Raw genomic sequence first — 63,474 nt, 5'->3', positions numbered from 1 at the left:
CCTCACCGTGGAGGGGGCCCCTGCTTCTTTGGCTGACGAGCCTAGAAGCAGCCTGCGCCTGAAATCCGTCCTAGACTCTGGGGACGCCTGAGGTCTTGGCTCCGGATTACGTTTATTTTTATTTTTATTTTCATTTTTATTTTTTTTTATTTTTCTGCCTCTGCTGCAGACATGGGAAACAAGGCTTCCAACTCTGTTACTCCTTCCTCTCCATTGGGCTGTCTTGTTGAAGCTTTAAGACCTCTCAGTTTAATGCCTCACATAAAGATTTCTACACTAATTCGTTTATGTATGAAAAAAATGGCCAAAGTATACTCTAGACAATAACAAAAACTGGCCGCCTGACGGCTCCTTGGATCCCGATGTTTTACGGGAGTTATCCAATTACTGTCAGCGTTCAGGCAAATGGAAAGAGTTCCTTTCTTCTCTCTCAACGCTAAACTGTCTCTTCTCGTTTTCTTCTCTCCTGCTCATATGCTCCTAGCTGTACGTAAACCAGAGGATTCTCGGACTCCGGAATTTCTGACTCTAGATCTTGCTAAGGAACCAATAATTAAAATTCATGTTCCATCCACTCTCTCAGATAAAAAGTAAGCTGGGTTCTTATACGTCTAATTCTGCTTCCTTCATTAAACAATTTCAATATATAACTCAATCTTATAGTCTCACCTTTCATGATATATACATGATACTTTCTAATAATTTACTCCCGGAGGAGCGCAGGCGGTTATGGGAACAGGCTAGGACCCACGCAGACGAAATTCAGAGCGGCCCACCAAGGCTCTACTTCAGTTCACCAGCTTAGACCCGGAGAGCCCTGAGGGCAGGCAGCTGTTAATGACCCACTTTGTCTCTCAGAGCTTCCCCGACATTAGAGACAAACTTAAACGTTTGGAGAATGGCCCACTGACTCCGCAGGCAGACATGCTGGCAATAGCTTTTAAGGTGTACCATGGTAGAGATGAAAAAGCCCATAGAAGGAGCTGCCAGATGCTGGCAAGCACTGTCCGACCGGCTCCCCGAAAGCCGTCTGGTTCCTGTTACAAGTGCGGGAGAGAAGGCCACTGGGCACGGGCGTGCACCAACGGCACACGAAAGGCACCGGCAAAGCCTTGTCCGAAATGCCACAAGAGGGGTCACTGGTCAGCTGACTGTCCTGATGTCCCAAGCGACACAGGAACGCCAGATGAGGATGAATGTGACAACGACTCTCCGGCTGACTTTGTAGGCGTGGCCTACAACGAGGATTGACGCTGCCCGGTTTCCGCCCCGGCCACTCCCATCTCACACAGGGAACCAAGGGTAGTGATCAAAGTTAATGGGCACCCCATCTCGTTCCTTTTGGACACCGGAGCTACCTACTCTGTCCTGAGAGAGTTTTGGGGCCCCACCTCTCCTTCTCGTCTCCCTATTGTCGGGGTTGGGGGACAGCCTTATCTGCCTCAACAGACACCGCCACTTAATTGTATTTTCAGGGGCATCCCTCTCACACACACATTCTTAGTGGTGCCAAGCTGCCCTGTACCTTTAATGGGGAGGGATCTCCTAGCTAAGGTAGGGGCGTCCATTTCTTTCGCCCCACACATGTGCCTTATCCCAGACGCGCCAGCGGCTCCCCTCCTCCTCCTCCTAGTCACTAACTCTACAGACTCCAAATATGCTTTTCATATCCTCCTGTCCCACGCTGCTATTTGGAGGGAGCGTGGACTTCTCACAGCAAAAGGAGGATCCGTGTCTCAGGCCATATAATGACCATGCAGCAGGAAAAGTTAAATATCTCCTCAGACCAGTTCTAACACCAGGTCTTTTTCCAAGCCTCCAGCTGTTCCAGTTCTAACACCAGGTCTTTTTTTCCAAGCCTCCAGCTGTTCCAGACAGTCTGTTAACCCCTCTTTTATGTCATCTAAGGTCTATTCTATGGAGCTATGCGGACTGTTCACTGCCTCAGCCATGTGACAATCCTTGTCCATCTCCAATACACATTGGGGATCAGGTTCTTCTTTCCCCTCCGGGTCAGCGTCCTACACCCCTTCCCCCTAAGTGGCAGGGACCCTTCAAAGTAATTCTTGTAACCCCTACAGCTGCTAAACTCGAGGGCTTTCCTCACTGGGTCCACCTGTCTCACCTAAAACCTTTTATCTCACCTCCATCCCAAAAGAATCTCTCTTCATATACAGTGAAACAAACAGGGCCTCTCACTCTCAAGCTCCAGAGGACATCAGGATCCCCTGCTTTGCCGCCAATTCCAGAGGAATAAGGTACCACCCCTTCCTTTTCCAACCAGGGCCACACAGAGCCGGAGGCAAAAAGGACCATCAAAAATATCCAGGCGGTAAGGAATAATGTAATACAATAATTTATCATTGTTCAATACTCAACAACTGATCACCTGTGTTTCCCAAGTGTTAACCTAATAAGGAGAACAGGTGTCTTAAGTAAACTACCAAAGCAGGTGCTTTAAATGAATTACCTCTAATGAGGCTTGTCTCAGATAAAAATTAAAGCAGAGTACTAAGACCAGATCTACCTCAGGTAAATGTCACATGCCTCTATCTGGGCAGGCCAAATCTACCTCAGACAAATGCCAACTCCAAAACAAAATAATAATGATTCTTTCTCTCTAAGCTCTCTCTATGTCAACAGTATCTTGTTAAATGGGAGGCCCCCAGCCACGACACAGGAGGTCCCCAGCACCAGCACGGATGGACAGCCGCGGAACCAGGAGAAGGCAGAACGTCGTTCCAGGACTTTCACCATTACTCCCGGACTTCACAAGATACCCCTCACCCCGCCCCAAGAGCCAGCCGACGCCCACTATTCAGCTGGAAGCAGTCTTTGAGAGAAACGTCGCCCCCGCACCCAGTCAACCACAATTTTTCTTTTTTTTAAAAGTAAAAGAGTCGGGAATGAAGGGTTCACAACGCGGCTACATTTACCGGGCGGACACTTCCGCCTAGCCACTTCCGCATCAAAAGAGCGTCCCGTAGCTAGGATACCTCCGCCTAGCAAGTTCCGGGCCAAGGGGTCTCGCGTGATCAGGGTCCCGTGCCATTGCATGGTGATGTAAGCGCGCAACATGACCATGTAGTGACGTGACCTGGCCACGCCCCCAGCCGGTTTTAAAGGTCCGGCGCGATATCCCCCATTCCTCTTCTCCACGCACGTGTCTTTCCCACAGGCCTGCACGTTCTATCCTGTTTCTAATAAACTCTATAAGCGGATTCTGCCGTGTTTCGTGACGTTTCCTTGCAAAGGGTAAGAACACAACGCAGACAAAACCTAACAGATATGATACAGGGCACTGAGACAGAGATTGTTTGTGGAGGCAAAAGAGTTACCTAATGCCATAGACAGACAGGGCTCTGAAGAGAGGAAATCGGAGCCCACGTGCCACGTGACCAAAGTGGGGGCTCTTATATAGCTTTCTTCCTTTTTTTTTTTTTTTTTTTTAATAAAGTCAGGTATTCTCTGTGTATCCTTGGCTGTCCTGGAACTTGCTCTGTAGACCAGCCTGGCCTTAGATCAGGCTGGCCTCGAACTCAGAGATCTGCCTGCCACATCTAGCCTCCTGAGTGCTGGGATTAAAGGTGCGCGCCACCACGCCTGGCTTTCTTACAACTTTCTGAGGAGGGAGGTTACACAATGCAATCCAGGCTCTCAAATCCTCGGGCAAGAGGAGTGGGAGAGGGGGAGGGGGAGGGTGCGTGGCCACCTTTTGAGTTAAATTTACCTCCCCAGGTGAGAGACTGTTCGTCCTAACTGGGGACTCAGAGTGTCCTTAGCTGGACACCTGTGGCCTGAGCAGCAGCTGGATTTTTTTTTTTTTTTTTGGTTTTTCAAGACAGGGCTTCTCTGTGTAGCTTTGCGCCTTTCCTGGATCTCGCTCTGTAGACCAGGCTGGCCTCGAACTCACAAAGATCCGCCTGGCTCTGCCTCCCGAGTGCTGGGATTAAAGGCGTGCGCCACCACCGCCCAGCTCTCAGCTGGATTTTTAAACAAGTATTAATTACTTTTATTTTACGTGTATTGCGTGATTTGCCTGCGTGAATGTATGTGCACCTGTACATGCTTGGTGTTAGGTTATTTAAGGCAGCTGTGGAGAGACTGAAGCGGGGAAGAAAGGCTTGGTCTGACCTTAAGTGGGACCATGTTTATGCACGGCGAGGAGGCACTTTCGTCGCCCACCTGTGTGGGCGGCAAAATGCCCACAGAAGGTGGAATGCGGCCCCTTATAGGGCGGGAACTAGCACATCGAAGTCCCTCCCTTCCGGAACTGCTTGGTCTGGCCGCAAGGGAAGCTGGGAAGTATAGTCTTTTAGCAGAAACTCTCACTTGGTGCTTATCCTGAGACCCAAAGAGGGTGTTGGATTTCCTGGTGTTGGAGTTACAGTTGGTTATGAGCCCGCCTGGGCTTGCTGGGAACCGAACCTAGGCCCTCCGCAAGAGCAGCAAGTGCTCTTAAGCACTGAGCCTTCTCTCCAGACTCAGCAGCTGAATCATAACATTACATTCTGAAACCCATCCTCCCTTCCCGATAAGGTCTCGCTCAGGCTAGTCTTGAACTTGTGGCTGTCGACTCTACGTCCACAGCCAGGAGTGCTGGGATTGTGACTAAAGCTGTTCTGATCAAAGCCTGGCTTTGCCGGGGCTAACCACACAGACTCTGCCATTCCTCCACAATACGGCAATTACCCAGACAATAGTGAAAGCAGAGAAAGGAGATTTAGTCAGTGTGGCCACTTTGGGGAGGGGAACAGATAAAGAGCTTCAGTGACCCCCACTCCCCGCACCCCAAACCCATCTTCAGGGTCCTGACATGAGGCTTAGGTTTAAACAGAAGGCAAGAAGCATGCGTAACTAAGCCATCTTGTCAAGGCGTGGTCCACCCATCACTGAGCGTCACTGTCTGCCCTCTCAGGTGGGCTGACAGTTGTCAGAATTAAATCTCTCTCCAGGAGACAAGTCCCTCCTTTAGCTGGTACCAGGGCTTCAACCTCTTCCTTCTGGGGAATTTCAGGTTTCTTGGGGACCCCTGTTTCGATAGGTCAAATGGAGGGGCAGATGCATCTCTGGACCAGCCTCAGTCCTGTAAGGACTGTTACGGGTTATAAGTGTGAGCTACCAACCTCCCAAATATATCCTATTCATGGTCCTCTGGGGCCCTCACGTCGCAGACATCTGATCTAGTTCAATTTTGCTATATGGTCACTGAGCAATTTTCTAGCTGTCAAGGTTTGTTGCCACTGGACTTTCCAAATGCAGTATTTTCTAGGGTGTCCCCTCCTCTGACTCCACTATACCTTGGTCAATAGATGGACTCCACCACCTTGTTCAGGCAAAGCCAGTCCCAGGCCAGAGGTCAGATATGGCCTCGACTGTCTCAAGGGTCCACCCCTAGGACTCAGCCAGGTGCTTTGTGGGTGAACAGTACCCACTGTTTCAGTACTTCAGCTTGTGGGGTGTTTTAGTTTTTGTACTGCTGGACCTTAGGCATGCTCTCATTCTGCAGCCCGGGGTGTGTTCTAGTTTTACTTTAGACCAGAATCTTCTACAGTGCCTCCACATGTCAGTGTACAAGCTCAATGGCCAGTGTGCCATTTTAAGGACACATCTCAGGATAATCCTGACTTCAAACCATCTTTCTTGATCCAGTGGCCCATGTGCCCATGAGCCCAGGGGGCAATGGCTCTAAGCTTAGAAAACAAGCTCAGCCAGGCGGGGTGGTGCACGTCTTTAGTCCCAGAGGCAGAGCCAGGCGGATCTCTGTGAGTTTGAGGCCAGCCTGGTCTACAGAGCGAGATCCAGGACAGGCACCAAAACTACACAGAGAAACCCTGTCTCAAAAAAACCAAAAAAAAAAAACAAAAAAAAAAAAAACAGGTCACGCGCCATGCAATGTTGGTGTTGGAATCAGCATTGGGCCTAAAGAACTCATCATAGCGGTTAAGAAAAGGGCTGGGGCTGGTGGCCTGAGTTTGACCCCAAAATTCACAAGGGGAAAGGAGAAAACTAACCCCCCAAAGATGTCCTCTGCTGGCCACATGTATGCAGTAGCACATGTGTGTACATGCACATGCACGCTCACGCATACGCATATACACACACTGTCTTAGTTAGATTTTTATTCCTCGGAAGAGACACCATGACCACAGCAACTTTTATAAATGAAAACATTTAATTGAGGGGGCTCCCTTACAGTTTCAGAGGCTCAGTCTATTATCATCACATCGAGGAGCATGGCGGTGTGCAGGCAGATATGGTGCTGGAGCTGAGAGTGCTACATCTTGACTCAGAAGCAAGAGGAAGTTGACTGACTCACTGAGGGGAGCTTTGAGCAAGAGAGACCTCAAAGCCCACCCCCACAGTGACGCACTTCCTCCAACAAGGCCACACTTCCGAATAGTGCCACTCCCTTTGGGGGCCATTTTCTTTTAAACAACCACACACATGTATGAACACTTCAATAGTAAACAATATAGATGGGTTGAGAGCTGGGAAAGGCCCATCCCAGACTCCTGTCGCCTCCTCTCATCAGGCTAACTTTAAATCCTTGATCCTCCTGCCTCCGTCTCTGGGTACTGAGATTATGAGTATCCATCCATTAAGATTTATTTACTTTTTTTTTTTTTATTTTTCTTTTGGTTTTTTGAGACAAGGTTTCTCTGTGTAGTTTTGGAGCCTGTCCTGGATCTCGCGATGTAAACCAGGCTGGCCTCAAACTCACAGAGAGCCGCCTGCCTCTGCCTCCCGAGTGCTGGGATTAAAGGCGTGCGCCACCACCGCCACCACCACCTGGCTATTTACTTATTTTATGTGTATGAGAGTTCTATCTGCATGTATATCTGCAGGCCAGAAGAGGGAACCAGATCTCATTATAGATGGTTGTGAACCACTATGTGGTTGCTGGGAATTGAACTCAGAACTTCTGGAAGAGCGGCCAGTGCCCTTAACCTCTGAGCCATCTCTCCAGCCCCAACCATTTATTTTTTTTAAACGAGGATTCTATATAGCCCAAGCTGGTCTCAAACTGATGGCAATCCTCCTACCTCAGTCTCTTGAATGTTGGAATTACAGGCTTATGCCACCATGGTAGCCCCCAGTTGGCAGGCTATAGGAAATGCCTGCTGAATGACTAACAGGAAAAGAGAAAGAAATGGAGCCCAAGAGCCTAAGCCGGACTCCCGGCACTTCCACACACACTCGGTTAAATACCTGGAAACATTACAGCTTGCCTCCATGTAAGTGTTTGAGAAAGAGAGACTCTGACTGACAGCCCTCCAGTGAGGAGATGCCCTGTCCTCATTTTGTCCAGGGCAATACTGAAGGATGATTATATAAAAGACTGCCCAGCCCCCCGGTAATCAAGACTGATGGCTGGAGAATCCAAGGGGGCCTCCATGGCTACCTGACTGCCAGACTGTGCAAGGGGCCTGTTGATTCTCTGCCTGGCCCCAAATAGAAGCTGGGGTAGGGACAAATTCCAAGACCGTTCTCTAAATAGCTCCATGCCCTGCCATCTGCTGCCAGGCGGTCGGGGAAGGAGAGCAGGCCCGGCTGCCTTCCCCCAGGGGCTGTTGAGCCAGGTCCTGGAGTCACAGGGTTTTGTCCACAGGGGAATGTCCTTAGATTCTCTACAGCCAGAATAGGTTAGAGCTCTCCTGCCTTGACTTACTGAGGGTTCCCTCCCCCTCTCAGTATTGAAGGCCCTAAACGGAGGGAAGTCAACATGCTTTTCTCTAGACTGCGACCAACCTTGTCTGGCTTCCTAACCAGGGACTAGAAACCAACTCAAGCTTAAGGTCTGGTTGGGGCAGTGAAAACCCGAGATCTAGATGAGACCTGGAAGGTGGTGCCAATACTTGGTTGTGTTTACATCCTCTCAGCTTCCTGCAATGTGCCCAGTGCCAGATGAAATAGGACTGCAGTCCCACTGAATTTCATATTAAACTTTCTCTTTTTGTTTTTTCCTTTTTTTTTTTTTCTTTCTGTGTAGCCCTGGCTGTCTTGGAACTCACTCTGTAGACCAAGCTGGCCTGAACTCATAGAGATCCGTCTGCCTCTATCTCCCCAGCCCTGGGATTAAAAGTGTGTGCCACCACTGCCCAGCACATGCAAACTTTTTAAGTCACTTTTTCTTAACATTTTAATTATTATTTTTATGTGTATGGGTGTATGTCTGTGCTTCACATGTATACAATGCCAGAAGAGAGTGTCAGATCACACTGGGACTGGAGACAGTTGTGAGCTGCTCTGTGGGTGCTGGGAATTGAACCTGTGTCCTCTGGAAGAGCAGCCAGGTGCTCTTAACTGCTGAGCCATTTCTCCAGGCCATCATGCAAAAAAAAAAAATTTTTTTTTTAAGATTTACTTATTATATATACAGTGAATGTTTGGCTTGAAGGCCAGAAGAGGGCACCAGATCTCATTTAGATAGTTGTGAGCCATCATGTGGTTGCTGGGAATTGAACTCAGGACCTCAGGAAGAGCAGCCAGTGCTCTTAACCTCTGAGCCATCTCTCCAGCCCCATGCAAATTCTTTTGAGTAGAGGAAGTCTGTTCTCCATTAACCCAACCCCCAGGAGCCAGTAAGGAAGAAAATTTCATTTTATTTTTGCACAGTTATCTGCCTGTTTGTCATGCCCAGTGGTCATCACTGACACCATTGTGACATTTGATTTTTTTTTAATCTTATTGTATGTGTCTAGGTGTTTTATTTGTATGTATGTGTGTTATCACATGTGTGTTTAGTGCCCAGGGAGGTCAGAAGAGGGCATCAGATGGTTGTGTGCTGCCATGTGGGTGCTGAGAACTGAACAGGGGACCTCCCTCTGCAAGAGCAGCCACTGCTCTTAACCACTGACCATCTCTCTAGTCCTGTCATAGCAGCATTGGGGGAGGGAGGAAGGGGAGGGTAGCAGAGATACAGTAAGAGTTTTAAAATTTAAAATTTCCCCAGGAACTTCTGTACATGCTAGAGAACCTCTGTGTAGGTTAAACCGTGGGTGGCTGAGGAAATGGGTCGGCTGGTGAACTGGTGAAGTGCTAACCATGCAAGCAGAAAGACCTGAGTTGGAGCCTCAGAACCCACTTTGAAACCTAAATGTGGCCGGGTGGTGGTGGCGGCGGCGGCAGCGGCAGCGGCAGCGGCAGCGGCGCACACCTTTAATTCCAGCACTCGGGAGGCAGAGCCAGGCGGATCTTTGTGAGTTTGAGACCAGCCTGGGCTACAGAGCAAGATCCAGGACAGGCACCAAAGTTACTCAGAGAAAACCTGTCTCGAAAAACAACAACAACAACAACAACAACAAATCTAAGTGTGATGGCCTGTGCTTTTAAGCCAGGTGGACACAGCTCACTAGCCAGGCAGCTAGCCTAATCAGTGAACTTCAGAACGGTGAAAGACATTGATTTAAAAAACAAGAAGGAAGTCAGACAGTGGTGTAGCTGAAGTTTTCCTGGTCCAACCCTCCCCCCACCATCCTGCAGTCACTCAGACCCAAATGAACACACAGAGGCTTGTATTAATTACAAAGGGTATGGCCTAATGGCTCAGGCTTCTGGCTAGCTAGCTCTTACATCTTAAATCAGCCCATTTCTATAAATCTAATCTTTGCCACATGGCTTGTGGCTTACCAGTATCTTTACATCTTGCTTCTCCTGGCAGCAGTTAGCAGCGTCTCCTTGATCTCTTTAATTCTCTCCTATCTCTCCAGTTAGAATGTCCCGCCTAACCTTATTCTGCCTCACCATTGGCCAAACAGCTTTATTTATCAACCAATCAGAGCAACACATTTTTATAGCATACATAATGACATCACCCATCACGGTGGTGGTGCATGCTTTAATTCAGAACTGAGGAGGCAGAGGCAAATGAATCTCTGTGCGTTCGAGGCCAGTCTACAGAGTGAGTTCCAGGATAGCCACGGCTGTTTGTTACACAGAGAAACTCTGTCTCAAAAAGCAAAATTAAAAAAAAATAATAAAATAGTAAAACATGATCAATTTAACACAAGAACGTGTAACAGCTAGCTGTTCTTTATAACTATACAAAGGCAAACAGAAACATCTTGAGTCACACTGGATGCTCTGGACACACTGTCCTTAGAATCCACACTGACTTCAGCTCTACAGCACTGAGAGTTCAAATGAGTGTAACACTGAGCCATTCCCCAGCAACTTCAACGTGCTCTGCGTTCAGCTACACACTTGCATCATTAAAAAGTACCCTGACTCCATTCCCCGAGTGCTGTGCACTCTGGTGGCAGCCGACTGATCACTAGACCATGAGGAGCAGGGAATGGGGAAAACCGTGTGAGGTTGGCCATTTGGACAGGAATCTTTTCTGGTTGATATTTGGTAATGAATTTGGTTCTGAAATCTCAACGAGAACTACACAATTGCCATCCTGAAACTCCCAAAATAACTCAACTAAAATTTAAAACATAACATCCCGTTTTAAAGACTCGCTGGACTATGTCTGCACTTCCGTGCGTCTTCCCCAAAAAGTAACTTGGTATCGATTTCCCCCGGGGTGGGGCACACTGAAACCAAGCTTGCTCTGGAGTACACTGCTTCATCTGATTACTTGGTGTTGTGCAAGAAAGTGTCACCAAAGTCCTGAGCAATCATGGAGGGTCAATGTTCTTGATGGTTCAGAATGGCACCTTCAGCAAACTGTGGGCTCCTCCTGTACTGGGGACCTTTTAAATCCCGGCTGGCCTGCAATGTCAAGTGAGGACATTGACTGGACTCTGGACTGAGAAGGTCTTAACAGAATCCAAGGACTTCCTCATGGAGGAGCTATCACACATTCTATAGTTGAGCCTAAGGTCAGTAGCAGTAACACTTTCACACGGGCTTGCTGGTTTTTGTTGTTGTTGATAAAATGTAAAAACCTGATCAAGCTTGGAAATGCATGTCTTTAATGCCACAACTCATGAGGCAGAGGTGTGAAGATCTCTGTAAGATCAAAGCCACCCTGGAGTTCCAGGCTATTCAGGGCTACACAGACACTGTCTGAAACAGACAAAAAACATTAAGTTGAAATTTAGATTAACAATAACAGATGAGAAGCTTCAATGTGTAGTTTTGATAATTTAGCTCTTGATCAGAACATAACTATTTTTCTTAACTCAGTGCAGAACATTTTTCAAGAGAGGGTCCAGCTCTGTTGTCCACCCTGGCCTTGAACTTTGTGATTCTCCTACCTAATTATAGGAGAACACTACCATGTTTATTTTTGCTTTCGATGGTGGGGTTTATCAACCAGACAGAGCCTCACGCTGTACCTCAGGCTGGGCTCAAATGTTTGGCACAGTTTCTGCCCCAGCTACCCAGAAGCCGGGATTGCAGGTATGAGCTACTATACCCAGTTAGATGGGTATAGAACCTTTTTATATTAATATAAGTAACCATTTATTTTCTATTTATTTTGTATTAAGGGCTTTATATCTCTTTTGTTTGTTTGGGTTTTTTGTTTTGTTTTCTGAGACAGGGTTTCTCTGTGTAACAGTCCTGGCTGTCCTGGGACTCACTTTGTAGACCAGGCTGGCCTTGAACTCACAGAGATCCACCTGCCTCTGCCTCCTGAGTACTGAGATTATAGGCTTGCACCACCACTGCCCAGTTCTGCTTTATATCTCTTAATCTCTATTTTTGTCATGCTTTTTTTGAGTTTTTGAAACATCACCTTTTTTTATATGTTTAAACAATACAATACAAACAATACTTAATTTTGGGGGTTTTTTTGTGCCAGGGATTGAACTCGTAGCTTGTTCATGCTAGACAAGCACTCTACCGCTGAGCTCCATGCTCCATCCACACACCTTTTTTTAAGATTTACTTTTATTTTGCGGATTCGAGTGTCTTGCCTGTGTGTGTGTGTGTGTGTGTATGTGTGTGTGTGTGTGTGTGTGTAAAGTGCACTGTGTGTGTGCCTCTGGCAGAAGGGTTTCTGCCAGATGCAGCATCTTCCTTTCTAGACGGGTTAGGAGCATCCTCTGTCATCATCTTTGTTCTTTGATCCCAGTGTCAGAGTAGGAAAGGCGGTTTAATTAAGAGCAAGCCACCTTAGAGTAGGAAGCGTTTCCCCCTCTAGAGAACTCTTTGGCTGGGGCATAGAGTGGAGTCTGAGGAGCTCGGAAGTTTTTTGGAACTGCCTCCTCCCAAGATGAGTGACTTGGTGGAGCTCCATTACTAGTTGGTTTTCAAGAGCTATTAGAAGTACAGACCGGGGTTGGGGATTTAGCTCAGTGGTAGAGCGCTTGCCTAGCAAGCACAAGGCCCTGGGTTCGGTCCTCAGCTCTGAAAAAAAAAAAAGTACAGACCTTAGTTGGGCAGTGGTAGTGCACACCTTTAATCCCAACACTTGGGAGGCAGAGACAGATGGATCTCTGTGAGTTTGAGGCCAGCCTGGTCTACAGAGTGAGCTTCAGGACAGGCTCCAAAGCTACAGAGAAACCCTGTCTCAGAAAAAAAAAAAAAAAAAAAAAAAAAAAAAGTGCAGACCTTCCTTTTGTCTGGTGACATCCAGCAAGCAGACTCTTTCATCTTGTCTTGTATCCTCTTGCTTGGCCCGGTCAGTCTCCTCCAATGTGTAGTCTGGGCATTAAAGTGGGTCAAACAAAACCTAGAGGGGACCGACTGGTTCTAGGGACGCCTCCCAGGCAGCCAAGTCTGCTCCCTTGTTACCTTGTGTTTGGGGGGTCTCCCTTTTGCTGTCCCTTGCAATAGACAATGGGTACTTCCTTGGGTCGCCAGATGGTTTCTAAGAGTGTCAAGATCTCCTCTTTGTTCTTGATCTTCTGGATGGAAGTGAGGATCCCTCTTTCTCGGTACAGGGCTCCATGTATGTGGGCTGTGGTAAAGGCAGACTGGCTCTCAGTATATATAGTGACAGACTTGCCTGTTCCCCAACAGAGTGCCTGAGTTAGTGCTAGGAGCGTGGCTCACTGAGCTGAGGACCCTTGGTTAAGTAAATGCAACCAAACAGTCCCATCCTGGGTTTCCACTGCAGCCCCGTTGTACCTGATTCTATTCTGGACAAAACTGCTCCCCTCAGTATGCAGTACCTCATCCACCTTCTGCAACAGGGCATTGGTCAGGTCAGGCCTGACAGCTTGACTCAGGTCCATTACCTCAGGGCAGTCACGCAGAGGTTCTTCAGGGACGTCATCTGGTAACAGGCTAGCAGCAGGGTTGAGGGCTGATGTTTTGCAGAACCTGGTATGGGGCTGGTCCAGGAGCAGTGCTTGGCAATGAGTCACCAATGTGTTTGACATCATCTTTCCAGAGTGCCCAACAGGATGGCATCAACCAACTGCGGGGCAGCCAGGAACACTGCCTGCTCCAGTCAGCTTTCTTAACCTCCTTCACCAGACACACACAGGCCACCCAACCAAGATTGGGTCAAACCTCTTGGATAGATAAAGCCATCAGCCGCTTCCAAAGCCCCAGGAATTGAGTAAGAATTTGCTTTGAGATTCCCGGCCCTCATCTGCATAGAGCTGGAAGGGTTTGTTGATGTCCAGGACCCAGGGCTGGGGCGGACACCAGGGTTTTCTATAGGACTTTAAAAGCCTATGTCCTCTGTCTTGATTGTTGTAGACTTTTGGAACTATTTTTAACAGCTAGGACCTAGTCATACCCTAAAGTCCCCCACCCCTTTTTTTTTTTTTTAATATCTGGGACCAAATGCAGAACAAAAGCAATCTGGGGTTTTTTTGTTTGTTTTTGTTTGTTTTTTAGCAGCTGTCCTTAATCCTTTTAAAAAAGGGCCTGGAGAAAATTGTCACATCTTCTTGGTCAGTGTCAAAAGGTAAAATCTGTCATATCTAGGCTGCACTGTCTGGCACTGATCCTTTGGCCCAGCCTGGGGACGGCTTTTCTACTCTTTTTAGAGAAGAGTAGGTTTTGATTTTTCCAATTATACACATCATTGGTTGAAAAGGTAACATAAACTTGTGGAAATGAAAAAACGACTATACTCAATTATCATGATTGCCTCCGATTTGGGGAAATATAAATAATATGGATTTACAGACAGAAAAAAAAAATAAACAAAATCAGGGAGACCTAAGGCAGAGCAACTGGTCCCCATTTTTATTTTTTAGGCCACCATCTAAGATGAGCATGGCAGCCTACTCTCCTCTGCATGAACAAAGGCTGATTCAAAAAACAAAGAAATTGGCACTTTTCATTTTTGTTAATGATGGGAATAGTTTCAGGCATTAAGAGCTTTTTGGGGAATTAAAATGCTTTAAACAACTATCCACAGCTGTAGTTGTGAACAGAGCAGTAACACGTGAACACTCATGGTGGTTATTACATGCAGAAGCCAGGGCTGTGTGCTATGGGGGCCAGGCAAGCTGAGTGCCAGCAAGATCAAGACGGCACCAAACAAGCTCTCGTCCGTCTTCCTCCTCTCAGGAAAGAAAGCATGCCCAGGGCAGAGGAGCCACGGGATAGGAGCAGAACCCACCCAAGAGCCGCCGCTTTCCCCTGGGCAACGCAGGTCTCCAGGCTAGGCCGCTCCCTTTTGGAGCCCTGGGAGGGACTCTCAATGTGGACAGCCGGGTCACCTGTCACTAGTTTTGACAAGGAATCACTAAATTCCGCGAGTGGCCAGTGTGGGCCGAAGAGCCTGCAGGACAGGCTAGGCCACAGACTGCAGCCGTGGTAGCAATGGCCGGCGGAATGACGGGTAAGGACAGTGGAGGATTCGGAAGCCTGGAGTCAGGCACTGGACTCCAGCTGCCGTGTGCTGAGTGCAAGCAAGAGCTTCGGCACCATCCTGACATCTGCAGGAACCTCCGTGCCCATCAGCCCCCCTCTCCTACGTGTGCTATTAAACCCTCACATTTCCAGAGCACACTAGCCACATACGATACATCCAAATGAAACAGCTGCACAACAAAGAGCCAAACGTTGGAGTTTGTTTTATTGCATGACGTTTGCATAAGAAAAAGTAGTCTTGAAAACGGTAAGGCATCATGCAATCACTGATAAGCGGATTTTAACTGTACATAAGATAGGCAGACAATCTAAAATTGAAAAACTATTTCCAAAAAGTACATAAAAGTTTCACATGATGAGCTTTTAAATATGGTTTATATTTGTAGTTTCACATCGTTAAAAAGTGCTTCAAATGTACCGCTGGGAAGCTGATCTTTATAAACGGTGACGGGGTTGATGTGGGGCTGTAAACTGTAAAAACTATCTGTATGGAATTAGAAAGCTAACATTGTGATATTCAAACTTGAATCGGTTTGCAATTCCCACTCAGGTAGATATATTAATAATCTAAAAAACTCCTATTCTGAAACCAACAAAAGTCTATTGAATTCAAGTTATGCATGTTGGGGGATGGATCTCAGAGGCCTGGATGTGAGTGGGCAGGAAGGCTGCTAATCGATGTACTGGGCCATCCAGCGGAAGCCTTCTCCATAGCCTTGTCTTTTCAGCACACTGCACATGAACACTTCCAGAGGCCTGGCGTTCAGCTCCTTCAGCGACACACTGCCCTGGAAGAGAAGAGAGCTGTTAGGTTGGGGTCTCACGGAATAAAAGTACTACTCCCCACATATTGCAGATTCTCCTTCAGAACAAAGGACGTCAATGATAAAGCCATGGATGCTTAGAATCCAAGTCCCCTTACACATGAACTTCTTCTTACTCTACAGTGTCAATGTGGCCAATGAGTGGGAAGGCGTGAGCTTGGGAAGTACACAGAAATAAAACAACCATCTGAGCATGGAGACACGCCTGTTTTTCTAGCACTCAGAGCCTGAGGCTGGAGGATCTCAAGTTCCCGGCCAGCCCAGGCTAGAAAGCAAGACCCTATTTCAAAAATCAAAAAAGAAAAAAAAAAATCCAGATCTTCTTGGCTGACATTTAAGACAACATTCTGCAAGGTGCTGGCATATCCCTGTAATCCCAGCACTCAAGAAGATCTAAGTTCAAGGACAGCCTTAGCTACAGTGAGACCATTGCTTAAAACTGGTAGGGAACAGATTATTACGAAGAAGGCACAGAGGGCTAGGATGAGCGTAGAGCGCTGAGTCCCGTCCTCTGCTGCAGTATTTCCTTGCCCTGAAAGAGCATGTGTGAACTGAGGAGGTTCTGTTTATAAACCATGAAGTTCACTCCATGGATTATCTGGGAATACTTCTTCTTTCTTTTTCCTTTTGGTTTTGTTATAGAGACAGTGTCACTATATAGCACCCAGGATGGTCTTAAACTTGTCATCCTCTTGCCTCAGCTTCCCAAGTACTGGGATGTCAGATATGTAGCATCATGTCCTGTGGCTTTCTGGAACTTTTCAGTACTAACATGCCCCACCCCATGCCTCAACAAATCCACTATAAATAAAAATAGCTCTAGCTAGGCCGTGGTGGCGCATGCGTTTGGTCCCAGCACTTGGGAGGCAGAGGCAGGAGGATCTCTGTGAATTCGAGGCCAGCCTGGTCTACAGAGTGAGTTCCAGGACAGCCAGGACTGTTACAAAGAGAAACCCTGTCTAGAAAAAAAAGAAAGGAAGGAAGGGAGGAAAGGAAGGAAGGGAGGGAGGGAGGGAGGGAGGGAGGGAGGGAGGAAGGAAGGAAGGAAGGAAGGAAGGAAGGAAGGAAGGAAGGAAGGAAGGAAGGAAGGAAGGAAGGAAGGAAGGAAGGAAGGAGCTCTGGTGGAGTGATTGGTCGGTGTGGCTATTTACATTAACAAAAGAAGAGTGTGTCCTGGCTGGAGCTGGAGAGACAGCCCAGTGCTTAATAGCAATTGCTGCTGCTCTTCTAGAGGACTTAGGTTGGATTCTTAGCACCCATGTGGCAGCTCACAACAGTCTGTAACTCCAGTTCCAGGGGATGCCCTCTTGTGGCCTCCTAGTGCACCAGACATATATGTAGTATAGAGACAGACATGCAGGCAACACACACATTAAGTCAAAATTGTAAAAAGGAGGAGGGACTGGAGAGATGGCTCAGTGGTTAAGAGCACTGACTGCTCTTCCAGAGAACTGGGGTTCAATTCCCAGCACCCACATGGCAGCTCACAGCTGTCTGTAACTCAGTTCCAGGGAATCTGACACCCCCACACAAGTGCACATAAAATTAAATAAAATATTTTTAAAAAATAAAAAAGAGGGGTTGGGGATTTAGCTCAATGGCAGAGCACTTGCCTAGCAAGTGCAAGGCCCTGGGTTCGATCCTCAGCTCCAAAAAATAAAAATAAAAAAATAAATAAAAAAGAAGGGGTATTGGAGAGATGCACAGTGGTTAAGAGCATGTGTTCTTGCACAGGAACTGGGTTCAGTTCACAAATCAAATTCCAGGGCAGCTAGGGTTATTCTAAAGAGAAACCCTGGCTTGAAAAACAAAACAAAAAAATTATTATAAATCATTATAAAATGTAGGTTCAGAACCAGAACATAAAATATAGGCTAAGAATCTGGCTTAATGGTAGAATATATTTGGGTTCTAGGTTAATTTCTGGTAACAACACACTGGAAGTACTTAAAGAAAAGAACAAATAAAAATCCAGGCGTGGTAGCACACACCGTTAATCTCAGCACACAGGAAGCAGAGGCAGCAGCCTGGTCTATAGAAGTGAATTCCCAACCATCCAGGACTTTAAAATGAGAGCTGAGGGCTCATATATATATATATTCCATCTGGTCTACATAGTGAGTTCCAAGACAGCTAGAGCTACATGGTGACATCTGTCTCAAAAATAAATAAAGAAATATACAATAAACTTAAAAAAAGGTTTTTACCTTTCCCGTTGTCTGCCCATATAAGCCGAACATCTCTCGTAACCTCTCTTCACTGATGGCTTCGGGTCTGTCGATCTTATTTCCAAGAATTAGTATAGGCACATTGGCAATGGTTTCGTCTGTCATCAGTGACTGAGACAAAGCAAATAACAGGAAAGACAAGTTGATTTAAAGCTTATTTGAGAAGATGCCAAACAGCCAAGGGCTCACTCTTCACTGTATCACGACACCCTGGCCTGCTTAATCACGTTTGATTCCCTCACGTTTGAAAGTGAGCATTAAGAAACCCTGGGCTAGATTCTCCTGTCTCCCTGTAGCTCTCTCTGGAGATGCGCACCATGCAGATCACTAAGGGAGCGTGGACACCTTGGAGGTGGGGCAATCTGGTTTCCCTTCTGGTTCTGTGGCTAGGTTCCTACCTTGGGCAATTAGCTTGAGAGGGATCAGCAGCAACTACTTAGGGCTGACCTGGGTGCTGAGTGAAGCAATACTGAGCTTGTAGAGGACCAAACACAAGGACGAGTCAGCAGCTAACTGACCCTGTTCCAGGACCACAGAACCTTCCTGACTACAGGAATGGCTGGGGTTAGCCTTCCGTCAGATCCTTACTCTGTGGTCTCAGATTTAGTTCTGCCTTGCTGGAAACTGCCGAGCCTCTTTACCAAGCATCTGACCTAGAGGGTGCAGAGGGTATGGACATGCCGGACCACTGGCTGGACAGTTGTTGAAGGAATGGACTTCTGAGATGACACGACTCTGGATAGCTGGCTTCGGGAGTGAGCAGGCATGCACACACATGGCTTCAGGAGTGAGCAGGCATGCACACACATGGCTTCAGGAGTGAGCAGGCATGCACACACATGGCTTCAGGAGTGAGCAGGCATGCACACACATGGCTTCAGGAGTGAGCAGGCATGCACACACATGGCTTCAGGAGTGAGCAGGCATGCACACACATGGCTTCAGGAGTGAGCAGGCATGCACACACATAGCTTCAGGAGTGAGCAGGCATGCACACACATGGCTTCAGGAGTGAGCAGGCATGCACACACATGGCTTCAGGAGTGAGCAGGCATGCACACACATGCGGGGCACACTCTGGAGAGGATGAACTCAGTCTTCAGAAGGGTGTTAGCACTTCTTCACTAATAAGAGCTACTGTAGTCTACTCCCTCTGTTCTAAACAGAGTCATCCCCAGTGAAAACCATCGAAGAGTCCAACAGAGCTAGGAGTTTGCCAAGACACTGCAGGAAAGCTCCTCCGACAGCTCAGTCTGCACCTATTCCTCAGGCTGCCCAGAGGGAGTTCACTGTGTTTAGTGTGAAGTGTTCAACTTACATCAAGTTCTTCTTTTGATTCTAACAGCCTTTCATGGTCTGCACAATCCACAAGAAATACGATGCCGTTGATAGCAGGAAGGTAGTTTTTCCATACTCTTCGGGCTAACAAAAACAATCAGGAGTTAGGATTTATGTGTTGGTCAAGCCTATCGACAGCTGATGGAGATGCCAACCCGGTTCCCAGAGTTCTGAGACGCCTTTGGCTGCTTCACTCTACCACCAACTGCCTGTTTGTCAAAGATTTGGGTACCAAATGTTTCCCAGAACACCAAAACAAATTTCAGATTTTCCTTAATTGTGGGCATGTCAAATCCTCCCATTGAGAAATAGAATTAGGGGCTGGGGATGTGGCACAGTGGTAGAGCACATACTTTGCATGTGAAAGGCCCTGGGTTCAATCCCAATTACCCTCCAGAAAAAGGAGGCTGTTACACACAGAAACCCTGTCTTGGAAATAAAAACAAAATAAAAGCCCATACTTTAGCTAGGCGGTGGTGTACCTCTTTAATCCCAGCATTGGGGAGGCAGAGGCAGATGGATCTCTGTGATTTTGAGGCCAGCCTGGTCTACAGAGAGAGAGCCAGGACAGGATCCAAAGCTACAGAGAAACCCTGTCTCAAAAAAACAAAAACAAAAACAAGAAGAAAAAAAGGAAAGAAAAGAAACAGAAGTAGGAGGGAAGAGATGGCTCAGGGCTTCAGAATGCTTCCTGTTCTCCCTGAGGACCCCAGTTTGGTTCCCCAAACCCATCAGGTGGCTCACAAGCACTAGCAACTCCAGTTACAGGGATCCCACACCTTCTGCTTCCACAGGCACCTGCACACATGTGGTGCACCTTCAGACACAGCGACTCTCATTAAGTTCACTAGAGAGCCACTGTGAACTCCATCAACCAAATGTAAGCAGTAAAAACCACATACGTGTGCGTGCACTATTAATATTTGACATTTCTAGTTTCTTAGGTTTTAGCTAATGATAAATATGAAGCCAACGACAGAAGGATGTTAGTATCAGGTACAGGCTTGGCTAAGTTACAAACTGTTGTATTCAAAACAGAAAAAAAGTTAAGCCGGGCGGTGGCGGCGGCGCACACCTTTAATCCCAGCACTCGGGAGGCAGAGCCAGGTGGATTTCTGTGAGTTTGAGGCCAGCCTGGGCTACCAAGTGAGTCCCAGGAAAGGTGCAAAGCTACACAGAGAAACCCTGTCTCGAAAAACCAAAAAAAAAAAAAAAAAAAAAAAAACAGAAAAAAAGTTCACTAGTGAAAAATTCCAAAATAGTGCCACCATCAAGAATGTTCAACATATAACCTTGTAAGGATATTTTATAGTCAACTATAAGAAAAATTTTATGGGGGCTAGAGAGATTGCTCAGTGGGTATGAGGGATGGATGTTCTTCCAGAGGGCCAGGGTTCAATTCCCAGCACCCACAAGGTGGTTCATAACCATCTGTAGCTCCAGTTCCAGGGAATCCGATGCCCTCTTTGGACCCCTAAGGGCACCAGGCATGCATGCGGTGCACAAACATGCATGCAAGACACTCAAAATAAGTAAATCTAAAGGAAAGCTTTTCTTTTAGTATTTGAAAAATATTTCTCCACTGTCTTCACGTTTACCTTGTTTCTGATGATAAGTGTGCTGTGCATCTTCTTCCATTTATTATTTGGGTTACTCATCTTTTCTCCTCTAGGATTATATTGCTTTTGAATGTCTCATTATAAAAACTGCTGGTTAAGTTGCTGACTTCAGTTCCATAATAGGAGGGGGAAATCATTAACTAACTCTAGCTTGGGATTAGGATAGAATTCCCAATAGTTTCTAAGATGGTCCTGAACATACTTTGCCAGTCCGCGCTATGCCTTCATGCAAAGCAGCACTCTTGACACTGACGACTATGAGGGCTGGAGAGACGGCTCGGGGGTTAAGAGCACTTATTACTGCTGCAGAGGACCTGAGTTTGATTCCCAGCACCCACATAGTGGTTCCCAACCATCTGTAACTCCAGTTCCTGGGAATCTGACCTAGGCATCAGGCACACATGTAGTACACAGACATATATGCAGGTAAAATACTCATACACATAAAAATAAATAAATCTTTAAAAAAGTTTGAAAAATGCTAAAGATTCTCTGTATCACAGTATAAAATATTTCAGCTAGGATTTAACTCTTTATGTAAAAATAAGCAAGTACAGCTATCTCACTAGTATTCAAATTTGCCTTCATCTTTAATAAGTAGTAACATTATATACATATCAAAGAATTTTTACAAATAAAAATTTATAATTTTTATAAAATCTCTATAATTTATTATTAAAAAATTAATTAACTAAAGTATAGGAAAACACAAGGATAATTTTTCCAATTAAAGGTTTTCAAAAGGAAAAACCAATTTTTATTTATTTATTTATATTTATTTATCTATTTAGGTGTTTTGGTTTTTCAAGACTGGGTTTCTCTGTGAATCCCTGGCTGTCCTGGAACTCGCTCTGTAGCAAGCCTGGCCTCAGACTCACAGAGATCTGCCTGCCTCTGCCTCCCGAGTGCTGGGACTAAAGGTGTGTGCCACCACCACTGCCTGGCTCAATTTTTATTTTTTAAAAAGATTTTATTGTTTTTTTTTGTTTGTTTTGTTTTGTCGAGACAGGGTCTCTCTGTGTAGCTTTGCACCTTTCCTGGAACTTGCTTTGGAGACCAGGCTGGCCTCGAACTCACAGAGATCCGCCTGCCTCTGCCTCCCACGTGCTGGGATTAAAGGCGTGCGCCACCACTGCCCGGCTCTTAATTATTTTTATTTTATGTGTATGAGTGCATTGTCTGCATGTATGTATGTGTACTGTGTGTGCCTGGTTCCTGTGAAGGCCAGCAGAGGGCACCAGATCCCTGGAACTGGAGTTAAGGACAGCTGTCAGCAGCCATGTGGGTGCTGGGAGCCAAACCTGGGTCCTCTACAAGAACAGCCGTGAGAAGGCAACTCTTAGAGTGCCCACGAGAAACCACGCTCTGACTTGAGCTTTGTAGTCCATCTGGAAAACACTATAGAGATGAAATTTCAGGCAAACGCCATTTGATTCTAAGTTTTATTATTATTATTATTATTATTATTAATGATGTGTCTGTGAGTACAAGTGTGTGTGCAAGAGCAAGCTTGTGGAGTTTAGAGACTAACCTCTGGAGTCTGTTCTCTCCTCTCACTGTGGATTCTGGGAATTGAATTCAGGTTTTCAGACTTGCAAGGGAAGCACTGTTACCCACTGGCCATCTCCCCAGCTCTGTGTTCTAATTCTCTAATCTTCATACCCCGGAGATTAACCAATGTGTGTCTCAAATGTGCTTTCACTAGCCACAGCCACTGAAAACCTTTTGATATATATGTCGCACCATTTTTTAAAAACGATTTTACTATTATTATTTTTATGGTGCTGGGAAGGAAGTGCATGGGAGGTGGAAAGCTCTACCACAGAGCATCAGCACTACAGAGCTGGCACCCCAGCCCAGCACGAGGCTTCCAGAAGAGCACTGGCTCTAATCACAGGCTTAGGGGCCTCTAGGTCTGGAGCGTTCACTAGCTGTGCTACACCATGTGCCCCACATGCTAAGAGCGACTGGGATATAAAACAGACAGGGCCGGGCGGTGGTGGTGGTGGTGGTGGTGGTGGTGGTGGTGGTGGTGGTGGTGGTGGTGCACGCCTTAATCCTAGCACTGGGAGGCAGAGTCAGGCGGATTTCTGTGAGTTCAAGGCCAGCCTGGTCTACAGAGTGAATTCCAGGACAGGCTCCAAAACTACACAGAGAAACCCTGTCTCGAAAAACAAAAACAAAAACAAAAACAAAAACAAAAACAAAAACAAAAACAAAAAAAAAAAAAAAAAAAAAACCCAAAACAAAAAAACCCCACCCAGACAGGATGTTAGTCCACAGAAGTTCATCTTAGGTTCAGGTCCTGTAAAAATGTACACAGAGGCACTAAGTCCCACATATGTACAGCTGGAGCACTCCTCGCTAGGGTGGCTTCTCCAGGGAGGGAGTCACATCTCACAGATGGGGATTTGTGAGCAAGAGCAGAGGGAGAACAAGAGGTCAGCTCTAGTGGGAGACATGGCAAGAGAGCAAGGACCACAGAGAACGCTGGGACAATGACAAGTCTGTGTTATAAGAAACGGTGAGTTGCTGCGGGCTTTGGGGGCTGCATCACAGGCTCATAATAGGATTTGGACAACAGGTGAGAGGAGCCTGATGCAAAGAGAAAATGGAAGCTGAATTTGCTTCATACCTCACCAGCACAAGCAGTTCGGACTCCAGTGAGTCAGAACGATCATGAAAACCCTCTTGGCTCTCAAAGCACACCCTTGACCTTACTCTGCCTTACTTGAAGAGCATGCAATTCCAAGCTCTGGACCATAGCTGCCATATTTACTAAGTTAAGATAAAACAGAGACTAAGAGAAATTGAAGCTTACCTTGGATGTGCCCACCCAGATCAAAAGTCGTAAAAGTCATGCCAGCAATAGTGAGTTCTTCTGAAGCTAAAACAAAAACAAGATATTTTTACAGTACAATCAGGGATCTGCCAGACATAGGGGCCATGACTGTAATCCAGCAATGGGGAGGTAGACGCAGGAAGAACACAAGTTTAAGGCTATCCTTGGCTACAGAGCAAGTTCAGAGCTAGCCTGGACTATAAAGACATGTTTATTATCTTTCATTTATCTCCTCATTGAGTACAGGTTTTCCTTTAAATCCTTGGTCACAGGATCTCTTTACATTTAAAATAAATAAAGAAAAAAGGGCCAGCAAGATGGCTCAACAGGTAAAGGGGCTTGCCACTGAGCCCAGTGACCTAAATTTGATCCCAGAACCCAGGGCGGATGGGAGAACTGACACCCACAACTGTCTGTTGGCCTCCACTTGCAGCATGGCACACATCCCGACTAAGTAAGTGTAATAAAAGAAACAGAGAAGAGCCTTTCAAACTCAGTGTCTTGAGTCGGGGCACATACAACCTAGCTGGCCTTGAACTTGCTATGGAGCAGATTACCTGCATGATCCACCATGCTTAATCCATGCAGAATTTGCACAGCTTCACGCAGGCTAGGCAGATTCTACCAACTGAGCCCCATCCGCAGCCCACCGGAGCTGTCTCTCCCTGTGTGGTAATCCTATCATCTTCGTCACTGCTGGGTCCATTTCTTCGGACAGATTTTTCTCCTGGTTATGGGTCACACTTACTTACTTTGTGCATGTCTTACTAATTCTACATTATAAAATTGTAATTCATGCTAAATTTTACTGTATTCTTGAACTTCACTCTAGTGGACTTGTTCTTTCTTCAGATGTGGTCCCTTGGGTTCTACTCCATGACTGCACAGACAGGGATTGTCCATGCTAACTTCTGGAATAATTTCCTCCAGTGCTGTGCCTGGCAAGTTCTGCCCTCCCAGTTCTTGTCTCTGTCTCCTCAACTGACTGGGTTATTTGGGCTTCCTCTTACACCTGGGTTTGAAAACATGAATACGAAGAGTTCATTTTCCTTCTCTTATGAACTTCAGTCCTGCACCGGCTATTGCCCAGGGCTTGAAAACAGCTGTGTACACATACTTCTGTCTAGTTACCTAATTTGTAATGGGAAAGACTTCCAGACTCTGGTATCTTCCTTCATGGCCTAAGGAGAAGTCTTCCATAACCACAGTGAAAATTTCAGCACCAGAGCATTTATTTTGTGAGCTGGCTGGGGTAGCACACACCCATAGCGCGCGCACACACACACACACACACACACACACACACACACACACACACACACACACACCTCCAGCAACTGGGAAGCTAGGGAAGTTGAAGGGTAGTGAGTTTGAAGTTAGCCTGGGCCACAAAGCAAGACACTATCTCAAAAACTAAAGGGAGGGGATTATACATAGTATTTCAAGTAAATTAAATACTTAATTGGGTCTGTATTTAAAAGTTACTTCCAAAAGAAAAGGGCAATGCTTGAATATGGCTGGCTACCCATTGGCACGGTTACACCCCTGTGCATACTCTACCCAGAAAAGAAATGCCTATTTAATTAACTATGGTACAGGAAGGAGACTGTCAACATCTCAGACTGTCCCCTCTCCCTTCCCTGTCAGCCTCCACCTAGACCTCAAGTCTATCACCATGGATTATTCTGGCTAATTCTCAAATTCCATGTGATGGTGTCACACAGCAGGGAACTTCTTGTGACCAGCTTCTCTCATGGAGTCTTATTTCTCCTGGCTGGTCTGGAACTCTGTGTAGACCAAGCTCCAGTTTGTGACTTCCAGCCTCTGCCTCCCAAGCACTGGAACCACAGGCGGCATGCCCAGCTTTGGTTCCTCTTTCTTGGAGAATATACCCTGCTGCTTTCTTTCTCTTTTCTGCACAGGCTTTTGGTAAATACATATTCTCACTTTTCCAGATAAACACCTAGTAGTAGAACTGCCAAATCAGAGGACACAAGGCTATTACTTTTTCCATGTATGCTTTAAATGGAAAAATACAAGTTGGGATGAATGTGAGATGCAAGAAAAGCTGAGAGATCACCTGCTCTGTGCCTTGCAGTTTCCTATGTCTAGACACAGGTGTGGCATACAGTAGGTGCTCAAGAACTATTCCTGGGGTAAGTGAAAGATCACCTGCTCTGTGCCCTGCAATTTCCTGTGTCTAGACACAGGTGTGGCATACAGTAGGTGCTCAAAAACTATTCCTGGGGTAAATGAAGGGAACAGCACTAGCAGGCAAAAGAGAAGAAAAAATAGTCAGCTGTTTGTTCTAATTCTGCACACACATCTCTGTCTTAAAGAATTAAGCCCTTTCAAAATGTCATTTATTTTTATTTTATGTATGTATGAGTGCAGGTATTTGTGTGCCTCAGGTACATGTGCAGACCAGAAGGCAACTCTTTTCATTGTTATTTTTTGTGACAAGGTCCCACTATGGACCCTGGTTAACCTAGAACTTACTATGATATCCAAGCTGACCTCGAACTCACAGATCCACCTGCCTCTTCTTCAGAGGGCTGGGGTTAAAGGTATGCGCCATCACACACATCCTTCAATTAACTTGTTTTTAAACTGTATCTGCCTGGTTTATAATCTTCTCACTGTGACAGTTACAGATATAAATTAGCCCACTATTTCTTTCTGCTGCTGGCTCTGTAGGTTCTTATTCCGTAACCTAGCCTGGGCTCATGGTGTAGTCAAGTACTTCTAGATCTTAATTTGTGCTCTGGGAACCAGGTCAGTTACTATTTACCCAGCTGTTTCAGGAACAGGTTGAATAATCTCATACTTTATTCACCAAAAACCCCAAGTCAAAACAACTTTTGGGCAGGGCCTGCGACTCGGCCTTACTCACAGGGAAGCGACCACTTACTGGGATGCAGTGTCGGGACGTGCTGGCCAAGCCTGTCATCTTTGAGCATGTGCAGCAACGTCGTTTTCCCCGCATTGTCCAGCCCAAGGAATACCAGTTTACCGGTTTTTTTATACAACCCTGCAGAAGAAGAGTTCCGATCAGTCAGAGTGTCATCCAACATGGAGTATGAAAATGACTTTATATTTGACATGACATGAAAGTTACTGTTATTGTTGTACTCGGTTATTGTTAAGACACCTGAATGCAACTCTCGAGAAGTCTAGAACGCTTGGGTGTGCGATGTCCTTCTCCTAAGTGCTTCTCTCTGTCTGTGCTTAAATTAATATTAAAACCCTAATAAACTGCAACTTTACCATACCTGCAATCCCAACAGTTGGAAGATAAAGGCAGGAGAATCTGAATTCAAGGCAATTCTTAGCTATATAGCAAGCTTGAGGTCAGCCTGGACTACATGAGACCCTGTCTCAAAAAAACAAAAACCAGGCCAAGTTTGGTAGCCCATGATTGCCTTTAATCCCAGCACTCAGGAGGCAGAGGAAGGTGTATCATGCCTAGTTTACATAGTTCCAGGGCAGCCAGGGCTATGTAAAGAGACTGTTTTAAAAAACAAACGGCCGAGTCAGGCATGGTGGCACATGCCTTTAATCCCAACATTTGGGAGGCAGAGGCAGGAGGTTCTCTGTGAGTTCAAGGCCAGTCTGGTCTACAAAGAGAGTTTCAGGACAGCCAGGAATGTTACACAGAGAAACTCTGTCTTAAAAAACCAAACATGCCATGTTGCATGCCTTGTTGCATGCCTTTAGTCCCAAGGCAGATCTCTGAGTTTGAGGCCAGTCTGGTCTACAAACTGAGTTTTAGGACAACCAGGGCTATACAGAGAGACTCTGTCTGGAAAAAAACAATTAACCAACCAAACCAAAGAAACAGTAATCAACTCTAACCCTGCCTCAGCATAAATAAAAACACTGAGCATAAGTAAGCTTGGCTTCCTAAGGCATCTTCAGCTCTGTTCTCGTTTCTGTCTGTGGAAGGCAGTGCCACCCTCAGGTCAGTCCAGGCAAGTGCTTCCTGTCACTGAGCTGTACCCTCCTCCTCCTCTTACTTTTCAGTGTGACAGGAGCTTACCAAATTGACCAACTTGGCTCTGAATTCATTCTGTTGCTCAGGCTAACTTTTAATTTATGATCCTCCTGCCTCAGTCTCCTGAGTAGCTGGGGTCAGAGGTCTGTACCACCAAGTAAGGCCTAGCTCTTATTTTCAGGTTTTATTATGTTATGCCTGCACGTAGTGTCTGAAGAGGCCACAAGAGGGGTCCTCTGAGACTAGAATTATGGACAGTTATATGAGCTGCCATGCAGGTGCTGGGAATTGAGCCCAGGTCCTCTGGAAGGGCAGGCAGCCAGTACTCTTAACTGCTGAGCCATCTCCTCCATCCCTCATTTTCAGTTTTAAAAGAGCAATTTAAAAATCTACACATTATCCAAGCATAGCCAAACTTATCTGTAATTCCAACATTCACTGATGAAGTGGAGGCAGGGGGATCATGCTAATTCCACATGCTAGTTCCAGCTGGGCTACATGGCCACCTCTGTAATCTTTTTCCTTTCTTTTCCTTTCCTCTCCTTTTTCTTTTCCTTTCCTTTCTTTTTTTGTTTTTTGAGATAGTGTTTCTCTATGTAAGAGTCCTGGCTGTCCTGGAACTCACTCTGTAGACCAGGCTGGCCTTGAACTCAGAGACTGGCCTGCCTCTGTCTCCTGTGTGCCGTGGCAGCCAGCACCTTAGTCCACTGAGCTCTCTAGGTGTTTTGCTGCATGTCTGTTTGTATGCCGTGTGCACAGCTGGTGCTGGAGGAGGGCAGGAGAGGAAGTCATATCCTGTGGAACTGGGTACAGACGGTGGTTGGTGCTGGGAATTGACTGAGGTCCTCTGGAAGAACAATCAGGGCTCTGTTTGTTTGTCTGATTGTTTGTTTGTTTGTTTGTGTGAGACAAGGTCTCACTGGGTAGCTCTTGTGGCCTGGAACTCACCAAGATCCACCTGCCTTTGCCTCCGAGTGCTGGGATTAAAGGTGTGTGCCACCACCACCGCCACCGCCACCACCGCCGCCACCACCACCACCAGCACAGCTAAACCATTTCTCCAGCCAGTCCTATCCTACCCCCGCCAGCAGTTTTGTGTTTTTAATTAATTAATGTTTGGGTTTTCGAGGCAGGGTTTCTCTGTATAGCTTTCGATATTCTGGAACTTGATTTGTAGACCAGGCTGGCCGTGAACTCATAGAGATCCGCCTGCCTCTGCCTCCCCAGTGCTCAGATCAAAGGCGTGCGCCACCACACCCAGCCTCTATTTTTATTTTTGTGGGTGCTGGGATGGAGCTCAGGTCCTCCTGCTTGAACAAGCACTTGACTGACTGAACCGTCTCCCCCGGCCCAGACACAGACGTTTATAATGAGCCACATACTCGACAGGGCTAGGGATTTATCAACTGATACAGCAACAGCCTAGCATGCAAGAAGCCTTGGGTCAGAGTCGCTACCAAAAGCAACCAAAGGTAACACATTGGATTCCATTCACAGAAGAGTCAATGAGATAAAAGAATTAAAAGATGCAGAGAAACTCACCAAGAAGCAATATATATTTCTGTTAGAAATATTACTGACAATAATTATAAGAGGTAGAAGCCAGACATGGTGACACATACCTTTAATTTCAGCACTAGGGGCTTGGGGCAGAGGCTGGCAAATCTCCTTGAGTTCCAGGCCAGCCAAGGGTTCAGAGTAAGACCCTGTCTCTAAATAAATAAATAAAATTCTAGGAGTAGGCTCATTAGAGCCTAGGCTGGGGATACAGCTCAGTGCTGGAACACATGCCCAACATGTGTAAGGCCCTAGGTTCAATCTCCAGTACATTTAAAAATTGCCATTTTATAGATAAGAAACTTGGGGTTAAGTAGAAAATAAATTATCCAAGAGTACACAACTTTTTTTAAGATTTAAGCTCTTTCTGAAGAGCAGGCTGGCGTGGAACCTGCTGTAACCCTCCAGTCTCAGCCTCCTGAGTGCTAGGACACAGGTGTGCTCTCCCACACCTGACCTAAGATTACGTGGTTTCAGGGGAGTGAGTCACTGGATGTATTTCATAATTTCAAAGCTCACTTTCTTAAGCACAGGCTTACATAAAGGAGCTCTCTCCAAACAAGTGCATTCACACCAACAGGGGCAAACAGGGGAGCCACAAAGAGCAAAGCGGAGTTACCTAGGAACTGCAGCACACTGCTGAACCCACTGTAAATCCAGTCAAATATGAAGGACATGTCCAGATCTTACCGGTCTGAAAAACAAGGTTTAGATTTAGCAGTCAGCATCGCCAATGTACACAACACACTGACAGATGTTAAACAAGCCTGAGTGACCCGCCAACACCACTCAAGTGTTAGGAACTGTAATACAGGGCTGGGGGAGGCTCAGGACAGACGGGCACTGCCGCCCGGCCTGATACCCTCACTTCAGTTCCTGGGACCCTCATGGCAGGGAGAGAATCAACCCCACAAGTTGCCCTCTGACCTCTACACACACATTGTGGTGCACATGAACTTGTGCTTGTGTGCTCACACATAAACACCAACAGGCCGTTATCCTGACTGACATCTGTGCTGATGCATAAATCTCAAAATGCCATTAAACTATCGGGCCTCTACAGACCATTCTTTGTCCATGGAAGGCACAAAAATGAATTACAACAACCAGGACTAGGGAAAAAATAAAAGCCAGGTATAGTCGCCAACAACTCAGCACTCAGAACCGAGGCAGGAGGATCACTGCAAGTTTGAGGCTAGACTGGTCTATATAGCAGTTCTAGGCCAGCCACAGCTATATGGTGAGACCTTGTCTCTCTAGGAAATAAATTAGGTGGCAGTAGAAACTGGCATAAAACCTTTCCAAAACTAAGTTAGAGCCAAGCATGGTGGCATACACTTGTAATGCTAGCCACATTGGGAAGCTGAGGCAGGAGGATGGTGAACTCAAGGCCAGCTTAGACTATCGGGTGAACTGTAAGACTCTGTCTCAAAAACGAAAAAATTGGGGGGCTGGAGAGATGACTCAGTGGTTCAGAGCACTTCCTGCTTTCCTGAGACCCCGAGTTCAATCCCCAGCACTCATGTCTGGTGGCTCACGATTGCCTGTGACTCTAGCCAACTCCAGGATTTCCAAAGCTCTCTTCTGCCTCTGAGGGCACTGGAACACTTGTTATACACACATATACACACACACTAAAATCCTTAAAAAATTTAAAAGACAAATTTTAGAGACTATCTGTGTTCCGTGTATGTAGATGTGAGCTACTTATCAAATATTCGTTGTTCGAGTTGGGGGCTGGGGAGAAGAAACAGAAGAGAGAGAAGACGATGACAAGTTTCCATGCCTGGCATCTGAGAAGGTAAGAAGCAGGAGGGTCAAGAGTTTAAGGACATCCTTGGCTGCATAGCTAGTTCAAGGCCAGCCTAGGCTACATTGAACTATTTCAACAACAACAAATAGTAGTAACAATTAGTAAGACCAAATGTGGTGGCACAAGCCTTTAATTCCAGCATTCTATACAGACAGTGGCAGGCAGATCTCTGAGTTTGAGGCCAGCCTGGTCTATTTTCTGAGTTTTATAATAATAATTGGTAAGAGTTTCCAAGTTGGACTTGGTGGTTCAAGTCTTTAACTCCAGTTACTGAGGAGGTTGAGAAAGGGTGATCACCAAGTTCAAGTTTTGCCTGGGCTACACCATAGGTTCAAGACCAAGAGCTTGGCATAAATCAAAAGCCTGGGGTCAGATGTGACCGCACTTAGATTGTAGAGGCAGGAGGAAACAGTTCAAGGCCAGACTCAGCTAGATAGCCTGGGCTTTCGGAGACCATCTCAAAAGAACAAAAACAAATAAATAAGCCCACCCCCTTCTCTCGTGCATCCCCCCACCCCTGCAAAGAGTAAAAATAAAAAAGCTCAGTGTATGGGCTGGTGAGATGGCTTGACGGATAAAGACACTTGCTGCCAGGCCTGATGGTCTGAGTTCAGTCCCTGGGGAACCACCCTGCAAACTGTCTTCTGACCTCCACAAGGACACCATGGTATGTGTGTGCCCCTCCCCAATAAATAAAATGTAAGTTTTAAAAAAAAAAAGGCTTAGTGTGGAGAGCTTGTCTAACTTGTCAGGCCCCAGGTTCAGCCCCCACTAACACACAAAGAGAGAGAGAACCCCCTGTGAAGCAGAACCTCGCTTTCTCTCTGGTTTTTGAGATAGGGTCTCATGTAGCTTAGGCTGGCTTCTGTGTAGCCAAGGAGGGCCTTAAGTTTCCAGTCGTCCAGTTTCCAGCTCCCAGTGCTAAGAACACTGCATGTACCTCCACACCTAGCTCCTTTTCTCATGGCTATCGGTTCTAGGGGATAAACTTGGGTATGTTATCTTTCTGAATTTTTCAACATTTAATTATTACCACACGTTAAACAAATCTTTTGAGTCACAGTAGAAAACAGAGTACAATTCAGCGTTTACTTGAGAGAGCTTGGCAAACTAATGGGGTAAAGGGAAAAACAAGTCAGAAAGTTTCTTGAAAGAAGATCATAGCCACAGAAATGTACTTTCACGGGTCAACAAAGTTCACTCTCTAGATGTGAACAAATAACTCTGGCCTGAAACTTGGGCCAAGTCCAACCCCTGGGAAGGCTATGGTATCTTTGTCATTCTTTAGACATGTCCTGCCTGCTTTAATCAGGTCTGCAGTAGGCTGTCAAACTTGACAGGAATGACTCCAGAGGGTCAGGTCAGCAGCTAAGCGACCCTGTACCCACAGCCCTTAGAGTGAGAAAAGGGAGCGAAGCCACCTGCAGCTTGTATGAGCCCGGCACGTTTCCCCGAGACACTCTAAGTCCTGCCAATGGACTCTCCCTCTTCTTCTCACCCTTTCTTAAACTAGTTGGAGATGGGTAGCCGGTGGGTGTCAAACCAGGGTCTTAAGAGTGCTGGCCAAGCTCTCACCCACTGAGCTTCATCCTTAACCCTCTAATTTCTTTAATGTGGGTCCACTAAATTCCTCAAGCCGGCAAACAACTCATAATCCTCTTGCCTCAGCCTCCTGAATATTGGGAATTTTTGAGATATACCTCCACACCTAACTCAAATTCTGTTTTTATAGCCCACGAATCCCAGTTTGAGATCAAATATTCAACAACTATGAGTGTGTCAGTAACACAAGAATGAGAAATTTGAGCAGATGCTTACACATGAATTCTAGCACTTGGCTGGGATGAGGCAGGATTTTGAGTTCAAGGACAATCTGGGCTGCACATCCAGTTCCAGGCCAGCCTGGACTACATAGTGAGACCCTGCTCAAAAATTTCCCTTCCCCCAAAAGTTACTTCTCCTGCTACCATTATGCCTGGGCGACACAGAAACTGAAATGTGTAGGGGCTGAAGGTGTGGGCAATGATATGCCTAGACTCTGGGTTCAGTCTCCAAAAGAGAATTTAGAAACACACTGGAACTTAGAGAGTGTGTGAAAAGTTTCTTTCCAAAACAACAGAGTATGTTGTTGTTTTAATTCATAGTTTCTGAGTTTACACTAGGTCCAAGGACCTGAGCCAAACACTGCTAAGAATACAAAGAGGGATGATTCATGCGGCTCTTCCCCTCAGGAAGGCTGTGGAGTGATAAACTAGCCATAGGAATCAATTTAACCAAAACTGCTAGAGCCCTATAGTACACAGCGGGCTGTGAGGGCTTCCCTGTAATCCCAGCACTACCGCTGAAGAGGGCTGGGGAGAGGGAGCAGCAGCTAAGAGCACTGCTGCTCTTGCAGAGGACCTGGGATCAGTTCCCAACACTCACAGGGCAGCTCACAACACCCAGGCAGTTCTAGGGCATGACACCTTATTCTGATCTCTGAGGGCACCAGGCACATATGTGATACACATACATACATGCAGGCAAAACACTCATACACCTAAGATGTAAGAGTGTGCTTACTAGTCTTCCAGAAGACCCAAGTTTGGTTTATAGTGCCTACATCAGGTGGCTCACAACCTCATGTAACTCCAGCGCTAGGGCATCTGACGCCCTCTTCTGGACTCCAAGGGCAACTGCACCTATGTTCATGAATCGCTCTTGTGCGCGCTCTCTCTCTCTCTCTCTCTCTCTCTCTCTCTCTCTCTCTCTCTCTCTCTCTCTCTCTCTCTCTCTCACACACACACACACACACACACACACACACACACAAATCTTAAAACAGGGTGATAGCACATGCCTTTAATCCCAGCATTCAGAAGGCAGAGGCAGGCAGATCTCTGGGTTCCAGGTCAGCCTGGGCTACACAGAGAAACCCTGTCTCGAAACAAAACAACAACAAAATTCTGGCTTTGGTGTAACCCTAGGACTTGGGAGGTGGAGCAGGATGAGGATGACCAGAAAGTCAAGATCACCTGCAATTTCATAGCAAGTTTTCAGAAACAAGATGAGATCCATCAATGGATGCTAACTAGTAAGTCAGATACTAGACAGGCATCACACTTCTTGCTCCCCACCTACAATAAAGACGAAGAGCGGTGCTGAGTCACTCATTCAGTTATGTTTATTTTGACTGCAGGTGGGATGGGTATTGAGACACAGGGTCTTGTTACATGTTCTAGGCTAGCCCCAAACTTTCAAATCTTGTTTCTGCCTCCTGAATGAATGTTGGGATCATAAGCACAGGCCACCTCAACTCTCTACAGTCATTCAGGAAAAAAAAAAAAAAAAAAAACAAGGAAAGCAAACAAAACAGCTACCATTCATTGAATCTCTAGGAATATTATGGTCTAGCTCAGTGGTTCTCAACCTTCCTAAAGCTGTGGTGACCCCAACCACAAGATTATTTTCATTGTTACTTCATAACTGTAACTTTGTTACTGTTATGAATTGTTATTAAACCTTTTTGGAGACAGAGGTTTGCCAAAGGGGTCTTTACCCACAGGTTGAAAACCACTGGTCTAGAGGTTAAGACCAGGAACTCTGAAGCCAGAACCTGCCCACTTCCTGTCCACCTTAGGCAACCGACTGTACCTTCCTCCCCTGTAAAATGAGGTACCAGCAGCTACCTGAGCTGGTGCTGTGAGGATGGAGTGAGTTAGTGGCCCAAATGCAGCCTGGAGCGAAGCCCTCAGCCACGCCCCGCGGGTCTCACTTCTTCTATGGCACAGCCTACAGAGGTCGGCAATGACCTGTTTATGCGTCTCTAGCTCACTATTAAATACCCCCAAATCCTTCAGGTATACCGGTGTTCCTGTTTTATAGGAGAGACTGGCTGTGTTGACTAAAAACTTCAACTATCAGTGATTAGTGCAGCTAAGCTTCAAATCCATACCTTTCTGACGTCCACACCCATACCTTACCCTCTTCTCACACTAGGCTCTAAAGCTTTATATCAAGTCTGGGTATGGTGGTGCACACCTGCCGTCCCAATACTGGGGTGGGGGGCATGGCAGGAGGAATCTGAACTCGAGGCCAGCTTGGGCTACTTACCCAGTTCCAGGCCATCATCTGGTATATAGAGATTTCCTATCTCAAACACACACACACACACACAAAGAGCCAGGCCTAGGGTACAAGCCTGTGTTCCTAGTCACTTGAGAGGCTGAGGCGGAGGATCAAGTTCAGGGTCCGACTGCGCTACTTGGTGTGTAGTTAAGACCAGCTCGGGAAATTTAGTGGGACCAGTCTCAGACCAGCAAAAGGAGAGCTCTGGGTATAGCTTAGTGGTAGAGAGCTTCACTAGCATTTGGGAGGGTCCTAAGTATAGTTCCCAGTAAAACTAAATAAATAAAATAGATACCAAGTTGAAATCATTACCCTTTATCCCTGCGGTGCTTAGGATCAAAGCCAGGCCTCTGACGGGCTAGGCCAGCACTCCACCGCGAGCCACATCAGGCTGTTGATCTTTCGTTTCAGATGTTTGACTCCTCCCTCTCCTCACCTCTCACACTCAGTTGAGCCACAATCCTCTCCACAGCTGACCACATAGACTCCGGTCCCCACAGAAGCCTCCTGATAAGAAATTTGTGTTGCTTAGCACAGTGATGGACACCTGTCGTCTCCAAATAAAAAAGTCTGTCCCCACCCACTACACGCTGCCTCCAGAGTAGCTCTGTCAAATGCCATCTTGGAAGTGACTCGCTGCACAGCCAGGGTGGCCACTGGGGACAGTCTCAGCTTTCACCTGCCACTTCAGTATAACGATTCAGGTGACAAATTATCTGTCCATTCTATACACCCTACATGATGGATGAAGAGTTCCACAAGTTTCTGAGCTGAGAAATAATTCAATCAAACCCCTGGTCTACTATTCCAGAATTTTCTCTTCTTATCTCTTAGTTACCTTTCCAAACTTAACACATATTACTTCTCTTCTTGTGGCTTTCCCTGGGTCAAAAGACTGGTGAGCCACACTTGGCCATCAGATGTCCCTCTACTATCTCCACTTAAAGTCCTCCTGCCTCTGATACCCACCAAAACGCTATGAACACGTCATGCTTGACATGATCTTTTAGGGACAAACGGGGGTGGGGGGGTGGGGTGGACTATGGAATGAGGGAAGGCCAGGAGAGCCAGAAGAGTCAGTAGCAAAAATGAAAGAAGTTGGTGACATCACATGCAGCTGTAGGGAAGCATTAGCTGCCTTCAGTTACCCAGAGACAAATTTTGACTGCCCGAGAGCTGTGTTGAAGGAGGACCCATGGCCAGGACTTAAAGCAGAGGAGATCCTATTTCTGATTCATAAGCTATGACTTTGAATGAGTTACAAGTTTCTTCTGAAATACCTGCTGGCATGTAGTAAAGATCAGGTGCACAAAAAAGCCAGGAAGAAGGCTCAACAGGTAAAAGAGGCAGCCATACAAGCCTCACAATTCAAGTGTGATCCCCCAAACCCATGTAAAAAGCTAGATGCAGTGGCACACATCTGTAATCACAGTACTCCTGTGGTAAGATGGGAGACAGAGACAGGAAAGTTACTAGAAGTCTGGGGGGAGGGGGCAGCTAGCCTGGAGTGGAGTCCAGAGCACAGCTGTAGAAACAAGAGAGACCCTGTTCAACAAGGTGGACAGTGAGACCTGACTCTCCAAATGTATTCTCCGACATCCATGCAAACCATGCCTGTCTGTGCATGCACACACCACACAAAATGTACAAAGTTAAGCTGGCTGCTATTATTATTAAGACATGAATGAAAAACAGAGGCTAACAGTGAGGAGATCCTTTTCCTCTTTCCAAAAGTTCTAACTGTGGGCTAGAGTTGGCTCAATGGTTAAGAGCATGTACTGCTCTTGCAGAGGACCTAGATTCAATTCCCAGCACCTACCTGGTGGCTTACAGTCATCTGTAACCCCAGTCGCAGGGGATCTGATGCCCTCTTCTTACATCTATCTATAGGCATGTGGTGCACATAACATAAATGCAGGCAAACACATAAAATAATAAACCTAAAAGTTAAAAAGTAAAATAGATTTTTTTTAAGTTTGTAATAGATGTGGTAGTACATGTCTATAATCCCAGCACTGAGGAGTCTGAGGCAGGAGGCCCTAGCCAGCCTGAGCTAGACCGCAGAAGTCTAAATATATAAATAAATTTAAAGTGGAATCAAAGAAATAAGATTTTCTTCTCCAGGAAAGGTGAGGCTTGGGTATTATGGTAACTGAAAGGAAAAAACTTCTGGAAGATCTGGGTGTGGTGTTGGTCCCAGCATTAGGGAGGCAGAGGCAGGTGGATCTCTGTGTTCAAGGCCAACCTGGTCTACAGAGTGAGTCCAGGACAGAGAGCTACATAGTAGAGAAAAAGAGGGGAGAAATTAACCAAGAGAAGGAGCAAAGGCTAACATGGAGCTTAACTGGGAGCGCCCTTCCTCTGTGAGTGGAAGGGGGCCCCAGGAAATCTGTGGAGCTGGCAGGACTCTGACTCCAGACATGAGGAGGGTAGGGCCTGGTGGCCTATGCTGTAATCCCAGATTTTAGGAAGCTGAGTCAGAAGACTGACTTTAGGCCAGCCTGGGCTACATGAATAGTGAAACCCTGTCTCAGAACAGTGGTGGGTCAAGCTGAGGCCGTTCTGAGACACACACAGGTTCTGCGGTCAAGCTGAACGACTGCTCAAAGGATGGGATGCAGCTCGATGGCAGCACACTCGCCAAGAACACGAGAGGACCATGATCGGAGCCCTGACGCTGAGTTTACTTATTTCTTCATTTTGTTTTTTGAGACAGTTTTCTCTTGGGTAGCTCTGGCTGGCTGTCTTGGAACTTGCTCTGTAGACCAGGCTGGCCTTGAACTCATAATCCACCTGCCTCTGCCTCCAGAGAGCTGGGATCAAAGGCCTGCGCCACCACACCCAGCCAGCACTCAGTTTAAGAAAAAACTGTTGGAGATCTAACATTCACAGCACTGCCAATCAGCGCTGATTTTTTTTTTTTTTTACCCTCAACACCCCCACCTTACACCCCAGCCTCAGTGATGCTGGGCTTTAAAAATTCAAACTTCCAGCATGAAAAGGGACAATGGGAGAGGGTCCTGGGCCTGACCCTGATGCTAAGGGGAGAAAAGAAGAACACGAGGAACGGCACTTGGAGGGCGCCATGGGCAGCACGGGGGTGAAGCCGCCCCTCAGTCCAGGCTGAGCAGACAACAGAGAAGAGAGGTGAGTGGTGACCAAAGGCTCCCACAGAACAGAACCAACGCAGCAGAGGACGTCTGGGAACCGAAGATAAGTCTGGTATAGCAAACCAGGGAGAGGGGTGAAGTGGACCAGGGTGTGTGGTAATAGGGAAGAGCGAAGTTCAGAGAAGTTCAGGTCTGGGTGGTGGCGGCTCCAAGGTCTGACACCAGCTTGGAAAGATAAAGAGACATTGGGGTGAAAGGTACAGGAAGCCAGGCTAGAAGGTGCACTGTCCACAGTGACAGGTTGTAGAGTCATCTAAAAGAGTAGAGGGCGCTGATACACATGGGAGTGCAAAGTCTTCGATGGGAGAGCACAGGACATGGTGGAGGGTGGAACAGGGTAAGCCTGGAAGGGAAAGATTTGTTTGCATGAGGGTGGTACCAACCTGCTACTATAAAATCTATCCTCAGAGAAATTATCTAATTACACAGAAAAAACTCTACTTGAGAAAATAGATACTCTATTCCCATAAAACCACAACTTATAAAACCCTCAAAACAAGCCAGGAATTACTAAAACAGAATTAGCTATTTGTTTTTGTTTCTTCAAATAGAAGTAAAAATAAAAACACCCAACTAAGAATAAAGTCACTCAGCTGCAAACAGACACCTGAGCCCTGAGAACGGGTTACACAACTCAGGCACACATCATAGGGACATGTGAAGAGCAAAGGTCGCTGACAAGGAAGCATGGCACTTTGTCAGCAGGTTTATTTATTACATGAACACCAAACAGGAAAGGGCTCTGCAGATTAAAAGGCAATCTACTCAGGTAACATGAAAATCAGCGCAATGACCAGAACTCAGGTTACAAATCACTGCTTAAAACTCCGTCCCATTGAACGTCCAGGGCTAACTCTCTGTGTGAAATGTCGTCTACCACAGGCAGAGCTGGAGAGCAAGCAGATTAGTGCTGTCAGGAGGGGGAGGGGAGCCAGGGCGACCGCTAATGGGGGTTGGGTTCTTTCAGAGGTGAGGAAAAATGTTCTGGAATTAGTGGTGAAGGTTGTGTAAGACTGTGACTATATTGAGAACACTCTGAACACTGCTAAAGTTAATATTACTGTATGTCAAGTCTAGTTCAACAAAGCTGTTACTCAAAATAAAAGCAAATTTTAAAACTTCATATGAACATTTTGTTTATGACTCATTTATGAGGAAACAGAATCCTTATGCTTGAGTTTTTGTTTTCTTTTTCCTTAGGACAAGTTATCATGTAGCTTAGGCTGGCTCCTCCTTCATCTCCCAAGTGCTGGGGTTATAAGCATCCATGCCCAATTTAATATTATTAACTTTTAATATAAAAAAGATTGATAGCATTCTCATTTTAAAATCTATTGACTTATTTTTTTTAAAGATTTATTTATTTATTATGTATACAGTACTCTGCCCGCATGTATGCCTGCAGGCCAGAAGAGGCACCAGATCTCATTACAGATGGTTGTGAGCCACCATGTGGTTGCTGGGAATTGAACTCAGGACCTCTGAAAGAGCAGCCTGTGCTCTTAACCTCTGAGCCATCTCTCCAGACCAAAATCTATTGACTTATTAGTGTGTGTGTGTGTGTGTGTGTGTGTGTGTGTGTGTGTACATGTGTGTGGGGAGGGGCAGGGGTTGTGTACCATGGCACCTATGTGGAGGTCAGGGGACAACTTTAGGGGCCCTGGGGCTTGAACTCAGGTTGCTAGACTTGTCAGCAAGCACTTTTACCTGAGGGGCCGAGCGCCAGCCCTCCTTTCACATGACATATGAACGCACTCTCACTGGCTGCCATCAGGAAAGTACTAGGATAGTGTCCTGCAAACACAAGTACAGAAATTCCACTGCAAACCAACCAGTGTGGCACACACCTGCTCACAACTCTCGGCTAAGGCAGAGGATTCCTGGTTTGAGATCAGCATGGACTACATCATGATTCTTTTTATATTTTTATTGAGACAGAGTCTTATTGAGTAGCTCTGGTTGGCCTAGAACTTACTACGTAGACCAGGCTGGCTTTGAACTCACAAAGATCTGCCTGCTTCTGCCTCCACAGTACTGGGGTTAAATGTGTGTGTCAGCGCTTGGATACATAGGGATGAGAGGAGGGGATGGTGTGTTTTCCTGTAATTTATAACTCCAGCATTTGTGACTTGACAGGAACATCTTAGTGAGTTAAAGCCAGCTTGGACTAATGAGATTCTGTCTCCAACAGATGACACTGGTGACCAAAACCAGTACAACAAACAGGAGCAAGGTACAATGACAAACAACTATGAAAATGTCCAAATGGGGGATGGAGAGACAGCTCAGTGGTGAAGACCTCTTGTTCTTGCTGCTCCAGGCTCAGTTCCCAGCATCTACATGGTGGCTCACAACATCTATAACTCCAATTTCAGGAAATCTGATGCCCTCTTCTGGTCCACAGACTTCAGGCATGCACATAGTACATATGCATACATGCAGGCAAATCACCCATACACATAAAATGAAGCTTTAAAAAGGTCACAATAAAACCCATTATTTTAGGCCGGGCAGTGGTGGTGGTGGTGCATGCCTTAATCCCAGCACTCGGGAGGCAGAAGGAGGAGGATCTCTGTGATTTGAGGCCAGCCTGGTCTATAGAGTGAGTTCCAGGACAGGTTCCAAAGCTACACCGAGAAACCCTGTCTGAAAAACCAAAAAGAAAAACAACAACTATAACATTATTTTGCATGGTAACTTTAAAAAACTAATTAAAAAAAAAAAAAAAAAACAGTAGAGAAGGGCCAGCAAGATGGCGGAGTGAGTAAGCAGCTGCTGACAGACACGTAGACCAGAGTTTGATCCCTAGGACCCACAGAGTCAAAGGAGAGAACTAACCTCACAGGTTGTACTCTGATCTCCATAGGCACAACATGGCACACAGAAGCCCTACCCCAACACACCAGACGGATGGAATGCTATCTGTAATCTGATTCACCACTAGAAATACAAAGGCCAGGCTGGAGCTGGAGCTCAGTAGAGTGCTTGCCTCGATTACATGGTTCGATCCTGACAGCATATACACCAGGCATGGGATAGCACTTGGGAGGGAGACAGGAGACCCAAAGTTCAAGGCCATCCCCACTTACATATCAAGTTCAAGGCCAGCTTGTGATACCAGGTAAAACCATGCTGGACTCTGGTTTTTGTTGTTTGTTTTGTTTCAAGACAGGGTCTTACTATGTAGCTGGCCTGGAATTTTCTATGTAGCCCAGGCTGGCCTGCAACCCACAGAGATCAGCCTGCTTTGCCTTTGATTAAAGGAGTGCAGGACCACACCTGGCTTGACTATGTTTTGTATATTAAATGTTTCAAAACAGTTCGGCTCCACACATTTCCATCCTAAAAACAGCCTATTGGACAATAACGTATCTCTTACCCCAGTCCCTAATACAAAGCAATTATGTGAACGAAACCTTTTAATTCATATAGTTTTTTAAAAGTCTACAATTGCTTGCTCTGGACAAAAAAGTGACACCCAATCGAAAGAAGGTTAAAATCACAAGAAATATGGCTTTAAGAGTGAAAAAAAGAGAGGTGGGAAAACCCTCTGTCAAAAGGCTAATAGAAAAAGGAAAGAAGGGAGCGGGAGGGGAGAGAGAGGAAAGAGAACCTTGGGAGGCTGATGGGGAGGCTCTGGAAGAGGCCAGCCTGTGAGACACCAAAAAGAGTGTTGTGAAACTGAGGACTGAACTTGGACTAGCCACGGTGGACTAAGAAAATTCAAACTGGTCTATGTGATAACAAACTGCATCCTCAAAACACCAACAGAGGGCTGGCAAGGTGGCCAGGAGGTAAAGGAGCTTGTCACCAAGCCTGAGGACCTGAGTCTGACTTCAGAACCCACATGGCGGAAGGCAAGAGCCAGCTCCCACAAACTGGCCTCTGACCTCTACCCATAATTCCTGGTGTGACCTTTAACACAGACACATTCATAATAATAATTATATATAATAACATATTTTAAAACAATAATCAAAGCTGCTCTAAAAACTACATAACAATGGAGAAACTTTCTGACACTGATTTAACTATTATTTCCTTCATCATATTTTGCAAAAAAGTAATTTAAATGAGTTTCGGCCAACTGTGTACTTAAGAGAGGGGAGTGGAGACGTGGTGAATCACTGCTGTAGCACTCGAGTTAGTAAGCTTCGAATGAGGTGGCAGTGATTTCCATTTCTGATCGACTACTCCTGCGTGTCAAGTCATGCTTGCATTTCTACTCGAGCACAACAGTCCAAGGCAAGGAAGGTCAAAACACTTCATTTTAAACTGCAAATTTTCAAAATCACAATACTTTCCTAGCATTTTGACAGTGAGGCCACTTTCCTTTTTCTATAAACGCACAAATGCCCAGGGAGCATCTTAACATTTGGGGAAACAACTTTGACTTCTTGAGATAGGCTCTTAGGTATGGTGGCCAGGCAGTCTTGGCTCAAATGATGCGCCTGCCCTCTTGAGTAGGTGGAATTACAGGGTCAGGGTGGCCTGCCTACGTTCATAAAAATCTTAAAGGTCAACATATTCTGGCCACAAACACAAATCTACTGAAAGGTGCAGTGGTAGCCACACGTTTCTCTGCTTTACTGAAAGAACTCAAGACGGGCAAATTGCAGTGCCTCCCTTATTGGCCATCTGTAAAACAACCGAGGGAGCTGTCTTCCTTAGACTACAGGGTTACACGGGGGGTACCTTCCTCTCTCATTTCAGTGCAACCACTTTGACCAACATTTTAACAAGAGACACAGACCTTCAAGGTATGAATGATACCCACTCATGTATGTCCAAGTTCACGACAGTAGGTTCGATTTTCTTCACCCCAACACCTTAAACTCCTGACGACTTTAGTTCCTTCAGCTAACAAAGCCAGACTAGGATGTTTCAAAAACCAATTTTTATCTTGTCGGGACATCGTGATTCCCACCCCCCCCATTAGTATCTTTTCCCTCCACTCAACTAGGCTTGAACTGTGGCAAAACGAGAACTACTAAAAGTGAGGAGGCTCCGTTGGTCCCCACACTAATTGGGACAACACAGAGCGTCCCCAGCCTCTCCTGCTGTCAATGACCTCTGCTTCCTGCTTCGCCTTACCCAGTGGGGAAACTGAGGTCCAGGGGAAGGAAAGAGGCTCGCGCGCCGTCCTGCCACTCTTTCCTGAAATAACTGCGTGTGACAACCACTGTCCTACCCCGAGGGCCACCAGAGCGGTGCCCGCGGGCACGGACCGGACTTGTAGTCGATCGCACCGCAGTGGAGGAAAAACAACAACAAAAAACCCAGGCTCCCCATTCGCGAAGGGCCAGGGATCAGAGCTCTGGGCGCGTGGACAGCCTAAGCAATGCGCCTTCCGGAGGGCCACAGCTGCCGCCCCAACTCCTCCCCGACGAGGGCACTGCCACTCACCTGCCGCTCCAGAGAACGCGACTCCCCGCTCCGCGTCCGCACTGCACGCTCCGAGCCGGCTCTGCAAAGCGGTATGGCTGCCGCGGCCCCAGCTCTCCGCAGCTCCTTCCGGGTCGGCGGGCGCCTTGGCAGTGACAGTCCGCGGGACTCCAGCGCCGCTCGCCCTCAGTTCCGCCTCCTGGCGGTCCCGCCACCAATCCCTGTGGGCCAGCTCCGGGCCACTGCACACCCCCACCCCAAGAGGCATGTGAGAAAATCGTCTTTGGCATTCGTTTTTTTTTTTTTCTCCTTTTCCCTCTTGGTACTAGGGGCTGCAGTCGACCACCAAGCAGCATCCGCCACTCTTTTATTTATTTTTATTTTCAGACAGGATCTCACAAAAGTTGCTCAGGCAGGCTGTGAATTTATCATCCTCTTGCCCTTGCTTCTTGAGAAAGTGGGATTATAACCCTGCAGCACCAGGTCCAATCTGGCATCTGTTACCTAGGAATACATCCTTTGAGTGACCCCTTGGGCTTACACTAGGGTATGTTTTACTTCCTGCAACTCTTTGGGAAGCTCTCACCCCTGCTCTTGGATGTGTCTTGCTTTTCCTCTGAGCACCCATCTTTCTCTTAACCCTCATGCTTAAACCTCTATTAAAATGTCTTTATTAACCTCCACCCAGATACATCTTTTAGGGGGCTGGCTAGAAATATGACTCAATGGTAGAGAGCCCAGCTGGCTTACAAAATGCCCTGAGTTCAGTCTCAAATATCGTACAAAAAAAAAAAAAAAAAAAAATGAGGGTCCTATCTGTTTTGTTTGAGACTGGTCTCTCTACATAGCCTTGGCTATCTTGGAACTCACTATGTAGCCCAAGCTGGCCTCAAATTTACAGAGAACCGCCTGCTTCTACCTCCTGAGTGCTGGGATTAAAGGCGTGCCCACCATTCTTGTGTCCTGTCTTTATATGTGTCAGGCTGCTGCACGCATGTGCAGGCTCCAAGTCAACTGTCAGAAACTGTCCTGGGTTGCTCTTCTACTCTATTCTTTGAAGCAGAGTCTCTCAACCTGGAGCTTGCTGATATAACTAGTTTCCCTGGGGATCCTGTCTCTAATTTCTGAGACTCCACGCCCACACAACATTTATATTCTTTCTAGTGATCCAAATTCAGATATTCTCCCCCCCCCCTCGGTTTTTCAAGACAGGGTTTCCCTGTGTAGCACTGGCTGTCCTGGAACTCACTATGTAGACCAGGCTGGCCTTGAACTCAGAGATCTGCCTATGAGGTTCCCTTGTCTAAAAGACCTCTAGCTTGTGTCAGTTTGACATAAAACTAGCCAGCACAGTCACCGACCCTGAGTTCATGGATTAACTAGACTCTTTGGCTGACCAGTTCCAGGGATCCTGCTGTGTCCTTTTCTCCAGCCAGCAATGAAATTACAGGCATGGACTGCTGTGCTGCGATTATTTTTACATGGGTTTGGGGGATCAGGTCCTCATCTTTCAGAGCAAGCACTTTACTGACTGAACCATATCCCCAACCCCAAATCCCCCAATCCTTTCCATGCTAAAGTTTGGAAGAGGGTCAATGAAATGGCTCAGCAGGTAAAGGCATCTGCCGTCAAGGCTGGACTACTCTAGTTTAATCCCCGGAACCCCAAGATTGAATAAGGAAATTTGTCATCTCCACAAGTGCACCATGGCTGGCTTGCCCTTCTTCCACACAGAAAGAAGGGAGGCATTGTTATTATTTAAAGTTTGGAAGATCAGAAAAATAGAAATAAAGATCATTTTCAAACCTCTACGTTACCAATTTGTACATCGTTGGTAGTTGTAAAACACAAGGCTTGGTCTGTCCACACATGAGTTCCAAGGTTACTAGTCACTTTGGCTTTCAGTTCCTGCTTCTGTAAAGTTGGGACTAAGATCCAGAAATGAACAGTATTATGAAGAAACAATAACAATCGCCAAGCATGCTGGTGCACCAGCTGGAAGATGGAGACAGGAGGGTCAGGAGTTCAAAGATGGCCTCACTTGAATACATAGCAAGTCTGAGGCCAGCCAGGACCATAGGAGACCCTGTCTAAAACCAGACAGAAAAATATACAGAAAGGAGTGAATATGGGAACAGCATTAGGAAGCATTACTGTTTAACTAGGTAAAACTAGCCTGAGGCATAGAGAACCTTAACTCTCAAACTCTTACAGGTTTTAGCCAGGCATTGTGGCACATGCCTTTAGAGTCCCAGCACTTGGGAGTCAGAGGCAGGTGTATTTCTGTGAGTTGGAGGCCAGCCTGGTCTACATAGCAAGTTCCAAAACCAGCCAGGACTATATAGAGAGACCCTGTCTCAAAAATCCAAAAACCTCAGAGAGGTTTTGACCCAAACAGGAAAAGCATAGTTGGAAACTGTGTGGGGGAGGTTTTTGTGGTAACAGTACACAGGTTATATTGAACAAGTCAAAACTGAAAGCTGAGATCATTTTGGCAACGAGGCAGCTGCAGTCAGGCAGGTGAGAGGTAACCAGAGCCTGGGCTGAGTCAATAGGGAGAGAGAAACAGGGAGTCATGTATGAGAAAAAAAGATATATGTTGTAAGGCTTCATGTGGTTAGCAGGGATAAAGAGATAGCAAAGTCCAAAGTTTTAATGGGGATTAACAAATTCATGTCCATTTCTGTTCCACACAATGGGCTGTAGGCCACTGTCCTCAGTGGCCCCCAGTTAAAACAGCTCTAGTCTTTCCCTTCCCATCAATTATTCTCACAGCAGCTGGATTTTTTTAAAAATGATTCATCTTAGTTAAGTGGTTCTCAACACCTTTTCACAGGGGTCACCTAAGACCATCAGAAAACACAGGTATTTACAGAAGCAAAATTACAGTTATGAAGTAGCAGTGAAAATAATTTTGTGGTTGGGGTCACCACAACCTGAGGAACTGTGTTAGAGGGTCGTGGGGGTTAGGAAGGTTGAAAACCACTGTTTTAGCTGGATGTGAGGGCACAGAGGTAGCAAAGATGGGTCATGAGGGGCTTGAAAGGCTGTGGGTAGGACTTCTGGTTTTATTCAGCAGGAGATAAGACAAACCTTTGAGAGGATTTTTAAGTTGACTGAGCAAGCCGGAGTGCCCAAAGGTAAAGCAGCATCTATAACTGGAGCTTGTAGTATGGACCAGGGAGAAAGAATCCAGAAGAAACATTCTGGTAGTTTAAGCCCAGGGTACTGTAGACTCAACATGGTGGGTAATGAGAATGCTGTGTCATAAGGGAGCCTTCCAAGAGCTAGGAAGCTCCTTGGCTTGCTGTGAGATGACTGTACTTGGGATGTGCTTCACAGCAGTGGATGTCACATACAAGCAGGTGTCCTGGTACAGGCAAATGAGGGCAAAGGAACTGTCCCTAAAATGGAGCGGCAAGCGAGTTTCAGAGAATGAAACTGTCGTTCATACAAACATCTATAACTGAGATTGTTCTGTCTGAAGCAAAAACAGAATGACTTTTTTCTTCTTCTTGAGACAAGGTCTCTCTACATAACTCTGGCTGTCCTGGAACTAACTATGTAGATCAGGCTGGCCTCAAATTCAGAGCTCCACCTCTGCCTGCTGAGTCCTGGGATTAAAGGTCAACATGTCTGGTAATTAGCCCTTTTAAAAAATATACCACCCCCTCCACATCTGAGGCAGTTGGGACAACTGGCCCTGAGGTCATAAGACCAGGATGCCCCTGTCCCCCATCAACTGCAACACCTGAGGCAGGTGGGAGAGCAGGCCCTGCACCTTGCCAGGTGGCAAAATAGAGCCAATTCTGTTGGTGGAGGTGTGGGTGAGTCAGCCCTGAAGTTGTGAGCATGGGAGAGCTGTCCCCATTACTCATCTGTCATGTGGTGGCATGGGCAGAGAGAAATCCCACCCACCATCAACGTCCTGGGCAGGTGTGAGAGCTGGCCCTGAGGTCATAAGAATGGGAGAGCTGGCCCAGCCCCTCATCAACTGCAGCCCTCACTCGGGAGAGTGGGCCCTACACCACACCTGGGTAACACAGAAGAGCTGGCCCTGAAGGTGTAGGTGTGGGAGAACCAAGCCTGAGGACATGGAAGCAGGAGAACTCGCCCCACCCCTTGCTCATCCCTAGCCAGGGCAATTCAGGAGAGCTCACCCTGGCGGGCTGACCAACCCTGCAACTACCCAGGCCCAGAGTCAGGGTTATGAGTTGGCCCACCCCAACATCCACCCCATCTGTGATCTGCTGGAGCACGTGAAGGGACCGGTTCTGCAGACCCAAAGCTGCAGGATCTCCACGACACAGGGCAACAACAGGATATCCAAGAGGAGTCCCAGTGAGGGCCCAGCATGGATAGTGTAGCAGAAGCCAGAGACCTCAAACCAGACCAATGACTCTGCAGTGAATACTTGCAGGTAAAGCTATGTGGATAAAGGGGTTTACTGTGCGACTCACTGTGTCACACTACAGCTTCCACGACAAGACTGATTTTTCTTTTTTTCTTTCTCTTAAATTTTATTTTATTTTATTTTGTGGGGAGGTTGTAAGGGCAGAGTGTGGATACAAAGAGACGGGGTAATTAATGGGATGGAGATGCATGATGTGAAAGACACAAAGAACAAATTAAAAAGAACATTAAAAATATTTTTTTCGTGTGTGTGTGTGTGTGTGTGTGTGTGTGTGTGTGTGTGTGCACATGCATGTGTGCCTGTGGGTTCTTGGAGGTCAGAGGACAACTCGTAGGGAGTTATTTCTTTTTACCATGAGAGTTCCTGGGACCGAACTTCCGTCATGAGGCTTGGCAGTAAGCACCTTTTCCTCCAAAGCCGTCTCTCCACTCTCCCCCTTCCTGAAAGTATTGATTTTATCAGCTGATAATCTAACAGTCCTGAGTACATGGGCAAAGGAGTGTATTGTGAGCTTCAGTCTACTTATGAGTATCAGCAAGTTTCTTTCTTTTGTTTTTTCAAGACAGGGTTTCTTTGTGTGGCCCTGGCTATCCTAGAACTCACAGAGATCCACCTGCCTCTACCTCCTGAGTGCTGGGATTATAGGCGTATGCCCCCATGCCTGGCCTCTCCTCAGTATCTTTTTTGTTTGTTTTTTGTTTTTCCAGGCAGGGTTTCTCCGTGTAGCCCTGGCTGTCCTAGAACTAGCTCTATAGACCAGCCTGGCCTGGAACTCACAGAGATCCACCTGCCTCTGTGTAGTGGGTAGCCATTCCCTCTGCCTCCCAAGTGCTGGGATTAAAGGTATGTGCCACCACTGCCTGGTTCCTGGCTTCTCCTCAGTATCTTAAAGTTGGTTAGTTGAAAACATTAAAAAAAAAAAATTCAGAGATTTAACCATAGTTTGGGGTAATAACAGCAACAGAGAAATTTAGGGGTGGAACAAAATTGTTTACTTATTAGCAAACTATTTATAGCTATTTAACTGACTTAACCAGTGAGGTTATGTACTTTTTAAGATTTGAACACATGGATATTGCTTAAACAGGACAAAGTTCAAAGAAAGATTGATTTAACCAAATCAAAGCACTATGCCAAAGTCAACAAATCAAGATTATTCCAAAGGAGTTGAATATAAAGGGAAGATTAAATCAACAGAAGTTAGAAACCATGTTATTTACCTCTTTGAAGAATGACCTTTTTTTTTTTTTTCTGACCTCAGGAAGCTTCAGTTTCTCCCTGAGTTCTTCTAGTTTCTCTTTAAAGCAAGACTCTGTTCTTGTTCTGTTTCTTGTTTGCTTTACTGTTCTTAGATATAGAACTTGGGATTTTGTCATAGCTGCTCTTAGGTGAAAGTTTGATTTAAAGTATCTTCATCCTAAAGAAGCCTACCTAGCTGAGCGGCGGTGGCACATGCCTTTAATCCCAGCACTTGGGAGGCAGAGCCAGGCAGATCTCTGTGAGTTCGAGGTCAGCCTGGTCTACAGAGTGAGATCCAGGACAGGATACAAAACTACACAAACCCTGTCTCAAAACAAACAAACAAACAAACAAACAAACAAACAAACAAACAAGAAGCCTACCTAGATCTTGTAGTAAAGGGGTGGGGGAGGGAGAGGGGGAGGGGACTCATCAGTAAAGAGCATTGGCTGTTCTTACACAGAGGACCCGGGTTCCTTTTCCATCACCCAGATCAGGGAGCTTGCAATTGCTTGTCAACTCCAGCAACAGAGGATGCAACGCCCTCTTCTGGCCTCTGTGGGCACTGCATCCACATGGTGTAAACTACTTCCTTGTGGGCACTTATACATACAGAAAATAAACTTTAAAACCATCTTTTAAAAAAGTAGTTGAATTCCATTCACAGGAAGAATATTTTAGAATGGTTCTGGGGCAAATGATAACAAAATCAAGGTGAGGATTTTTTTTTTAAGTTTTTGTTGATTTTGAGACAGGGTTTCTCTGTGCAGCCATGGCTGTCCTGGAACTCATTGTGTAAGCCAGGTTGGAGGATCTATTTATTTATTTATTTATTTATTTATTTATTTATTTATTTATTTATTTATTTATTTATTTATTTATTTATTTATTTATCTATCTATCTATCTATTTATTTATTATTTATTTATTTATTTATTTATCTATTTATTTATTTATTATTTATTTATTTATTTATATAATTATTATTAATTTTTTTTGTGAGGCAGGGTTTCTCTGTATAACAGCCCTGGCTACCCTGGAACTCCCTCTGTAGACAGGCTGTCCTCAGACTCATGGAGATCCGCCTGCCTCTATTTCCCAAGTGCTGGGATTAAAGGCATGTGCCACCACTGCCTGGCGAGGATAAATTTTTATGTGTAGTTACTGCCTGCTTCTTGGGTCTGACAGTAGCTTTATTTTTTAAAAAAATTTTTATTTATAAACAAAACCAACCTCCCCCCCCATTAACTCCCCGAACAAACAAAAAACCAGATTAAATAAAATGTACAGTGAATACACCCAGCAAACATCTGTATGTGCAACTGAATACCGTGTCTGTTACTGTGGCACAAACCTCAAACAAACAATATACAGTGTTCTGGGGAAGGAGGGGGGTCCCAAGTTTTTACTCTGTGGGGTTTGGGGAGACAAGATAGGGGAAGAGAGAGGGGGGGGAATCGATGTACTTTACTTTTCTTAATTCTGTCCATATACATATATTCGTGAAGACCAGAGAGGAAGGGAGACTTCGATGGTGAGGAAATGGGAGAAGAGGGGAGTGTGGGACCCTCTCGATCTTACTGACCAAAAAATATGAAAGAAATTAATTCCATGGTGGGAGAAGAGATTTAAAAAAAAAAAAAAGGTAGAAGAGGATGGGAAGGAGAGGAAGACAGAAGGGGACCAACAGGGAAAAGTGGGACCCCTGGCAGGGAGTCGACAGTAGCTTTAGCTCGTGCTCTTTTTCTATGTAATCCTCCACAGAGGGCATTAGATGTTTAGTGAACTAGGTAAGGTGTACTTTCCCCTGACATTGTGAAACTCCTGGCATGACATGACATTTTAATCAGCAGTCCTCATCTGTGAAGGACTTTGTCATCTGCATGGAGCAGGAAAAACCAAAGTAGAATGAAGGTAGCTAAGATCACTATTGATATCATTAATTACGTTGTGTAACCAACCAGTTTCTACTTCTCGTTGGCCTTAAAAGTCAAAAAGTCTATTTGGGGCTAAAAAAAATAAATAAAAAAATAAAAGAAGCCCACAGTCTACTTGCCCAGAAAGGAAGTTTGAATTATTCGCCTTAAATGTAAACACTCAGAAGAGGAATTAAAACTGCCTTTAAATTTTTGAACTCAGGTTTTTCTACGAGGTTAAGCAAACTCTTTACCAGTAACCTACATTCCTAACCCCTTTTTGAGAAACTGAGTCCTGCTAAATTGCCCAGGCTGGTCTTGGGTTCAAAATCTTCCTGTCTCATTTGCCAGTATCCAGAACTACGGGAACACACCACCACCTCTGGTTTAAAATTACTATTTCAGTATGTTATTAGGCCCTGAGCCTCAGTATTAACACTTGCTGTTAGAAGCTGCGTAGCTCAGCGGTAAAATGAGTGCTACCCTAAGACCTTGGATTCCATTGTCAACATCGGGAGAGGAGGCGTGGGGAGTGCTAATTCATGTGTAGGGAACGTCCTTCGGAGTGACTAGGCTATGAAGAAGCTAACTTCACACATTTTCACCGTGACCTAGGTAGGGTCTTTACTCCAGCCCTGGCAGATCTGGTCGGCCGCTTTCAAACTTAGAGCAATACTCCTGCCTCGGCCTCTCAGTCGCTACCACGTTCGGCCCATGACACTTTGACATACACGCGTATTTTAGCATCTCTTTTGAAAATTCTCTTGCACTCTCCACCCGGCGGCACAGCACCGTCTGAGTCACCAGCGGTGGCTGGGTCTCGACAGCAGACGTTGACGTCTGTCTCAGGTAGTCCTCAGAGAATACGGGAAGAGGAGCCCGGGTCTGTCCTACCCCCCCACCGGAGCGACTCTAAAAGTCCGCACCGCCCTCAGATCCCCGATCTGTCAGGGAGGTGACGTTCTCCACGCCGGGGATTTTCGTAGTGGCGACACATGCCACTTCCGGTGGGCGGCGGGAGTCAGTGACGTGGCAGGCGAGTCCGTGCACGGTCCTCCGGGCCGGCCGAGACTCGGGACTGTCAGGTGGCCTGGGGCAGCTCCGCCGGGATTGAGAGCCGCCGGCCGGAACCGGAAGTGCCACGTGTCCCCACTGTGCCTGCGCGGCCGGCAGCTCCGCCCAGGACCGCCCTCCTCTCCGGGTTCGGCTGGCGCCTCCGAGCCCGGCGTTCGCGGCCCCGCCGGCCTGACTCCCCGAGCCTCTCCGCGCCCAAGCCGGATCGTGGCCGCCGGCGGGCTGGGCACACCGAGACGCCATGCCTCGGCTTTGACGTGCCGCCTTCGCGTGTTCCGCTTCTCCGGCTTCCCGCTCCCTTCCCGCGGCTTTCCTCTTGGAGCTCTTGGCTCGGCGCTGCGGTCGACCCCGACGACTCCGTCCTACCCTGAGAACCCCCGGGCGCCATGGCCCAGCCCGGGATCCCGGCCGCCCGCGGCGCCGCAGCCGGCCTCCAGGCCCAGAACGGGGCCGCCTCGGCCGCGGGGTCCCCCTACACCAACGGTGAGTGCCGCTTGGGGGCGGGGAGGACGGCCCGGCCAGGGCCCCGGAGACCTCCGGGCCGGGTGTGCCTGGAGGAGTGGCAGATCGTGACCAGGGGCCGTGCACCTGCACACCCGCGCTGGTGAGGCAGTTTCACATGTATTTATACATCCAGCCAGCAAACAGTAAGCACCTGCGGTATGCAGCGTCTGAGAGAAACAAGAGGTGAAAAAGGATCGCAGAGGAAATCAGTTCCTCAGAACTGCCTTACGGAGGTCATAGTGTCTGGGTGGCATCACCCTCCGCGCCACCTTAGTCCGGTGTCCTGGAGGGCAGGGTTCATCTCGGGTCTGTGAGCTCGAAGCGCGGTGGGGTGCGGGTCGTGTTTATTAGTCCGAGTTTGCGGAGATGAATGAATGACTCCGCCTTTGGCAGACCCCTTTAGGACTTACCCATCCCTCCAGGTATCTTTCTCCAAGGATCTCCCCACAGCTGTCCCTGGGCCGCCTGGGCAGTTTTTCGGTTGTGGAAGAACCAAATAGATGGAAGGCTAGGGTTCGTTTCTAGAGGCCTGTTCCTCACTTGGAACGTAGTTAGACCCAACTCTCTGAACCCGAGGAGAGTGTACATCTGGCACTATAATTTATCATTTGGCATGAGAAAATCTTATAATTTGATACCTCTTCTAGGATTCCTGAAGTTTTCCTACAGCGTGAATTGCTAAGCGTATTTTAATTGATATGATAAAGACACATTTTCTGCCTACTTGCAAATTAGCCTACAAATCTTTGCTTTGTGGGAAGAAGACAGGGAGAATAATTCTGAAGTACTTAGTGTGCCCATTGAAGTTGGAGAAAATAGCCAGTGACTAAAATTGCTGGTTACAATGCATTTAAAGAAGACTACTGTTTTCTTTACAAAGAGGACTCTTCATAAGACTTAAAAATGTCAGTGGGTAGGCAGCTATGTGGGCAGGGCAAGAGAAGCAGAAGCATTGACAAGTTAACTTGAACTGGTTCTTAAGTTTATAGTAACAGATTATGTAAACTACATTTTCTTCTGTGACGGTAACACTTGCACAGGAGATTGCAGTCATTCCCTTTAAGGTGAAAACAATTAAGCAAGATGTCTCTGGTCTGGGTTTTTCTTATAACTTGCACTTAAGTGGCAAATTCTGCACATGCCCCCATGAGGTACTTGCAAGTGTAATTCTCAGGGTTTTGCAATGTTGCAGGAATTTAATCAGTGCTGGAGAGATTTCATTGAATTTAGTTAGTTTTTTGAGACAGTGTCTCACTCTGTATCTCCAGTTGGCCTGAAACTTGTGGCAATCCTCCTGTTTCAGCTGCTCCAGTGCCCTGATTACAGAGCTGGAATTTCCCGTTCCTTTGGTCAAAGCTAAACATACACTTGTTGCACGTCCATATTCTGACCTTGGGTGTAAGAGAGAATAAGAGAGCTCTCTCGTGTGGGTTGTTTAGAGCTGGTAAGTAGTAGAAACCCAGGCGGTGGCGCACACCTTTAACCCTGGCACTTGGGAAGTAGAGGCAGGCAGATCTCTGTGAGTTCTAGGCCAGCCTGGTCTACAGAACGAGATCCATAACAGGCTCCAAAGCTACACAAATATACTCTTAGGGGAAAAAAAAAAGTAAGTAGTAGACCCATGCCTGCAAATATAAAACTCATGAGGTATCACTTCAGTCTTTTTTTCCCCCCCTTGGTTGTAGGGGTGGTTTTTTGTTGATTTTTTTTGTTTTTTTGAGATTGTTGTATAATTACATCATTTCTCCCTCTCTTTTCCTCCTCAGTCTTTTATAATCTTTTGTTGTTGGTGGTGGGATTTGTTTGTTTGTTGTTTCTTTGAGACAGGGTTTCTCTGTGTAGCCCTGGCTGGCCTGGAATTCACTATGTAGACCAGGCTGGCCTCAAACTCACAGAGGTCCACCTGCCTCTGTCTACCGAGTGCTGGGATTAAAGGTGGAATTTCTTAAGGTGTTTGTTTAATGTGCTTGTGTAAGTTAACGTGTTACAGTACAGTTAGATCTTAGGATATCATTTAGCTTGAACCAAGACGTAGCAAGAGTGGCTGTTTTCGTTTTCTGTAAATTGTTTTCTTGCTGTATTCCTTACACCAAACCTTTTTGCTCTGTGATATGTTGTTATGTTGCATTACAACCTAAAGATCATCTAGGAAGGTTTCCCTCAGGTTGTTAATACTGACTTGTGTACATATTTCCATTGCAAAACACTGATAGTGAGGCTGCAGGACAACTGAGCCTGGCATCTCCTCCTGATTGTCACCTTCCCTTTGGTAAGGCTAAAGGGAAGGACGCGCTCCTGTCGTTCTGTGCCTCCTTTGCTGGCTCTTTGAACCGACTTGCCAAGGCAGTTAGGAGACTGCAGTTTTGTTAACTTCATTTCCACGGGCTGTTTACCTAATAGTTCCCTTTACAGATAGAACGGAAGCTGAGAGGGACAGTCTCCTTTCTCCTTGCCCTGGTAGGCTGTACTTTTCTAAAAGAATATCTAACTTCCCTCAACCTGTAAGCCTTGTGACTTCAGAGCCCACATAGTGTCTAGCACATTTAAGAATTACTAGTTGGGGAGGCTGAAGAGCGGGCTCAAGTGGTCAAGAGCAACTACTGCTCTTGCAGAGGACCAGGGTTCAAGCCCCAGCACCTATGAAGTCCCTCACTTGTAACTTCAGTTCCAGAATAGGTATCCGTTGCCCTCTTCTGGCCTCTCTGGACACCAGGCAGGCATGTGGTGCAGAGATAAACAAAAAATACCTATACATGTTTTAAAATAAGTTCTGCCAGGTGATGGCGCATGCCTTTATTCTCAGGAGGCAGAGGCAAGCAGATCTCTGAGTTCAAGGCCAGCCTGGTCTACAGACCATGTTCCGGAAACCCTGTCTCGAAAAACCAAAAAAAGAGTTCCCAATTTTGTTTTGGTCTTTTGAGACAGGGTATCTCTGTGTAGCAGCTCTGGCTGTCCTGGAACCAGGCTGGCCTTGAACTCACAGAGATCTGCCTGCCTCTGCCTCCCGAGTGATGGGTGCCCAGCTTTTATTTATTTTAATTGTCTGTGTGCGCGCGCCATTAGAGGCCAGAAGAGGGTGTCTAATCCCCTGGAGCTGGAGTTACATGGAGTTGGGAGCCACATGGTGTGGTGCTGGGAACTGACCTCCAGTCATCTAAAAAGAGCGGTCAATGCCTTCAGCCCCATTTATTTTTATTTATTTATTTTTTGGGTTTTTCTGAGACAGGGTTTCTCTCTGTAGCTTTGCTTCTTTCCTGGAACTCACTCTGTAGCCCAGGCTGGCCTTGAACTCACAGAGATCTGCCTGCCTGCCTCCCAAGTGCTGGGATTAAAGGCGTGCCGCCACCACCGCCCAGCTTTATTTGTGTTTTTTTTAAAAAAGATTTATTTATTTATTATGTATATAGAAGAGGGTGTCAGATCTCATTACAGATGGTTTTGAGCCACCATGTGGGTGCTGGGAATTGAACTCAGGACCTCTTGAAAAGCAGTCGGTGCTCTTAACCTCTGAGCCATCTCTCCAGCCCTTATTTATGTTTTTGAGACTGGGTCTCATGTAGCCCAGACTCACCTCAGGCTAAATGTGTAACAAAGATTTCCTTAAGTTTCTGATCCTCAGGTCTCCACCTCACAAATGCTGTGGTTATAGGTAAATGCCACCACAACTGGCTTTTCTTTCCTTTTTATTGACAAATTCTTCAGATGAAGAATATATTTTGATTAATGACATGAGACGAGATACTAAGTTAGATCCCCTGGGTTCTCAAATTCCCTGGGAGTGGATTTACAGGTTTGAATTACCATGTGATGCTGGAATTGAACTCAAATCCTCTGTAAGAATAGCCAGTGCTTTTAACCATGGAGCCAGCTCTCCAGCCCTCTGAGTTAATTTTAAATTAGTCATTCTTTTAGGTTCATGTGTAATAGTTGGCAAATATAAACTGCCAGCTAAATAGTGGTTCAGTGTAAAATGTACTAGTGAGTGAGTGGCTGAAGAATAAAAACGTCCTCAGTCTTTATCCTACTTAGAATTTTAAGGAGAACCATTAGGGACATATCTGTTTCCTTTACATTTTGTTTGTTTATTTATTATATGATACTGAGGATTAAACCTGGGGCTTCATGTGTACTTAGTGAGCAGTGTCCCTACCCCTTTTTGTATTTTTAAATTTTTGAGACAGTCTCAGTGAGTTGCTCAGGTTGGCCTGAAGCTTGGGTAGGCTTTAAACATGTGATCCTCCCTACCTCAACCTCCCAAGTTATCGGCCTCAACTGCCAGGACTAGCCTTTTCTTCTACATGAAAGAGGTAGTTAATTCAATGTGTTCATAACTGCTTAGCAGGCTTACTGAGGAAACATATGTGTGTGTGTGTGTGTGTGTGTGTGTGTGTGTGTGTGTGTGTGTGTGTGTGTTTGAGACAGGGTTTCTCTGTGTAGCTGTGGAACCTGTCCTGGAACTCACTCTGTAGACCAGGCTGGCCTTGAATTCATAGAGATCCATCTGCCTCTATTTCCCGAGTGCTGAGATTAAAGGTGTGTGCCACTACCACCTGGCTATAAATCATAATTTTTGTATTAATTGGTGTGATACTGTCAGAAAGATTCTTTTAATTTTGTTTGATTTATGAAGAATAATAAAGACATCAATTATTTTAAAAGTTATATCAGTGAGTTTTTTGTTTGTTTTGGGGTTTCTGGGGATTGAGCACATGGTCTCTCACATAGCTAACAAGCATGCTGTCATAGAACTAACATATCCAGGCATTCTTCCCCGCCCCTCCCGCTCCCCCTCCCCTATTTTGGCGGGGGCGTGTTCAAGACAAGGTTTCTCTGCATAGTTTTGGAGCCTGTCCTGGAACTCACTCTGTAGCCCAGGCTGGCCTCAAACTCACAGAGATCCGCCTGGCTCTGCCTCCCAAGTGCTGGGATTAAACGTGTGCGCCACCAGCACCTGGCTCCTTCCCCCTTTTTAAAACTTTATTTTGAGACAGTGTTTTGTTTTGTTAAGTTATCAGAGCTGGCCTGAACGTCTGTGTGTATGTGTTTGTATATATCCCCCTCGCTGCTGCTGCTGCTGCTGCTGCTGCCGCCGCAGCCATTTTTTCTCAGGACAGAATCTTACTGTGTAGCCATGGTTGGCCTACAGCACTCCATGTAGAACAGGCTGGCCTTAAACTTGATGGGATCCCTGCTGGCTTCGGCAGCACATACACTAAAATTGGAACGATACAGAGAAGATTAGCATGGCCTCTGCGCAAGGATGACACGCAAATTCGTGAAGCGTTCCATCTTTTTGCTGCACGAACTGCGCTTGGTGCATGCCCAAAGACAAGGCCATTAAGAAGTTCGTTATTTGGAACATTGTAGAGGCTGCTGCTGTCAGGGACATATCCAAAGGAAGTGTCTTCGACGGTTATGTGCTTCCCAAGCTCTGTCACGCTGCATTACTGCATGAGCTGTGCTGTTCATAGCAAGGTAGTCGGGAATCGATCCCGTGAAGCCCACAAGGACCGAACACCCCCACCACGATTTAGACCTGCTGGTGCTGCACCATGGCCTCCACCAAAGCCCATGTAAAGAGGTGGCTTCATAAAGACAGGAGAAAAAACGCCTTGGAAAAATAAAATGGGACTTACACTTAAATACAAAAACTTGATGGGATCCTCCTGTCTCTGCCTCCAAATTGTTAGAATTACAGATGTATGCTGTAACATCCAGTTTAAATCGGTAGTTTCTAAAGTCCATTCCAAAATGTATGTGACTCTCAGTAGAGGCATACATACACTCTTCCAGGTGCTGGATTCTGTTAGTTATTTCTGGCCTGTTGAGAAGAGTGAAATAGTGTCTCCTACTAGAGCCCAGGCAGGCCTCCAACTCACAGTATCTAGTGTCTGCTTCCCAAGTACTGGGGTTACAAATGGGAGTTACTGTCTTTCTTAGGGTTTCTTTTGCTGTGAAGAGACACCGTGATCAAGAAACACCGTGATCAAGAAACAGCAACTCCCCCCCCCCCCCCCCCCCCCCGACAGGATTTCTTTGTGTAGCCCTAGCTGTCCTGGAACTAGCTCTGTAGACCAGGCTGGCCCCTGAACTCGCAGAGATTTGCCTCTGCCTGGACTAAAGGCATGGGCCACCACTGCCAGCTTTTTTTTTTTTTTTTTTTTAAGAATTTATTTTTATTTTATGTTCATGTTTGTCTGTATGAGGGTGTCAGATCTTGGAGTTACAGACAGGTATGAGCTACCATGTGGGTGCTGGGGTTTGAACCTGGGTCCTCTGGAAGAGCAGTCAGTGCTCTTAACCACTGAGCCATCTCTCCAGCCCCCATATAGCTCTTATAAGGAAAACAGCAGCTCTTATAAGGAAAACATTTAATAGGGTGGCTTACAGTTTCAGAGATTTAGTCTATTATCATCATGGTGGGACATGGTTATGTGCAGGCAGACATGGTGTTGGAGCTGAGAGTCCTACATCTTGATCAGCAGGAAACAGGAAGTGATATGAACCACTGGGTGTGGCTTCAGCATGTATGAGACCTCAAAGCCTGCCTCCACAGTGACACAAGGCCATATCCTCTAAAAAGGCCATACCTATTCCAACAAAGCCACACCTCCTATTAGTGCCACTCCCCATGAGCTTGTGGGGGCCAATTACAGTCAAACTACCGTAGTCCCCATGCCTGACTTCCATGAGTCTTATAGAATGGAAATTTACTAAGGTTAGACCTGGGGTCTCAATTTGTATCCTTGTTGTAGGTTTCTCTTTGATTCTGAAGCTGCTGTTGGCATGAGTGTGAAGCATCTTTCTGTGCTGAATTGACCCTCTTTTGATTTGTTACTTCTTTGTTTAATTTGGGCTCTGTGGTGCTTTGAATGAAAATGGCCTCCATAGGCTCATAGGGAGAGGCACTATTAGATGTGGCCTTGTTGGAGGAAGTGTGTCACAGGGGTGGGCTTTGAGGTTTCAGATGCCCAAGCTGGGCCCATTGTGTCTCTCTCTTCCTGCTGCCTGCGGATCCAGATGTAGAGCTCTGGGCTCCTTCTCCAGCCTGTGCTGCTACCGTGTTTCCTGCCATAGTGATATGGACTGAACCTCTGAACCTGTAAGCCAGCTCCAATGAAATGCTTTCCTTTATAAGAGTAGCTGCAGCCAGGCATCGGCGGCACACACCTTTAATCCCAGCACTTGGGAGGCAGAGGCAAGCGGTTCTCTGGGACTTCAAGGTCCAGGTCAGCCTGTTCTACAGAGTGAGATCCAGGATAGCCAAGGCTACACACAGAGAAACCCAGTCTTGAAGGAAAAAGAGTAGTTGTGGTCATGGTATCTCTTCACAGCAGTTGAAACCCTAACTAAGACAACCTCTATTCCCACATGTTCCCCATACTGTCCTTAATAGAGCCACAGATGACTACCTGGTTAATAAAGTAAAAATGTTTGCTGGCTATATGACATATGCTTGCAGTCCCAGCTCTTGGCGGGTAGAGGCAGAGGATCAAGGAGTTCAAGGCCAGCCTTTCCTACATAGCGAATTCAAGACCAGATAGGGCATATGAGATGCTCTCTTAAAGAGAACAAGAAGCCGGCAGCGGTGGTGCATGCCTTTAATCCCAGCAGAGCCAGATGGATCTCTGTGAGTTCAAGGCCAGCCTGGTCTACAGAGCGAGATCCAGGACAGGCACCAAAACTATACAGAGAAACCCTGTCTTGAAAAACAAAACAAAACAAACAAACAAACAAAAAGAACAAGAAAACCAAACAACCAAAAACCTAAATCCCATGGAGCCAGAGAGGTAGCTCAGTAGTTAACTTCCTGCTCTTCTAGAGGATCCAAGTTCCATTCTTAGTACCCACATCAGGTAGCTCACAACTACCGTAACTCAAGCCCTAGGGGATCCAACACCTCTTGCCTCTGTGGGCACCCACATACAGACACACACACATAATATAAAGTAGTAAAAGAAATCTTTTTTTTTTTTTAATACAAAAACTGGAAAAAGGTATTTAGGGTATTTATTTTTGGTTAGGTTTGGTTTGGTTTTTGAGACAGTCTCACTATGTAGCTCTGGCTGTCCTTGAATTCACTACATAGACCAGGCAGGCCTCAAACTCGAGATTCGCCTGCCTCTGCCTCCCTAGTACTGGAATAAAAGGTGTGCATCACCATGCCCAGCTACTTATTTAGGTTTATTTATTTATTTATTTATTTATTTATTTATTTTTGGTTTTTCGAGACAGGGTTTCTCTGTAGCTTTGCGCCTTTCCTGGAACTCACTTGGTAGCCCAGGCTGGCCTCGAACTCACAGAGATCCGCCTGCCTCTGCCTCCCGAGTGCTGGGATTAAAGGCGTGCGCCACCACCGCCTGGCTTATTTAGGGTTTTTAATGCAATCTTACTAGGGAAATGTGAAGTGGACAAGCAGTTAGGGGAAACAAATACCTTGAAAACAGTTGTCCCTCCTCTACTTGCTTTAAGAGAATGGAGTGCAAAAAAAAGAGTGAGAAACAAATTGCCCGGTAATTGCTGTGAAGGGAATGGTGTGTGGATGGAATGTTGCTGCAGGTGTTTCCAGGCACCTGTGAGGTCTGTTGGGAGGGAGGGGCATGCCTCCTGGAGGACACTTAACAATGGCGCTGTGAAGAGGTCAGTAGTAAAGGAACAAACGTGTCTGTGCTTGCTTCATACAACGGAGAGTCCTCCTGTGACCACGCTGGGTGTGGGCACACACAGTTCTAAAGTGGACACCAAGTGTGACAACCCAGTGCAAAACCTGTCCTGTTCAGTTGTGACCTCATCTACCTGGAGATAGCACCAGGTTCTTCAGGTCAGATAAGGATTCAGCCCCACAAGTTGCTTCAGATGCTAGTACCAAGTCCAGGTTTCTGACCTGTGCTTCTGATTAGTTATATCAGTGAATCCCATGACCTTCCTGCTGGAATGCAGTAATTTGGTAGACAGTTAACAGAACATGAGAAACATTTTTATTGTTCATATGAGCAGCCAGATCCATAAGAGCAAGCAGGGCGTGGGGAAGAGCAACCCTCTTAGACATCAGCAACCTCGAAGGTCATCATATCTACAGGATGGGAGAGTTTTATGACAATGACCAGGTATGTAGTATGGAAGCCCTCCCCCCCCCCAGCAGGATGTCTGTTGCCTAGGCTGGCCTCATACTCTGAGGTCACAGAGATCTTCCTGCCTCAGCCTCTGGAATCCTGAGATTATGGGCATGAGCTAGCATGAGCTAGCATACCTGGCATTGGTATGCAGACTTAAAGAAAACAACACTTTATTTTAGTGTGTGTGTGTGTGTGTGTGTGTGTGTGTGTGTGTGTGATGGGGTGTACACGTGCCATGGTGCACACATGTGGAGGGCAGAGGACATCTTTGGTGAGTTGGTTCTCTTCTGCTGTTATGACTTCAAGTTGTCAGCTTACATGGCAAATGCCTTTACCCAATGAGCCATCTCAGTATCTCAGCCCACATTTCAAAATGTTACTACCGCCAAAGACAAGCAAAACCCTTAGCCATTATTCTAGTGCCCCAACCATGAATTGGCTTTTGTGTCTGGGTTTTCCTATTCTGGGCATTGTATATAGGTTAATTATACAATGCATGTCTAATTACATCCTCCTGTGTCTGGCTTCTTTCAATTAAAAGATTATGTGTGTGTGGTGGTGGGAAGTGAACTCGGGGGCCTCATAAATAGCAGCAGATGCTGTTCTGCTGAGTAAGAACTACAGGCCCAACATTATGTGATATTTTTAACTTAGCAGTAGACGCTGTTCTGCTGAGTAAGAACTACAGGCCCAACATGCTGTGATATTTTTAAGGTTTATTCATTTATAGCATGTTTAGCAATGCTTATTTTTATGACCAAATCATATTTCACTGTATAGATACATACCACAGGATTATCCTTCTGTTGATGGTGGTGGTTGTCTCCATTTGGGTGATATTATCTTAGTCATTGTTATAGTGCTGTGAAGAGACACCATGACAAGGAAACTCTTTCTATAATTTTTGTTGTTGTTCAAGTCCAACTTTAAGGCATGGTGGTCCGGTAAGATACAGGAGGTTATTCCAATTTTTTTTTATCTGTTGAGATTTGTTTTGTGGCCAAGCATGTGGTCAATTTTTAAGAAGGTTCCATGGGGTGCTGAGAAGAAGGTGTATTCTTTTGTGTTAGGATGGAATGTTCTGTAGATATCTATTAAGTCCATTTGAGTCATATGTTAGGTCCTTTACTTCTTTGTTAAGTTTCAGTCTGGTAGATAGATCTCTTTTGATTGATTTTAGTTTGAAGTCTATTTTATTAGATATTAGGATAGCTACACCAGCTTGTTTCTTAGGTCCATTTGCTTGGAAAGCCTTTTCCCAGCCCTTTACTCTGAGGTAGTGTCTGTCTTTGATGTTAATGTGTGTTTCTTATATGCAGCAGATGGATGGGTCCTGTTTTCTTATCCATTCTGTTAGCCTGTGTCTTTTTATAGGTGAGTTGAGACCATTGATATTGATGGATATTAATGACCGGTGATTGTTAATTCCTGTTATTTTTTGTGGTTGTGTTGTGTTGTCCTTCTTTGGTGTATGTTGGTGTGGGATTATCTATTGCCTGAGTTTTCATGGATGTGTTTAGCTTCTTTTGGTTGGATTTTCCCTTCTAGTGCTTTCTGTAGGGCTGGGTTTGTGGACAAGTATTAATTAAATCTGGTTTTAT

At 46.2% G+C, this 63,474-nt stretch overlaps 2 protein-coding genes and 1 non-coding gene across 7 annotated transcripts in view; 2 read left to right on the top strand and 1 right to left on the bottom strand.

Annotated features, from left to right (window-relative positions):
• Positions 1–14,921: 14,921 nt before the first annotated feature.
• Sar1b (secretion associated Ras related GTPase 1B) lies at positions 14,922–43,893 on the bottom strand. Of its 4 annotated transcripts, none has more exons than XM_076578316.1 (8): positions 43,632–43,798; positions 35,368–35,562; positions 29,755–29,829; positions 26,496–26,615; positions 23,564–23,629; positions 19,104–19,207; positions 17,765–17,896; positions 14,922–15,521 (listed from the first exon to the last, which is right to left on the bottom strand). In XM_076578316.1, exons 3-8 carry the CDS (start codon positions 29,810–29,812, stop codon positions 15,405–15,407), a joined length of 597 nt encoding a protein of 198 aa, XP_076434431.1. In that variant the 5' UTR covers positions 29,813–29,829; positions 35,368–35,562; positions 43,632–43,798; the 3' UTR covers positions 14,922–15,404. The 4 variants fall into 4 exon arrangements, with proteins under 4 accessions (XP_076434431.1, XP_042139899.1, XP_006991399.1 ...); XM_042283965.2 differs by having other exon boundaries at positions 35,492–35,562; positions 43,632–43,750; XM_006991337.4 differs by lacking the exon at positions 35,368–35,562 and having other exon boundaries at positions 43,632–43,772.
• Positions 43,894–52,242: 8,349 nt separating this feature from the next.
• The window catches only part of Sec24a (SEC24 homolog A, COPII component), a 65,228-nt gene continuing 53,996 nt past the window's right edge, over positions 52,243–63,474 (top strand). The window contains exon 1 of one of the 2 annotated variants that reach the window (XM_076578313.1): positions 52,243–52,736. In XM_076578313.1, the coding sequence (XP_076434428.1) occupies positions 52,640–52,736 (97 nt within the window). In that variant the 5' untranslated portion in view covers positions 52,243–52,639. The remainder of the gene's footprint in view (positions 52,737–63,474) is intronic. The other variant, XM_076578314.1, reaches the window with a different exon arrangement.
• On the top strand, positions 57,947–58,052 carry LOC121831835 (U6 spliceosomal RNA). The gene has a single exon (XR_006075440.1). It is a non-coding gene; the product is annotated as a U6 spliceosomal RNA (small nuclear RNA).

The sequence above is a fragment of the Peromyscus maniculatus genome, chromosome 8 (assembly GCF_049852395.1).
Source record: "Peromyscus maniculatus bairdii isolate BWxNUB_F1_BW_parent chromosome 8, HU_Pman_BW_mat_3.1, whole genome shotgun sequence".
Lineage (NCBI taxonomy): Eukaryota > Metazoa > Chordata > Mammalia > Rodentia > Cricetidae > Peromyscus > Peromyscus maniculatus.
Note: the sequence above shows the minus strand (reverse complement) of the source record. Positions and strands in the feature narration are given on the sequence as shown.

Excerpts from the sequence above, each read along its gene's own strand:
- Sar1b (XM_076578315.1), bottom strand. The coding sequence starts at position 43,878 with ATGCCTCTTGGGGTGGGGGTGTGCAGTGGCCCGGAGCTGGCCCACAGG. Across the intron at positions 17,897-19,103 it reads AATCAAAAGAAGAACTTGAT|TCACTGATGACAGACGAAAC; the intron begins GTAAGTTGAACA and ends GCTTTGTCTCAG. Across the intron at positions 15,522-17,764 it reads ATGGGCAGACAACGGGAAAG|GGCAGTGTGTCGCTGAAGGA; the intron begins GTAAAAACCTTT and ends CTTCTCTTCCAG.